Genomic DNA, 52,292 nt, shown 5'->3' with positions numbered 1-52,292 from the left:
GCTGAAAGCAAAGGAACTGCTCCACAGCATGATGTTCTGTACTCATCAGGCCAATGATCTATGGTTTATTAGTGCCTCGTGGCTCCTCTGTAAATTGCTTAATGTCAGAAATATTACAACAGTTTCAAGAGAAAGGCCTGTCTAGTTCTTGCCTCTAAAAAGCACATTCACGTCCCAACTGTGTTTTGAATCACAGACTTGCAAAGGTCTAGGTTTTTCCAGGCTTACCATTACACTAAATGCAAACATGACAGAATGTACAAATTGTACAACTGCATTTTTTTCTCTGTCACCTAGAGATAGTTAAAAAAGGAAGCACTTGAAAAAAGCCTTCGTAGTGCATTGCCAGAAATCTGACTTGGGGCTCCTCTAGTTCATTTGTAGTGTTGACCATAAACATAATTTTATGATCTGGGTTCTTAGCATACGCTGCACCAGCTTCCCTCCTTGTGCCTATATATTTTTTTTCTTTATTTTTCTATTAGCCAATAGAAGCCAAGTTGGACAAAGATATAAGTAAGTCTTCAGAGTGCAGTTTATTTGCCAATCCACGTTCTCTGTAAGGCTTCTCCTAGGCTACAGAACTAGGAGCTAAGCTTCCTTGATCTTTTGGTTTCATCATGCACTAAATTAACTGCTGCACAGCACTGTATATATTTGTGAGACAATATATTCCATTCATTTTATTTCTCCAACCTGACCTCATGTGCTGGCAGCCCTGGCTGCTAAAGAAGTTAAGCTGCAAGTGGTTTAGCAGTGGAAGACCTACAAACTGAGTGATTTGTCCCATACCAAAATGCAGAAGCTTTGAAAAATGAAACAATTTATGTTGGTATCTTCAATAACTGCCAATGTTGCCAGGACAGATGAAAGTTTTTCCCTCAGTAATATCCTACTCAAGGAGCCACCTGACAGAAGAAATGGTAACCTGAAGAAGTTCTTGGACATTTTTTGTAACAGGTTCTATTTAAGAAAAAGGACAAAAGGGATTAGGAAAAAATCAAAACAAGTGTTCTTGCTCTTTTTCTATACCGTTTACATATACTGCCTGCTGCCCTGGGGTAGAATGTCATTCTTATGAACAGAAGTCCATATTTTAAGATATAATGTCTGTCTTGCTTGAGTTGGAGTGTGCTTGCTTGAAGTGCAGGATTTTAAAAAAAAAAAATCTTTTTATTTTTGTAAAGTTATAGAAGATATTTTTCTTCTCAACTATGTTCCAGATTAAACTGCCGGGGAAGTTTAAGCACTTGTTAAACTATTGATTGAAATAAAAAAAGCCTAACTGAAAAATTAAGGATTTCTTTGCCTCCTGTACATGTTAGTTTTCTGTTCCGTTGACTTTCTACCTGTAAAAAATGATCGATGTCTCGGAAAGCAATAACCAAAAATCCCTCTGTTGAGTAACTTGTGCACAGAAAAACTCATTTCTTACTATATACACAAGAAAACATTTTTTGCTTGAGAACTCATCACTAGAAACAGCTCTGATGGATATAGCTGGGATGATTTGGGTTTCACAGCACATCTTCAGGTTCTCTAAATAAAATGGGGGCTGGAAGAGCCCAGCGAGTAACGACAGCGTTGGCTTGCAAGGGGAGTACGGTCAGAGCAGCTGTGTCAGGACAAAGGGTGTGGTTCAACAGAAACACAATATTTTTCATAAATGAGCTGTAAGCAAACAAAACAGCATTACTGCTCTCTTTTAAACTAAAAGAGGGTAGATTCAGACTGGATATAAGGAAGAAATTTTTTACAACGAGGGTAGTGAAACACTGGAACAGGTTGCCCAGAGAGGTGGTAGATGCCCCATCCTTGGAAACATTCAAGGCCAGGCTGGATGGGGCTCTGAGCAACCTGATCCAGTTGTAGATGTCCCTGCCAAATGCAGGGGGAATGGACTAGATGACCTTTAAAGGTCCCTTCCATCCCAAAGCACTCTATGATTCTATTCCATCTCACTTGCTTTAAGGGCTACAACCTAGAGGGGGAGCCGGGAGGGATTAGAAAGGACACTATTCTTAAAGAGGAAGAAAAATCTGAAATTAACTGAGAACGGAAAGCAAGCCAGAGGATAACAAAGGCATCTTTCCTCAGTGCTGCACAGTTTCACTCCTGCCTCACTTGCACAAAGAAAGGGGAGGTGAAATGGAGTCAGTGAGACTTCCACCGCCACCATCAAAAGCTTTGGAGTTGACCAGTTTCTGAGTTTTCAGAAGTGACTCAGGAGATCCCTGAAAGATGAGCTCCATTTTCGGGAAGCATGCTCTAAATTACAAGGCACTCTGAATGCAGTAGCCACAGCCTGTGAAGAAGTGGCCTCCCTTCCACACAAAGTGGTGGGTACAGACGAATTCAGGCATAAACAGATTCTACGTGGCATAATTTACTCACTCCTGACACAACAGGGAAGGCTAGGTGATAAAACCCAGCACCCCTCATTCTGAATTTTAGAATTTCATTAGTTTTCTGTAATTTTCCCCTCTTACTACAAGTATTTGGCATGAATTTTTTCCTTCTAGTCTTCTCCTCTGTAGTGCAATCACTGCTGATTTTTTTAATTACTATTTGCTGCCAGCAATAAATAATGATAAGGAAATGAAGCAACAAAATTTCCACTCCACTGCTGAATCAGGCAGAAACAAACATGGCTGTGAGGAATCAAACCACGAGTACCCTCAGTAGCTAAGGAAACAGCGCTGTTGGCCTGAGCAATTATTTATCAGGCACCTTCTCCCTCATCAGTCTGCTCCAGGGTATAGGACCAGTCCATGGGATGGATTCTAGCTACGGTGCTACCAAGCCCCGAGGACCGTAATTAATTCCTACGTGTCTTCCAGTAATGGGAACTGCGCGTGATTGCCGCCTCAAAGCAGGCAGACGCGATTCCCAAAATCCTTTTCCCACAGGAACCACATCGGTCCTTGCCCACTGCCACTTCCAAGACAGTCTATTGGAAAATGAGAAAGCAAGCTGCGCAGGATAGTGCTGTCTTCAAAGAAAGAAATGAAAAAAGTTTAGGAAAAGAGTTTATGCTCGGAGTTTTGGGGAATTAGATCTAGAATAACTCTGCTGAATTCTGCAATCCCACTCACAGAAAAAGCCTGGGATCAGACCCACACATCTTCATCCAGACGACAGACGCTTTCTAGACAGGCACATGCATTATGAATTTTTTAAATAAATGCCCAACTACTGGATCACTTTTCTCTTAGCCCCAAACGGTAGCCCAAAGAACCCCAAAGGTATTCAAAACAATACACAGACACCCACTTTACTAACTGCCTTGTAAGGCCTTGCTGGAAACAGGCGTATCTTTAAGCAAACACAATTAAAAAACTTTCATTGCCATAAACAAGAGAGGCCCAACCCCTCCACATATCCTGCCACAAAGACGAGCTGTAGATCGACTCCCCGGCCGACAGCTCCAGCCCAGCAGCGGGCGGCCCGGGGCCGGGGCCGGGCAGCAGCGGCGGGCGGGCCTGGGCCGGGGCCTGGGCCGGGGCCTGGGCCGGGGCCTGGGCCGGGGCCTGGGCCGGGGCCTGGGCGGCAGCGCCCGGGGCCTGGGCCGGGGCCTGGGCGGCAGCGCTCAGGGCCGGGGAGACATTGCCATCTGGCGGCTAAAACCTGCGCAGCGTTAGCTCTCCCGCCAGCTTCCCCCCCAAAAACCAACGGCAATACGGTTAGGGCAGCGGGGAGACCAGCGCCAGCCAAGCTTGAAGGTCCAGTCCCATTCATGGAGAACAATAAGCAGCAGGGCTGGAGTTAAGCAGAGGCTAGGCACGCTTTCCCTTGGTCTGATTACAGCAATTAATTTAGACCACTTGAGAGGGAAGGGTAGTAACTACAGAGGAGAGGAGTGCCAGCGAGGTAAGAGGGTGACACCATCACCTCTCATCAGGGCCTGGGTAACTGGGCACATTAACAGGAAACCTGTAGTGGTCCTGAAGCCGGTTCCTCTACTGAGCCCATGATTTCAGCGTACAGAAAATAAAGCATACACACATCTTTTCAAGATATTTTACAAGTCTTCCCTGAGGGTCAGACTAACACTACGATTTCATTCCACGTGATGCCCTCTCCTTACCAGAGGAGCACACCACCCATGGGAGCGGTAGCGGTAAAAGGAATTACAGGAGCTACACGCAGAAGAAATCTAAAGTTATGCTTTCAAGAGGTAAGAAAAGCCAAAATGAAGCTTTGCCCCTGCAGCCCCTTCTGCGTGCCTAGTGCCATACGATCAGGGCAAAACTTTTAGAACCTATACAATACACACTAAAAGAATCTCTTCTCCACACTCCGTAAGGGATGCTGGGGAAACGACTCCATGGTCTAAGCTGTACCAACCATTTCTGCAGGTTTCGTTTTAAATTAATACTAGGAGGAAAATACTGTTACTAAACTGTAAAATTTGCATTGCTTCAACATAGTCCCACCTGTCCAAAAATGTATATATAAGTGGCAACTAGAAAACATAATGAGATATATAGATAGACATATATATACGCACAGCTCATATGTAAGTACTTTATTCATGGAATTACCAAAATTTTTAATGAGTAGTATCACACAATCACTAAAACTGTTCTGAACACTACATATACTCTCAAATACACTATATAGGCTAAAAAATACTACTACATTTTGACAGACAGTCTAATTTTAAATCTTAGACTATTATTGGCTCACCCTATTATAAGAGCAAGTGCTTTGGCTTCCACAATTCCAACCAGGACTAGGAGATAACTATCAACGTATAGCTACGTGAAAGGGAGCATACAGGCCTTAGGGGCCATCAGGCATGAGACTGGGAAGGATTTCCTATAAAAATAGTTTCATTTCTTTAAATCTAAAAATGCTTTTGCATTGACAGCTATCTTTGCACTTCACAAAAGCAGTAGCAAATGCTCCTGGATGTTAGAAATTCACCTTGTGTCAGCATCCTCCTAGCTTAAGCCTCCCATTTCTCTTTGAAGGTCTCAAATTAATACTCGCAGAGGCTCAGAGTGCATTTGGGAGAGGGTTTTGGACAAGACGGCTCCCGTTTGCCAAGAATGAAGTGTTACTGCACCCAGTCACTCTGAAACTCAGCAATTTTAAAGTAGCTCAAAAATTAGGACAGTTAAATGAGGAACAAGGATTAGTAGAGGCAACTGAAGCAGTTACAAACATACGATATAACAAAGTCCTATAGTAACCCAGTCCGCTGTAACCACCAGTTTGCATACAGGCACGCCATAAAGATTTCTGTTCACAGATCAGACGTAAATATAAAGGTACACAGACACGCACAAGTTCTGCATAACCCTACTATTATGCCTGCCCATAGGGGAATTAATATTTGTGTGGCTCACCTAACGAGCTGTGCTGCATGCGCAGAGGGCCAGAGGGCTCGGGTCACACGTCGCTCTTTCCCCACCACGCTCTCAGAGTGGTAGCCAAGGAGATCGGGAGGCCCCCATCCATATGCTGCTGGTTACGTTGCTGGAAATGTTTGCTTTGGATTAGCTGCTTCATTTCTACACCTCTAGTTCCACAAATGCAACTTCTACATAGCTCTAGAAGCGGACTCACAAAACCACAATTAGCTTATTTTTTCAAATTACTGGTCTAAGAGAAGCTTTGAGGTCAGTTACAGCTCCTCTGAAGATCAGATTCCTTCTCCCACCCACTTGCAATCATTAAACCATTAGCATTTCCGAAGTGCCTGAGCAGAGCAGGTTGGAGAAGTGAGGATGCATACATGCAGGGTTATACTTTCTTCCAACTTTTAGCACTTCTCACCCTGTTATTAAGCATTTTCTCACATCGCCTCCTTCCTGCCCCCAGGTAAATCAAGCTCCTGTCCCACTCCGCACCCTCTCCATGAGCTTACCCCGGTGACAGCTCGAGTTTTCCCCCACCACGCCTGCTAACCTGCTTCCCTTGCAACGCACTCGTCTCTCCCTCACGTTGCTGACGAGTGCTGGGCTACCGCCGGCAGCTGCCGGGGCGTTTGATCTATGCCCACACTGACAACGTGGCAAGCACGCCCGCGCTAACTGGCCAAACAGCAGCAAGCAGGACAGCTATCTTTCCAGCTCACTGTGCAGGCTTGCCCTGGATGGGAGCACCAATTTAACTGTCTTTCATCTCAGCTCTAATTCTTGTATAATTGGGAGGTAGTTGGTATCTGTGAAACATCAACCTCTCTATCAAATGTGGCTTGAATTAGATTTCAAATTCACACGGGGAGAAGCAGCACAAAGATGCTGCAATCATGTAAACCTTGTCTCTTTAAGAAGTTATGTTTTTCTACAAATACACTGACCTTCCTTTGCCATTGTAATCTGGTTCCTGTGGAGGCAGGATGAAGAGATAATTTCACCTGATCAGGGAAGCAATCTGTTCTGATTTTCTTGAAGCTGGGACATGAAATGAGAGGCCCAAGGGCTAAAGTATTTCAAGGTATTAAGCAAGAAAGTGAAGTCTGAAAGCAGTGCCATGAAGTTGAAGGCTGCATTGGAAATCCGAGGCTAGACAATCCTGGGCATGAATATAACGAAAATCCTTCTCCTGGCATTCTCCTGTTTACAAGGCCGGTTGCCGTGTTTGAGGCTTTACACCCCGAGTTTGGAGAGAAAGCCCTGTTCCTGGAGAAGGCCACAGCAGTTTCCAGCATATGTCTGGGGAGAAGGCAGCACCTACAGACCTAACAGCCCAGCCGTCCTGGGAAGACACAGCCATCAACAAAACCACTTCTGAAGCATAGAATCGCTCCTCTCATAGAATCTTTTAGGTTGGTTGAGAAAGACCCTTAAGATCATCAAGTCCAACCACTAACCTAACACTGCCAAGTCCACCACTAAACCATGTCACCAAGTGCCATGACCGCCTCTTCCTACCATACTCCCTTTTTCTTCACTTGATACCAACTGCTCTCCAGTTCCCATGTGAGTGTGGGACAGGTGTCTCTCATTTATCATTCCAAAATTTTAAACTAACCCAAGGTGACTAAGGCAATCAAGGAAAATTAGCCACTGCATGAGCTTCCACCTTCTATGAACAACTCACTTCATTATCAAAGCTGCATTCTTTAGTACCTCCGATTACGGCTCTAGAGGGCTCTCTCTCTCTTTGACCCAGGGTTCAAGTTTTGTTTTCCGTGGACTTTCCTCCTAAGCCTTTCCAAAACACGGTTCTATAAACTAGGCTGTCCTACATAATGATTTAAAGCAATGCCTCTCAACCAATAAGAAACAGGGCACAATCTTTATAATTAAGATAATTACTAGATTCTCATTATTAATATTCCTCAAACCAGCCCTCATACCAGCGCAGAGGTGTACTGCAGTCTGAAAAGCGGTAATAACAGCAAAGTGTTTACTAATTTTGAGTGAAAACACATCAGTGGATTTAACCTCTACTATTGCTGGAGCACCTGTGCAGGAGTCAAAACACATGTTTAGGTTTTAAAAAAGTCATCCTTGGCTCTTCTGAAGAAGTGCCTCCAAAAATCAGAACATAGCTGTCTATCATCTGTATTTGGACTGTCAAAGTAGCAATGGAAAAAAATTTTGCCACTCCCATGGGTAATGTATACCATCATTAAGGGGTAGTTGTTTCGAATGTTTGTTTTCTTTTACTTGAAAAGTACAAACAGCACTGGCTCCACAAAAAATTTTTTGCTAAACAGACACACTTTTATGTTGTAAGACTACAAACACAACATGCCCAAATATTTACCATTCCCCCGCCCCTACTATCTTTAGCAGAGGTCAGGCATTATAATCCCAGTGAGCACAATCCACCATTGAACACCTCTCTAACAGCCACATTTTCTGCCTGTTTCACACTGCTTCAGGAACAGACAAGGCAACAGCTGTCTTTAGGAAGGTGTTTTAAAAGCCTCTGAAAAATTTGGAAGCCACATGAAGCAGCATTTTGGAAACCCAACCAAAAAAAAAAAAGACTGGAACAAGGCTCAAGGAAGGCTTGAGGAGAAACAGGACGGAGCGTGTGCTAAAGAACAGGGGCTGTGCCTAAACCATCCCTTCCCAATCATTTGTCCCAACACTTGTGCCTCCATTTCCCCATCTCTGAAGCTGGGATAGGCCATCCTTACAAGGCAGACTGAGACACTCACAAAGATTGCTATTTAATTACTACCAACTCCAAGAACAGCCTAGATGCTGATCACCTGTGACAATCTCTCTGAATTCACCTATGCACATGAACCTGCACCAGCATTAGTAGAAATGCAGTAGAACTTTCAAGAACATTTTGAAATAATTATTCTCAGACTATAGCAATTTTTTTTTTTCCCAGAACTTGGATGATAAGCAGACTAACTTAACCAAACCAAAAAACACTCACAATGCTTTTTTATTATACACAAGTTTAAATGGTAAGAATTAATAACTATTTCAGTCACCTTTCAATTAATTTTTCATTTATTTCAAGTGTCTGAGCTCAGACTGCTTAGCTGTAATAATAGCTGTCTGTCTTACGCCTCTGCGCCTGGATACCGTAACACCCTCTAAATCTTTTCTAAAGAAGAGAGAGGAGAAGAGCAGCATTCCACAACTGCCAGCAACAGAAGCAGCTACTGTATAAACAGGGATTCAATACCCTGCTGTCAGTGTTATCAGCATTACATAAACCGGTACCAAGCTTTAAATAAAAAGGCACTTTAATGTGGCTGGAGATGGTTATACCACTATTTAGTTAAAACAAAATCTTTCATCTCCTACAAATTATATTTCATCCAAATCAGTTCCTAGATCCAGTTCACCATGCAAACACATAAACCCTTGTCCCAGGAAAAGAAGAAGAGGCACTGACCTTACCATCTAGGAGTAACGAGAAAGCCAGATAAAAGAATCAATTGCTTTGCCTTTGCGCAAGATCTCATGTCTACGTAGCTATTTGTCACCTAGAGGCCAAATAAATAAAGGTGACACCACCATCACTGCCTCTGCTTACGTAGCCCTGTCAGAATCAGGAATTTTTCTTAAAACACACGCAACCTGCATTCAAAAAGAAAACCACAACAGACCAACTTCAATCATATACGTGGTTACATTATTTGAATGTCCCTGGAAAAGAAGTTCAGACAGGAAATAATGAAATCGGTCTCATTTAATGGTCATCAGTTTCAGTCCTTCCTACAGGAGCTCAAACCCTTGTGAAAACTGTATTTAACCTCCCCTCTTGTCCAGCATTAAAGTGTGCCACCAGACTAAAGCTGCCACAGAAGCTCAAGATCAGCAGAGACAGAGCCTCCCTGGCAGCAGCCGTCAGTGCTACACAACAGATGCGCCTTCCAGGACGCACCCCGCAAAGCCATTCATTCACCAGGAACCAGTGTCGAAAGCAAAGCGGTGAACTGTTACCTTCACAGCAACATGGCTAAAAGGATGAGCTACAGAATTTCATCCCACCTGTAAACATGAAGAGCAGGGCATTTCAATATTATAGCAAATGTTTATTAGAGTTGCTCTGTAACTGTGTAGCTCTCATTCCATCTTTTGCCACAGACGGAAGCAAGTGTCTGCCCTGGCAAGTCAGTTCAAGCATAAATGCCTAGGGACCCCAAAGAGCAAAAACTCTTTGTCATGACGACTGTTATAAATCTGACAAACCATCAGCATCCTCAGCGTTGCCTGGGTTCAGGCACCTGCTCTTCACTCCACCACTGAATCTTCATCCACGCCAGCTTCATGCTATTTACTTGCAGTACCTAGAAGCAGGGCAGTTACACCGCCTGCGAGGTGGACTAGATACATCTGTTCGCTATCAGCAGTCTACAGAATGTACATAGTCAGGGAGAAGTTCCAAAATAAAAAGGACGCTACTACATTTTTAATGGTTTATTAACACTTCAACTTTTAATATCTTTGAAGAAGGCCTGAAAGATAGGTTTTACTTATTGACTTTGTCTTTTCCCCTTTGGCAAAATGTCACCTTCCACCTCCTCCCTCCACCCTCTCCTCCCAAGAGGATAATGAAGTTTCAAGCTAGTGTTTGGTTGCTTCTTATATGTAAATTGGCTTCAAATCATAGCAGCAGAAACATGCAAGCCTGGGCAATAGTGTTTGTCAACAGCTTTTAGAGAATGAGTGGAAGTGCACAAATAAACTTGTGCATTGATACAAATAACTTTTTCTTAAATGAACTTCTTACATATATATATATATTTTTTTTTAAAGTGGCTTAAATTTAGTGCCCAGAATTACTACAGAAGCTATATCTTCTATTTAAATAGGCTCCCACCCCCCGAACCATCATACTACCCTTTTTTAAAGTGCTATATTCATAAAAACTTCAAAATACTACTTTGATACCGTATACGTGTTCCATCTTGCCCTTTTGAGAAATCAGAAGAGCAGCCTGCAATGCACATTTAACTGAAGTTACGCATTTAGCCTCACGTGACTTTATCGGCATTATTGTCTGATCATGTCACTAGGAGCAGTGGAGAGACTGTATTTCCCCATGCTTACATACACAAGTAAGCAGGCAGACAAAGCAAGAAGTTCTAACCATTTCAGGAACAAAGACAAACAATTTAATCCATATTACATAATTCACTGAATACAGTTGATCTCATCCAAAGTGACTCCTGAGAGCAAAATAGTTTTAGCATTACATTTTATATACAGCTATGAAGGGATTACTGGAAACCAAGACAGTCTCCTTATACCATTAGTAAGTACACTGGTTATGAGACCGCTGCACGCTTTCACTTTGAAGACATTACTTAAACCATGACCAAGTTTTACCACCACCTGTTTTGTTAATTCTGAAAAAAGTTATTTCAATCTGATTTTATCGGTATTTTTTACATTATTTTTGCTGCCAGACATCAAAACCAAGTCAGCTGCATTAAGCAATGACTCCTTTTTCTGCTCTCGAGTCCCAAAAGTGCTAGCTACCCTTGAAAGCCTCCATACACTATGCTGTAAACATTTTAAGATCTTCCAAAGGATTTTTCTTTTTCCCCTTCCTTCAATGCAGGAATGACTGCTCTGCCTGAAGCAAACTACATCCTGCACACTATTGCTTTCGTTATTTTCCATGTAATCAGTTTGGAACAGGCTATGAAAGTTTGATGCAGCAATGTTCTGTAAGAGGGGAGAAAAAAAAAAAAGAAAAAAAAAAATCGGGAGAATTACACCATTCTGAACCAGAGGAACCAAAATAATCAAGACCTTAACATAGTTTGTCCAGTCACTGGGATGGAAGGAGACTTGAATGCAGACACTGGAACAAGTAATTGGAAACATCTGTGCTTGCATGCTTAAGTGAAAAGATAAGCAGTATTTGCATTTTCTTCATCATCTTCCTTGCACATATGCAAGATTTTATAAAAAAGTTTATCACAGAGAGCAATGACAGAACATGATGTAATTATAGTTTTCTTAAAAAAAAAAAAAACCACACTAGAAATCAAAGGCAACCAAGATAACATACATCTTCTCCAGAACATTTTTCTCAGCTATGTACGGTGTGCATATACCAAGGTCTAACACACTTAGCTGCACCACATCAAGTCAAGCTGTCCAAGAACATACACAATTTTGCTTACAGGAGTATATTCCTTCTGCAATATTTCAGTTTACAAGTAATTCCCTGTATTGGATTACGTTTAGTCAGAAGTACAGATAATATTTTGTTCCAATACTACTGTTTGTTTTTATGACATATTCAGAGATGAGGCAAGACATAAGATTAAGTGCAGGGAAGCATTTCAGACCCCCAAAAAAATGCATTCTTTAAAACTTAGCTATACATGGTTAACACAGGTAGATCTGCCAAGGTTGCATAAAAATGATTTTCATTTTCAAAAGGCAAGCAACTGAGGCTCACTCAGCAAATATCAACTCTTCTGCATCGTGGAATTCACTATGGGTGTCTGAATCATTCAAATTGCAGGTTTGAATATCTGCTAAAACAGTATTACAAACTGAGTAAGTTAGTATATGTGAATTAAGTACCCTTATGAAATCAAAGTATAATGCTGACTCCTGGAAGACACCCAGAAGATCCAAAGATGGAACAGAAGGTTGATGATTACACTCCCGCACAATCCAAGCAAATTGTTAATATATTGAAAACATTCATGTCTGGTATTTGTACCTGCTGGATATCCAAATTATTCTGTCCCAAAACAAGTTTGATAACCATCCTCTCTCTGTAGCTGAAAGCAGCCAGAAAACAGTTCATTTTTTTTTTAAACAAATGGAATGGAAAGCTTTTTTTTCCCCCAAGCTTCAATTACAACAGTCTAAGCCAGAGACGTAAGCAAATAAACTTCAAAATAGCCATTTGTTACAAGTAGCAAATTACCATGAACAATGAACTTGTTAGGAATCCCTTCTAAAAGTACGACACACACAAACAGGCTACCCAGCAGAAAAATCTGTTAACAATTTTATTTCTTTTGTAATGTTAAATATTATGGGACAGGATTGTAAGGATGAAGAACTCTCAACAATGCCTCACAAGGGATAAGAAAGAAATTCTGCCATGATATCAGCAAAGTAAGGTAAGGAGAAAATTTACACAGTAAGAGGCACCATTTCCCCCAGAATACCTCTTGTCATATTCCTGAATGAGTGGGATTAGCAATCTAATAAATCATTTTTCAAGAGGTAACAGCAACAGATAAAATTTTAAAGGATTATTAAAATAACATTTACAAGACTCTGAACAATTTTTGAATTCTTATTAAAACCACAGAAAGAAAGAACAATTCTTTATTTATGAATTTTCATAAAGGACTGACTGTGCAATTGACACCTGCTATTGATGACTTAATGTACAATTTTGTCCAGTAGCCGAACAGTTTGTCTTTTCAGATTGTGTTTTCTAACCGTGCGAGATCATTAAAGGCAAAGCCTGTTATGATGCTGTACACAAAAACTGCCACGTGGGCCATACTACCAATGAAGTGGTAGGTAAACAAATCTTTTTCTGGCCAAAAAGAAAAAAAAAGAAAAAAAAAAAAAAAAAAAAAAGGAAGCTGCATTTTGCATGCTTCTCTCACTCATCCCTTCTACAAGATGAACTTCCCTAGAAAGAATCCAATGAAAATGGCTGCAATTACAACAAGAAGTGAAGGAAGAGAATTAGAGCCATTATCTCTGAGGGCCAAAGCTGTGGGTGATCCAGATTTATCCGAGTGCGCTACCTTTCTGAGCCTCAAGCCTTCATCCTGAGGGGGAGAAACACACAGATGGAAAAAAATTTATGAACACATCTTCTCTACAATTGTAAAAACTGAACTCAAAGGCCAAATTTACTGGTGAGCATTTAAATAAAGCTAAAAAAAAAAAAAAACACAACATTACACCACACCAAAATCCAAAATATGAACATAGCAAACCATAAGATTTCAAATAAGGACAGGTAATCCACTGCTCCCTCTCCATGCTCTGGTTAAGAAAGATTCTGAAATTCTTGCTAGGCACAATGAAGAATCCTGCTTTTACTTACTATGTGTCAGAATTAAATAGCAGTAATTCCTTATTGTCAAGGAGAAACATCTGCTTTGTGTAGTGTTTCTCCAAATGTTCCAATGTCATCAGAATTACAAGTGTGGCAACATCATTATTGTATGGTTCTTTAAAAGGCTACCATGGCCAATGAAATTGTCAGATACCCAAAAGCAAATATATAAAAAAGTCACATAAAGACACGTATTAGCTAGTTACAGGTTACTGAAATAGCATCTTTACATAAAGGTGCTGGAAAATAGTGTTTGCTTACCTCCTCTGGCCAAACAATTGGTTCTTGTTCACTAGCAATCTGTGATACAGGATGTTACCACTTTGGATCTCATTTACTCATTCTTAATGAATAATAATGCACTTTTATTAAAAGGTACTAATTCGGTATCTCTGATTTAGACTTAAAGTAATAAGACCACCTTAAACAGGACCATTTCATTTAAGAATAAAATTACGTAGCTTCAGTATCTCATACATGACAATCGAAGTCTCAGTCACTGAGAAGTTCAAAATATACAGTATATACAGGACAGTAAAATTGTATTACAAATCAATCTTGACATTCTAACAGTTGTATCTACTTTCTGGAATACACATCTATTGGCCTAATTACAAACCAGACCTTTCAATCAAGAAGAGGGAAGCCACTTCAATATAAACATGGAAGTAGAACTTACTCTCAGGTGCCGATTTTCATCTGTCAGCTTCATAATCTCTGCTTGAAGTCTTTTGCACTCCTCCACTAGCTTCCTTGTTTCAGTATCATTAAGTGAAACACTATGTGGTTTTGGCATCGGTCCATCCTGCTTAGATGTATTCAGTACTGGAGTGGGTTTGCTTGCATCTATATCATTCTACAAATATTAAGAATGACTTGAGAATTTTACTTACCTAGAGAAAAACCATCCACAGCTTAAAATTGAAACAATCCAGCTACTAATATAGTTCAATGAAGTTTATATTTACAGTAATCTGAACAAAGACTTCTGTTATCAGTTCAATTCTGGTTAGCTCAAATATTAAAAAGCAAGAGAAGATTGCACTGTTTACATTTGGTACTACATGCTACTGAGACAAAAATTAATACTGTAGCTGCTTAACACTGACCCAGCAGGCATCCAAAAGATGGCATAAAATACACCAAACAGTATTCAAACTTGAGAGGAAAAATAAAAGGAAGAAAGTAATCCTGCAATAGTAAGAAACAAAACAAAGTAAAAAGAAAACAGGTTGTGCCACAAACTAATATGAAGTATGTATAGCACTAATATTTTGTACTTATAGCACCTCTTACTGAAGGAAAATAAAGTATTGTACAAACACAGAATTTAAGTCTCACAGCATCTCTGAAATACACATTACTAATTTTGAATACAAGTGAAAACTTACATAAAAAGCTGTGAAAAAGCCAAAAATAATGTTTAGAATTAGTTTCCCACAGCTCTGCCCAAAATATACAATGATCTTTAGTACACATTAATAATACAATGGATTCAACTGTACAGCCCAGGTTACCGTGTGTAAAAACACAGCGTTCATATGGCAATTCACTCAGAAACACCTCAAATTCAGATTCAGGCTTCTGTATTCCTACTTGCTTGGCTACACAGCTATGTCATTTAGACTACCACCGTACTGCATCTTTCATAACAAAAGTAGCCCAAGGCAAGTACTAAATACAACAAAAAACCTATTAAAAGGTAAACACATCTATGTAATAATAAAGCAACTAAAAAAAAGATGCAAGAACTTCTTTAGTTCCTATGCAAGTAGTAGTTATTTGGTCTACAGCATCTACTTTCATTTTACACTTTTTGAAATGCAGCCATAGATAGCCTAGGAGCCAGATCCTGCTACTCCACACAAGTACTCCTAACTGGATTTAAAAAGACCAACATACTTATATCACGAGTAAGCAGATCGGGATCTGTTGCTTTTTTAATTGGTTTGCTAGCTGAACTGAATTCCATTAGTAGCACTGAAACTTCACTAGAGACCTAAGATTTATCTCCCTGGAACAAACCTCCTTCTGCTGTTTGACCTCACTGACCGGTTTCTTCATGTCAATCTTCTGGCTATGACTAGTAGGCGTCTGAAGAAAGTTGTTGCTGACTGGAGTGAAATACTTGTGTCCTGGTGTAGGTATATCCTGAGGTGGCAGGTGAGGCTTACCCTCAGGACCTGGCAGATTTCCCATTGCCAGGTTTAAGGGACTGACTAAATCAACTGCTACAGCAGGGTTTTGCAACCCTATGCTACTACTCAGAAAAATACAAATGTTATATACAGTCAATACCATGAAGATATCACATTAAAGAAAGTACAAAAGGAGGTAGTTTTGTATAGTCCACTACATTTCTCTCACTGCATTATACACTTTATAAAATTAAAGACAACTTTTCTAATATCTAAGATGTAATTCAATAAGAAGGTGAAAAACACAGAAAGTAGTCAACTAAGTGCTTTGATAATAAATGCTTAACCTTTACAGTTTTAGCATTTAACACACACTTAGGTGGCCTACACCTGAATAAAAAAAGGCTGCATCTCATAAATTATCCTTCACTAAAATAAAACAATACAACAAAAACCACAAAACAAAACCACCAAAAACATTATACTGACATTGCATCTGAAAAATATCATTACATTATACTCCAATAAATGTATTAAAAGAATGGTTGCAAAGACAGCTACTGGCCAGCTAGCAGCCTTCACTGAGACCCTTTATGCATGTAAATAATGAGATGTTTTTTACATGCATGGATTCATGCTACTTTGCCCCAACATGTCTTACAGACTACTGTAAAAACTGGACAGTACTAAAAAGAAAAGTCAAGGCCATAAAGTTAATAAGGTTGTTTACAGAAATCCCACCTTAGCACTCTAATTCACAATAATAAAAGCAGCACCAAAAAAACCCCAAACAAACCCCCAAAAAACCCAAACACCCCAGAATATACAGTATTAAGATTCCATAAATCAGAATTTCAAGTATGAGGGTAAAAAAAAAAAAAAAGTTAATGCATAAGAATTTAGTCATATTCTGCAAAACTTTCAGGTAATTGACAGTGAACTATTATTCCAAATATCAGGCAACACAAACCAGACATCTTTAGTCTATATACAATGAAATTGTCATCTCCTATACAATTGGAATAGATTTTGTCTGAAGGCAAGAGCATGAAAGAGGTAATGTGATTTTTTTTTTTTTTTTTTGGTCTGATTATCTGTCTTCACCACTACCTTCAAAAATGCATTTAGGATTCCCAAAGCATGCATTAATTTCTAATCAGTACTTCCTTTTCTAATTCAGCTGAATTAGAAACAGAATTTTTAAAACTGAAAAGCATGTAATACTTTAAAAAGCAAATGATGCAATTCACTTTTCACTGTATGCAGTATTGAAGATTTTTTTATCTGACAGCAATAAAATGCTAAAGCAAATCAATAATAAAAATAATGAAAGGATAATTTTTGGCACTAGTCTCCATTGCTGGAGGTTTTTAAGATGCAGTTGGACAGGGTGCTCCCTTTGTGACAAAAGGTTGGACCAGATGGTATTTCAAGCTCCCTTTCAACCTGGGCTGTTCTACGATTCTATGAATCCTTGAAAACTTATACATTGAACACTCCTGTCTAATTTAGTGCAAATTCCTATAATCTATTTAATTAACAAATTGAATAGGTTTAAAAAAATTCAAAACAAATTTCTGTGAGAACCTACCAGTCAGTGTATGACAGTTTCTTACTCTCTTCTTACTTACCAATTTATCATTTTCGTTGGGCATTTCAAACACACATCTCAATTTGGAGTCCATTAACTCATCAGGTTTTGCTTCTTTCCACTAAGACAACAATTAATATAGTTACTTAACATGCCAGACTCATGCAAACATCTGAACAGTTCATAAGCTTGCTCTTAGTACCTGCCTCCTATATAGCTGAATACTGTCCTTAATCTAGCTGCAATTTTCAGACTTGCTTCTGAACATTGTTTTTTTATTCACTTTGACTACTGTGAAGTAATGAAAGCTAGAAATGGTTAATTCAGTCTGGAAATGGAAATGAGTAAATTGAACGCAAGGATAGACCCAGAGGTTTGTAGGGGATAGGGAAGGGACAATACAGAGGTTCCTTTACCACACTGAGGAACAAGTACCATCTGAGTCAGTTTAAGAACAAAGTTCTAGCCCTATCACTCCTTGGTACGTGTACTCCTTATGTCCCACCTTAGAAGCACCAATTTTAAACAAAAGATTGAAAGACACCTTTTAGTGACTCTACATTTAGTTCCAGAGTAAATTTCTTTAGTTCTTCATATTTTAGATTTTTAACCACTTCCTCCTTTTACTGCATAATACATTACAATTTGGGCCTAGAGAATTTTTCAAAGCTGTTTAGAAAAAACATTTTAGATTCTAATGGTTATCAATATATTTAAATAATTGTGAAATATGCTGGAATCTCTCTGCTCAACTGACAATTAACTTTCAAAGCATACACTTCATGCAGTTGCCTTAAATCTTTAGGCTCAGAGACTGATCTGAAGTCTGCAGCCATTTTTCCAGCAATAGGTCTGCTGAATTTATCTTAGAATTGCAGGTCTTACAGACTAGAATATCCAGGCTTTTCATAACATACTTCCCTTTTTTTTTTGTTCTTTTTTCAGTGGCATTAGTTGTACAGTAACATATAACTACAATTACCAATTTTCTGCAAGATCTGTTTCTCAGTATTCTATACTTGAACACACTGACAAAGCAGTTATTTGAAATGTATTTCTAAAGTGGATTTTTACATCCTCTCCAAATAGTTATGCTTCACTTACCACACATAACCAAGAGCTATCAGAGCATATTAAGAAAAGGTAAACCAGACCAACAAGGAAAAAAGATGTTAACTTTCTAGCCACGTCTCAAAAGCTTAGCAAAATCTAAAAGGTTTTCCACTGTTTCCAGTGAAGAGTGATGCCACAGTAGCCTTTGCCTTCATATAAGAGGACAGAGCCTAAACCTGCAGGGGTCTAGTGGATTTCAGTGATTTATAAAACCTCATTTTATCCTTTGTTTCCCCTCTCCTCCTCTGCCTTGAGTGAGCATTGAAGTTACCTGTGTAAACACAGGCATTCCTTAAAACAGTCTCTAAAGACAGAAGCCTGTGCATCATTCCTCTCCACCTTAATATACACGTTTACGGGAGTCCACGTACACCCTAAAGGGCATGTTCTGACAACTGAAGGCTTCCTTCCCATTGCTGCCAGCTTGTAATGTCAGAAACAGGTGTCCTTACTTCTGAACTAACAAGCACAAACCTAAATATCTTCTTTCTGGATCTTTCATCAGACCAATCCTGTCTAAGAACTGAATCTACAACATGTTCTATTAAAACAGAAAATAAATCAATCATTTGTGCTGTGTTTAGCCACCTGGTATCTTGTAGAGAGACATATCTTAGTCTTCCAAATGTTTTAATTCATTATAATCCCATTCAACATTTCACTTAAACACTTTTCAGACCAAATGCACTCATTTCATACAGCTTCAGGCTTGTTGTTTAAATATACTCTTGATTCCTTCAAATACAACCCAATTATGCCCTTCAGATTAGCTGCATATAAGGTACAATGTGCCCATATTTTGACACTGAACTGACTTTACCTTAGATTCACTACTATTTCCATTCAATCAGTTCACTAGGCGAGTTCTAAGAACTGAGCTTGTGTTTAATATTAAAAACCCTGAATCATGTATGGAAATCATACTTGTTCATAGAAAACCCAATTCTTCTCTAAAAATAAATTGCAAAAACATGATTCCTTTACACTGAAGCATGAATTTTAAAAAAAACAATATAGAAGTCATTTTACCCTGTTTTTACTTACCACTGCCTCCATATCTGAAATATTTGGTGGCGCATAGGTTGTTTGTACCATAAACTTGTGTTTACTCTTCTCATTTGGGTCATAGTCAAAAGGCTGCAGCATTACTGTTCAAAAGAAAAAATAAAGCATAAAACTGTGATTCTTCAGCTAATCACTGTAACAAGCATGCTATCCACTTTAGATTTGCTTCTCACTGAACAGACACTGAAAGTTAAAATGCAAAGGCAGTGTTGAAAATAGAGCAGAGATACACTGCAGCAACAGGTACTGAGAGGAAAGATCTTAAAAGTTTTTTCATAGTCTGGTATAGCTGACATGATTATTTCTGTAATTTACTATAGCTAAAAGACATTTCATATAGAAGTATGAAAACACATATCGTGTAAGACAGACAAGAAAAACCCCAAGCAAACACCACAGGACTTTTCTTTGGAATAAACACATTTTATGATTAAGTGAATGCAAAGTTAAAGAATTGTGATAGTTACTTGGAGCATACATTGTATGCCCTGAACAACCTTCCCATATATTCTAAACCAATTCAGTCTCTAGACTTCAATACTTCTACAGTTTTCAACAATTCAATTATATTTTCCACAATGCTGAATCTTCATTGGATGTACAGTTCAACATGCTTCCCTTCACACACAGAGTAAATTCTTCATTGTAAGACTGAACTGCATTCATTAGTTTATGAAATACTAAGTACAGCATCAAAATTACTAACTTGGCCTTTCCAAATTCACTAGTACCTACAAAACGTTACTTCTAAATTTAATTACACTGCCCTCTAACTTTAGGCCTTAAATACTAGTTACAAGTTGCAGGTGTTTGCTACAGGATGGTTATCTCATTTTTTTTTTTCCTGAAATGTTGCACACAGCATAATCAAAGGATAAGTGAATAATCTGAATCAGATATATTTCGCAAATAAAGCACATAAAGGAATTGCAGTATTTGACATGCTTTCAAACAATCCTATCTGGAAAGGTTTAAAAGTCAGGTTTCCTTAATCATTGGTCTCACTGTGGTCCAAAACATAACTGATGAAACTAAATGCTTCTTCCAGGTATGGATGCTATAGCAACTTATCTCTAAGAATTGTTCTATGAAGAGACTACTGAATAGCATGCGGTACTTCGGTTTCCTAAAGCCAAGGGAACAGATGAAGGAATGTGAAAGACAGCAAAGCCAGCTTTCCATCATCAGAGGACTTCTTCACATCCTGGCAGAATCCTTGGATAACTAGTTAAATAACTTTATGTTTTTCGACCACTCAGTAACAGCTGAAAATCTGATTGAATTGTAAAGGAGCAGAAAAAGACAATCCACAAATTCAAAATGCTCTTCAAGCTCTTCATGGTTTTAAGTAATCATGGAAAATCTCACGAATATACAAAGCCACAGTTTTCAACGTCTTCTTGGAATCCCTGAGTAGTCCAGAGATCACTTCTAGGGGAACTGCAACAAATAGTTATGAAAGCAAGCCTCTTGTTAATATGCATAGGTTTTCTACACAGGAGGGCTTTATCTCCACAAAATAAACCTTAAAGGGGTCTGAAAACCAGAAGGAAGAACAGTAACAAGTAACAGAAACAAGTTGTGAAGGAAGAAAGTAACACACTATATTCTGAAAAGAAAAATCAACAACAAGCAGCACATGATACGACAATAAATAGTTAATTTAGGGCATCAAAGTAAAGAAAAATAGGTCTTACCAAATTAGTATTTTTGGAAAAAATGTATAAACATGGCTGAAGAAGGTTACCTAGTGATTCACAATTGAATGATAAACAAAATGCCCATGGAATTCCTTAAACTGTTAAATCACACCTCCAACAATGAATTTAAAAACTGGCTTGACTCTGAATCAGCACGACACATTATACAGGCTGAAGACAGCTAACACTATCTCAACATTTAGTTTTTAACAGAGAGTCTCAGCCCATAGTATTCTATAGTGATTTCTCTGCACAACAATGAGAGAGAAATCTATTTTTAAGTATATTAAAGATGAGTAAGCATTGAAAACATTCAGTTGAGAGATTGATGAGATAAAGTGGGTCACTAGAAAAATTATCAGCGCACTTGGCTTACCAAGTCACCCAAAAGAAATTATATGCTTAAAAACAAAAAGATGAAGCTACTCTTTGGGGAAGAGAACTTAATTCTGAAAAGCAGTGTGGAGTCACTATAACTAAACAACTGCACATGAAAGCATCTTCGGGTCAGTGTAGTTGAATAACTGCATGAGAATCCAGTAATACAGAAAAAGGGATATCAAAGATTCCCTGCTATGCAAACCGAAGAGCCGAGCAGCATGATACTGTTTCCCTTTACTGGTGAACCTGAAGCTGAAATATTGTTTACAGCTCCAGTATTGCCTCATTTAAGAAACTGAAATATTCAAAGTGTTAAAAGAATGACTTGTAACTATGAAAATACATTTTACAATAGGCAAATGAAATACTTCAATCTATTCAGTTCCCTGAAGAGGAAGTCCAGCAATATCTTGATTGCGATGTATGACTACCCAACGGGAAAGATCCCCAATACCAGATCAAACACATAGTTAAGACAAAATGGCTGTAAGTTGAAGACAGAAATAAAGTATGTTTTCAACTACTTGAATCTTGAACCAATTCTCAGTAAAATGATCTTTCATCCACAAGATGCTGGACTGTCCATGGTAAGCAATACTGAAGTTTTAAAGAGTCACATTCTACAATCATACTAGATTAGAAAACTGGTGTCTCTCCTACAAGGAGTTACTCTAAGGTTTTAATCAATCATAGAGTTTTCCTGAGTTATTCCTTGCAACATTTGAACACATCACCTGAAGCTAGTTCTCCAGCTTCTTTTAAACTTCCCAAAGGGTATAACGATATGAATCTGAAAAGCTCTGAGGATTGCTCCATGTTTCCCCTTTGCTTTGCTACAGCTCTCCAAGGGTTCTACAAAAATCAGCTTTCTAGACTTAGGAGATCTAGGAGCTCACACCTGTATTGCCTGTGATCTCTACAACCTGTAAGACCATAGCCTATAAAAAGGGGATTCCCCTCTCTCAAAGTTGGGAAATACGGTAGGTCCGGAGAAATAGTTTCTCACCTCTTGCAGCTACAGGTTTGAGAATCCCCTTTATTCTGGAGATTCCTACCTCAAAATAATTAGGAGAATGACCTACAAAAATCTTTTACCAAATCAGAAGACTGATACCTAGTCTTTTCCCATTTTCTTGAGAATGTCTACTCCCACGACTACTAACACCTGGTCTTTTTGACATTGTACAGTCCAGTATAGGATTAGACCATTATATTATCCAGCTATCAAAATTCTGCAGATTGTCAGAACGAAGTATGTAAGCCAAACCTACATGGAGTTTCATGCAAAAAAAGAAAATATTGTCTGGCTTCAGGGCTCACACTCTGCTGAAAAGTGAGGATTCTTTTTTTAATCCCCTCAGTCAAAAAACAAAAACAGAATAAGGAGAGTGTGTCTCTATAGTGAAACGTACTAGTTTTTTTTTTCAAATTTAAGGGCTACAAACTGCTCCACTTACCTAAAATAACAGAAAATACAATTTTTTAAAAGCAATTTAATGATTGCCACTTAACATATACTACTGTGATAAACGGAAGAATTACGAAACAATAGAGTTCAGGGAGCAATACTATGGTCAAAACAACTAAGTCTACAATTGTGAATGAATGTTTTTTTTAAATGCAATGAACTGTCAAATGTTAAACTTTAAACACATCAGAGCAGCCAAGCAATGCCCTACTTCAAGATATAAGCATGAATACAGTAGTCTGAAGGAAAGGTACTGTTAATGTCACTGCCCATTTCCAATTTTCTTTTCCTCCTTTCAGAGAACTGCAGATAAATGTGACAAATGGCAAGTATTTCTGTACGGAGGATTTTTCATGTATCACTGCAGCTCTACATCAAGTTGACATTGCACTAATGAAGGGGAACAGTTTTATTTTAAAAAAATATTTTTAAAAAGTTTACATACTTCAAACAGCCTCTAAGATCAAGCATTAGACAACTTCATGAAAGGCCTAAAAACACATAACCTACAACTGCATATATTTGTTTTTACCTGAAACAATTACAGACGATCCTGGGTCAATAATTCCACTGTTCGGCCTCACACAGTATCGACGAGGCGCTGTGGTCTTCACTTTGAAGCATACTTTTCTATCTGATGGATTTCGTAGTTTAAGATTTGTAGTTACTACATCTGTAAAGGGACCTGAAAAAAGGGTTGTTCTTTTTAAATATGCATTTATCTCTGGAAAAGAAACCTGTTTATACAGTACAAATTACTCTCAAAATATAACTTGATGGCAACAAACTTCTAAAAGCATGTTAAATCATACAACTGTGAGACACATATACTGTTATATGCAAACCATGCTCTGTCACCTTAGTTATAATAATACACATTCAACAATGAACAAATAACTCCTAAATAGCATGACATACTGAAACTGCTGGCACAAAAGGTTAATATATACATATGTTAATTTTACCGAATCATTCTTAACATTTTAAATACCTAGACGGTAATGTTCATAAGCAAAAGTAAATTTTGCTGGATTTTTCTTTAGGAATAGATGCAACACATACTTTGGAACCCTTTCAAGTGTTTAAAGAAAGAAAACACTGTGATACTGAAACATACTAACTGTTCTTGAGATTTCAACTTCTGTTGTGCTTCTGAGCTCCTATAGACTTGACAGAAACAGACATCAACTTCATCTTTTAAACTCAAAATAGGCAAGAGATGATACTCTGTTTATGCATATACTCTAACTGATCCACAGAAAAGAAGCTGTAGTTGCCATATTTACGTATTCAATGTAGTATATTCTCTAAACTGTGTTTATATTAAACCATCAGGATAGGAATTGCCTCTAAGACTGGATCGGACAAGAAGCATAATTTCAATGTCAAGCTGCAAAAGCACATCTTCCAACAGAGATCACCTCCACGTGACGCTGTACAGTAACAGCATGAAAAGCAAGGTTCACAGTGTTCTGAGCTGTGTTAATCTCTCTTATGCTTCTGTCATCTGAAAGCAAAACTGCAAAGGCACTAAAAGAATGTAACTTAGAAAACAGAATTTCATATGAACATGAACTTTATTCAATAATGTATCGTGTACAGTAACTTCTAAGAACCTTCATTATCATTCTTTAAGAATTACACATCAAATTACTACAAAATAATTTTCATCAATATTGAAAACATGACAACTACTTTTCCATTAAAAAACACAAAGAAAGCGAACTTCAGATTAAATTGGATGAAAAATGTACTTGATATGAACAAGTGGTAAAGTACAACAAAACCACTAATTGCATGAGACAAAGGAAGTCAATTCTTTTCTGAACCCCTTATTCCACAGTGGTGTCTGGACTACTCTGAAGGAAATGGTACCGGCCACTATCAAACATGTTACTACACTAGAGGGCTCACTATCTGACAGATGTCTTTGTAACTCTCTCATTCCAAAACCTTGATTTTGAGAGAGTGCTAAACAGAGTCTTGATACAAAACACCGAGATACAAATCAATAAAGGACTAAAATGGGAATTACTGAGAACCAGAATACCGACATGTAGATGAAGATACACGTGAGCTAGGTTTACATTCAACGAGACTCTTGCGAAAATAGGAACTGGTATTACTTGTCTGAAACTTCATTTCTAATCTGGCTTTATTCGGTGGACAAAACAATCGACCTCTCAATCCAAGTAAATTTGACACAGCCCCCAAGAAGATGATTTACAGAACTACTTGGAAGTTTCCTGCCACTTGCCTCTTGATGGCTCCTGCAGGATCCAGTTGCATTTACTTACAGAGTGTGATCCAAAAATAACTCCCATCACCCATACCACAAGCTGAACTAAAATCCAGCAGCTGAATACTCCTCTAAATGTAAGACCGGTGACACACTCAGAAAAGACCAAACATCCATTTTTCTGAGCTACACAAACATTTTTGAGGAAGTTATTCTGAGAGTTTTACGAATAGCCACCTAGGTATTGCCTTTGCAGTGCCCAGCAGCATACAGCACCTTGAATCCGGCTTTCAAAGGTGTGGGTTGCTTTTTTTTTAATTTTAACTCTAGATGACCTGAGGAGCTCTGCTTCTCAATCTTCTCAACTACTATTACTAAGGAAATTCTGCTCAAAGGAAAAAAAGGTTCAGTTCAGAGGCTCATTTTGAAAGGCGCAGTCATCAAGAAAAGCAGCTATACTATTGAAAAATAGCTTATTTCAGGACAAAGCAGCAGTGAATTTATAAACTGATGATAAACTGTTTTTTAAACTTTGAAAAAAAGATGTTCTGTTTCTTTTGAGACATGAAAGGTCCCCTCATGCCTGCCTTCTCAAAGTGCATAATAACGAGATAGGATTCAAAATACTCTTCAAATTATTGCGATACTTACTGTCAGTTCTAACACTACAGATAATTTAAAAAAAAAAATCTGCTTTTGTTCACCAGGTACATGAATGCAGTGACCTCCTTTGCATTTCCTGGATACTTCCCAAAAAAGAGCTTTTAGCTCAGGGACATTTTTTAGGATCAGACATTTCTTTCAGAGTGGACTGAAATCTTTTTCAAGGTCTAGAGCACCCTTCTGACAGCTTTACCTTTCACCTGTTTTCTAAAAGCTTTAAAGAAAAAAAAAAGCTGTATAAAGCCTCTCAAGCCTTGCAACCATCAGATATAATAAATAGCTGGTAACAAACTGGCGCACAAGAGGAAAAGACAACTAAATTTCACTGTTCCTGCAGAACCCAGCTATTTTGGCAGTTTAGTGGCATGCCAACAGACAGCACTGATCTGAGCATGGACAAGCAGGAGCAGACACAAGGATAGTAAATCAGAAAAAAATATCTATTATCATTCAGAGAAGCCACACTTCCTAAATTAGAATGACATATTCTTCAAAAAAGAAACCATGCAAGAGCGGAAGAGGATTCTGGAGTTCCCATTCACACAAACATGAATACCTCTACCCTTGGGGGAGCGGGGAAATAAAATACAAGCTGGCACAGCTTAAGTGCAAAAGTCTAAATCATGACGGTTCCTTGAGAAAAACAAAAGTCGCCGGGAGAGGGAGAACCAGGAAGGAGAAACATTTTAGGCCATACTGCACAGACCGCATCTAAACAAGAAATAGAACAGGCCAAGATGGATACAGACATTCTGCACATGTACCGAGATGAACAAATGCACGCCAGCTTCATCTCAGAAAACATACAGCTACACTAGGACAGCATTATACTCTCAAAAAGAGCATCTCACTTGCTGCTTGCATGACACCCAGGCCAAAGCTGGTTTTTTGAGCACTTAAACCTCAGACAGGCTCATGTCTAACTGTACCCACCACACAAAATACCTCATGAGTACTCATCTACTGTTGTTTGCCCAATACTTTCATTGTAAACTGTTTAAGACTATCTTTTATCTTATATTTGTACAACTTAAGACAATGGGCTTCTGGATCTGCAAGTAGGGTTTTCAGAAGCTGTGGCAATTTAACTAATAAAATCCTCAAGCTGTACTGATGTAACTATGATGTCTAATGACAAGAGACCATTGCTTTATCAACCTGTAATTTCAATCTAACAACCTCTAGGAGTCACAGCTACTTTAAAGGGGACGGAGTTCAGCAACCCACTTAGCAGTGTAAATTCAAGACAGCAGTTACAGTATCTTCCTAGAATAAAAGTTGTGAGAGTGCCAGGTTATTCCAACTGTTTTGAATGGATTAGTGACAATCCATGCCGAGATTTTTCCTGTCTTTTTGACTTACGAGGGCCTTAGAAAGGAATGACAGACACCTGCTTAATCACACTCAGAAATGCTAGAGATCTCCAAAAACATTATGTACTGAATTTCTACTCCAGCAATCTTACAGTGCAGCCACCGCAACATTAATGCTGGGGTTGCCGCGGGCAACTACACATCTCGGACTACAGCAGCTAGTGGGCAGGAAGAAATGACACAGATTCTGCAGAGCCAGTTTCCACTGCTGAAACACAGTGCCAAGTTTCCCGGCTTGCCACAAGCTTGCCAGTTACACTGCAGTAAAACTGAAATACTATGTATTACTGTACAGGTAGGACCTGTACAGAGATCTTTTTGATCAACGGTGTCATTTTCTCTTCAAATTCAGGTCTCCTTCAGTTCCTCAGGTCCAAAAGTCATCCTTCTACCATCTGGGATGGTCAAACATAAGGGAAAAAATGATGACATGAATATGCCTTTCTAGAGTGGGAAGGAAGAGCTTAGACAAACCTCCTCAGCCTGTGGTACCCCTGGGAAAGGTGAGAGATCACTGTCAGTATCTCTAGCTGTTGCTAGTACAGAGCGGACATAAAGAACTTCCGAGAAGTGGACTGGTTTCGTTATCAAGAAGCTCCATTCAAAATTAGTAAGGCTGTCATAACGTACGCACAGAGCCTATCACAGAACATCACCTCTACCTAAAATTGGATAAGAAATTATCATTTTATTAAATTACATAAAATCTTTGATAATTAGAAGGTAGATAACTTGTAGAGTTGTACAAAAATAAGCATGCATTATTAAACAAATTCAACAGCATTTTATATGAAACAGCTTAAGTATTAAGTATATTGTCCTCTTCGACTTAAGACATTGCACTGTAGCTGTTACAAAAGCTAATACCTAAGCTGACTCTGTCAGAAAGCACTCTATTTCATGCATACAGTTTATTTACACTGTAAACTGGCACAGTAAAGTGATATATTCAGCCACATCTAAAAACAATATAAGTACACATAAAAAAGTACACAGACTGGCAAAGGGAATCCAAACTCCTTAAAACGTGTAAGTTACAGTGTTAACTTCAAAAACTATTGGGATTATATGCTTTAAGTGGGATGTTGTTTTTTCACAACTGCTTCACCACCTTTGAAATTCCAAGAGCACTTGAAACATACAGAACACTTCAAGGCACCTTTACCAAAACAAACTCAGGCACAGTAGTTGTCTTTCAGCACACAATAAAGTCACATTGGGCAGGCAAAGAAAAATAATTTACTGCATTTGACAATTCGAGCCCTGATAAATGAGAAAGGAGTTAAGGTCAGCAGGGTAAAAACTAGCAGTAATATTATAAAGCCAGCAAGATAAATTCTGAGAAAAAGTTAACCGACTTTTATGACAGACCTGACAGGAACAGAGTAAGATCTCCATCAACTCATTCTGCCAGAAGTAGAAGTAACAATGCAATAAAGAAAGAAAACACAGCCCCATATAATCTACATTCATATGATGTAATAAAGAATTTTTTAATTAGGCCAAAATTTAATTTTTTTTCTTTCCCATCATTGGGATTGCAATCACAATCACTGACATAGCAATCACAGAATGGTTGAGGTTGGAAGGGACCTCTGGAGGTCATCTGGGCCAACTTCCCTGCTCAAGCAGGGCCACCCAGAGCCAGTTGCCCAGGACTGTGTCCCAACAGCTTTTGAATATCTCCAAGGATGGAGGCTCCACAGCCTCCCTGGGCAACCTGTGCCAGTGCTTGGTCACCCTCACAGTGAAAAAAAAAGCATTTCCTGATGTCCAGAGGGAACCTCCTGTGTTTCAGGTTGTGCCCATTCCCTCAGGCCCTGTCACTGGGCACCACTGAAAAGAGCCTGGCTCTGTCCTCTTTCCACTCCCACTTCAGGTATGTGTACACATTGTAAGATCCCGCCTGAGCCTTCTCTTCTCCAGGCTGAGCAATCCCAGCTCTCTCAGCCTTTCCTCACAGGAGAAGTGCTCCAGTCCATCATCTTTGTGGCCATTCCTGGACTCTCTCCAGTATGTCCATGTCTCTCTCGTAGTAGGGAGCCCAGAACATGACCCAGCACTCCAGCTGTGGCCTCACCAGTGCTGAGCAAAGGGGAAGGATCACCTCCCTCGACCTGCTGCCAACACTCCTCCTGATGCAGCCCAGGATGCCATTGGCCACCTTTGCTGCAAGGGCACACTGCCAGTTCATGGTCAACTTGATGTCCACCAGGACCCTTAAGGCCTTTTCTGCAAAGCCGCTCTCCATCCAGTCAGACCCCAGTCTGTACTGGTGCATGGGGGGTTGTTCCTCCCCAGGTGCAGGACTTTGCACTTCCCCTTGTTGAACTTCAAGAGGTTCCTGCCAGCCCGTTTCTCCATCTGCCAGCTCCCTCAGCACTCATAGGTGCATTCCATCAGGGCCCATGGACTTAGGTATGTCCAGTTTACTTAAGTAATTCCTGATGTGATATTCTGAATATACTGAAGGAAAGATGTCTAAAAAAGACCAGTGTTATGTAGGCAGGTCAAAACTACCTTGACTGTCAGATATGAAAACTAATCCTAAAATATACACAAAGCACTTAACTGCTCCAAATGGAATTTTGTAGTACTTTCTGAAAAAAGCATAGGCAACACAGTTGACACGAAAGAGTGAGGAATGTTTTTTAATTCCATAAATTCGTTTTAAGATATTAATATTCAGACCTCTGTGAAAACAACCTGAAGAGATTCCATAGCACGCATTGCCAGTGAACATAATTCCTTCCTCTTGAAATACCAAAACCACGACCATTCAAATACCTTCTTCAACTGGAAGAAAAATTCCAACTCTAACAAATCACCTATGTTAAAATTATTCACGGCCTACGAAGCATAACAGCTTAGGTTTCATGGATTAATATTTCAACATTATAGAATCACAGAATCGTTTAGGTTGGAAAAGACCTTTAAGATCATCAAGTCCAACCGTTAACCTAGCGCTGCCAAGTCCACCCCTAAACCATGTCCCTAAGCACCACATCAACAGGTCTTTTAAATGCCTCCAGGGATGGGGACTCAACCACTTCCCTGGGCAGCCTGGTCCAGTGCTTGACTACCCTTTCAGTGAAGAAGTTTTTCCTAACATCCAATCTAAACCTCCTCTGGCACAACTTGAGGCCATTTCCTCTCGTCCTATCGCTTGTTACTAGGGAGAAGAGACCCACCCCCACCTCGCTACAGCCTCCTTTCAGGCAGTTGTAGAGAGCAATAAGGTCTCCCCTCAGCCTCCTCTTCTCCAGACTAAACAACCCCAGCTCCCTCAGCTGCTCCTCATAAGACTTGTGCTCCAGACCCTTCACCAGCTTCGTTGCCCTTCTCTGGACACGCTCCAGCACCTCGATGTCCTTCTTGTAGTGAGGGGCCCAAAACTGAACACAGTACTCGACGTGCAGCCTCACCAGTGCAAAGTACAGGGGCATGAATTCCTTCTAAAAAATGCTGAGACAATGTCCATTTTTTAATCCTAAAAGAGCTCATCTTCCTCTGTCAAACGGGCAAGCAGACCCTATATATGGCTATACAGCTTACCAGAGGTGCTTGTGCGAATGCTGGCATGCCTGCTTTACTGGGGGCTGGTGTAAGAGAAATAGGCATTGAAGCCTTCTGCCTACCACTCTGACAGAGGAAAAACAGGAATACAACACAGCGGCATTTCAAAGCAGACAAAACAAACAATTTTTATTTTCTTACATTTTCTTTCTGGATCAAAATTTCACATTCACTCCAGTTTGTTACTGACAGTTGTTAGTCACCAAAAAACAGAGTAAAAATGCAATAAGCATCTATCTCAAGGGTAAAGTACAGCCACAGATCATTACCATCAATTCTGGTAAAGAGAACATTATCTACTTTATATATTAGATAAAATAGAGACTAAAAAGAGATTGTCCTGCATTTAATATTAAATATGGACAATGGCTTCTTTCACCTCAACAGCAACAAAAAACACTATTAATAAGATGGTATAACATGGAATAACTTCATCCAAAGATATTAATGCTTGTATTTAGCTTAAGATTTAAAATCTAGAAGTCCAAGTCCAATTCAATCATATGTATCTATTCTTAATATTTTTCCTATTGAAAGAGTGCCATTACTGAAGAACTGTCATGTAACTAAGATCAAAGGCATGTTTGTTACTTAAACTTAACCTCCACATGATTGTGAATTCTTTATTTGCAATTTAGCTTTATTTGGTTACATTGTTATTCTTGCCAAATACACATTAAGAGCATACTAAAACTGGTAGCTCATAATTCTACTAGGATAAAGTCTTAAGAATCTAATGATAAAGTATTATTCATCCCAAAGCACTCTCACCGTTCAAATATTTTACTACTGCTAAACATGAATATTTAAACCATCAAATTATCCCCAAAGTCCTGAAACAACTAAGTAATATGTACAAGCAATCTTTCAGTATAGATGCAATATTAACAATTTAGTTCAGTAAGGGCTGTGTTATAAACCCTTCCTGCTGAAGCAGCTATTCTCTTTGCTTGCATAAGGTAGGATAACTAATGAATTTGATAATTAGAGGCTGTTAGATTTCAAAGAATACTAGCAGATTTGAACAACAGAACTAAATAAACAAGTAACTTTTCCCTTTCTTTTCCCACTTAACCTTGCTTTGTATTTTACCTTGCTATAGCTTACAAAAGGTTTCAGTGATGCTGAAAAGCCCAGATATGCTGTTTAAAATATTCAAATATTCAGCAGCTTAAAATACATATGCATCCTCAAATACAAAATTTCCAATTGGATACACCTTTCTGATCTGAATTGCAACATACAAAATACTCTTCAAACTCTACAGCAGTAATCAGAATACCTGTAATCATCTCAGATGACAGCTGCAGTGGCACATAGAAAATCAGTCTTTCCACAGAAGACCTGACCAAAAGCTGTTACCTAGCACTTTTCCCAGTGTGCTCCAAGAACTGGGTATCAGAGGCCAGACTCAAACATTAACTACAACACCAAAGCTCTTGTGGGTCTCACTAGTTTCCTGGCAAGTAATATTGCCACAGCATAACAAAGTAACTTTAAAAATAAATCGATTTCACACTTCTGCCAGTGTGGACAAAAGCCCCAAAAGTTCTTTTTAAAAAACACAAACAAACAGTTTCAGGTGTTTGACTGTTAGATGTGTCTAACCTCAGCACATAACACAGAGCCCAGTCTAAACAGGCTTACATAGGAGACATTAAAATTTCCTACAGACAAGTCTAGCTAACACTGGACTACCTCCCAAAGACATGAACAGCTCGCTTCAGTTTCAGGGCGACCTTTCACTCTCTGGAAGCACAGACTACAGGTCTCCATCTCCCAAATCTCCGAAAGTCAAGTACAGCATATCTTACAGTCACTCAGGAAAACAAATACCTGCATTAAATAAAAGTTGCATTGTCACAGTCTTGTCACTCACTCCATTCCCTCATTCCCTTCACATCACAGTACTGAGCTGAGCTAATGCAGCCACGCTTCCCAGGACCAGTCAGCTCACTTCTATAGAAGCAGCTAGAGTTCTAACTTGAGCTGTAAGATGGAACATGTCTAGTAGATGTCTAGTAGACATCCAAATTAAAAACCAAACAGTTTTTGCTTTCATTGGGGCTACTAGACTTAGTGGCCATATTAACATCATACTGTTAACATGTTAAATCCACATCATACTCCTATGAATTATACTTACTAAGTTTACTTCACATATGGAGCAGTTACTTCTACGCATATGATTTTTAAATTTATGAACATCCCTTCTCACAAAGAAAACAACATTAAACACGTATCTCAGTCAAGCTATTCTAAAGTCTTGGAATGTAACATGATGTACCAGCTTCTAGCTTAAGTACATAATTAGGTACTGCCATTGTCCTACCAAGCTTTCAAGAACATTGTAACCTCATGACCTAGGAGAAGCCTGCTAAAGTCCATATGAAACAAACCATTTTCTAAGATGATATCTGATTAATTTAAAAGTATTTTTGCCCACAAAATTTTTAGAAGGTTGGTTCAGACTGACATGATTCAGATTTGAAATTCAACTCGTTTCTAATGATCTAAATACATTCATAGCCACCTGATGCCAACTCTTTTTTGTACCAATCCTACCCTTTAGCCTACATAGCTTTTCTTTTCCCCAGTGCTTACCTCTTCTGATATATTTATAGATAGCAATCAGATCCCCTTTCAGTCTTCATTTTGCTAAGATAAACAAGCCAAGCTATTCTACTTCACTTGCGTTAATAAATTTTTCTTTGCACATTCCCACGTGGGTTCATTTTCTCTGACTAGCTATTGCCAGGGATGCACTCAGATAAAGCTTCATCAATGCCATAAACCTCGACAGTAATATTTACCTCACTACAAAACTACAGTCTCATATTTGCCTTGTTTCGTGACAAGTCACACTCACAATAAACCTAAGTACCAGTCTCTAGTTTTACTCCTTCTTCATCACTTCCAACTAAAATGAGAAAACAGCAGTTCTATTATTAGCACACATCAAATGCACAAATTTTTTTTGCATTCATCAGATCTCCTAACTTTGCATTACCAATGAGCTCTACCAGCACAGTCCCACCCATACCAAGGTCATTAATGAAGATACTAAACCAAGTTCAAACATGACACTGGTCCATCCTTTAGAAATGTCCTTATTAAGCCTCCAATAGCCCAATGGCTGTGCTGCAGTTTATTTTATAGCTTGTCCCTTCTCCACCTTACATTTCCCCCAATAAGCTCTTTTACCTGCAACTTAATAATTAGTTTTGCAGATACCTTTGCATCAAATAATCAATATTCAGATCATGGACCAGACCCTCCTGGAAGATATGGCAAAATGTATGGAAGACAGGGAGTTAATTAGAGACAGCCAACATGGTTTCACCAAGGGCAAATCGTGCCTGACTAACCTAGTGGCCTTCTACGATGGAGTGACTGCATCAGTGGACAAGGGAAGAGCTACGGATGTCATCTATCTGGACTTCTGCAACACCTTTGATATGGTCCCCCACAACATTCTTACCTCTAAATTGGAGAGATACGGGTTTGATGGATAAGGAATTGGCTGGGTGGCTGCATCCAAAGAGTTGCAGTCAATGGCTCAGTGTCCCAGTGAAAACCAGTAACGAGTGGTGTTCCTCAAGGGTCCATACTGGGACCAGTACTATTTAGTATCTTCATCAATGACACAGTGAGATTAAGTGCACCCTCGGCAAGTTTGCAGATGACACCACGCTGAGTGGTGATGTTGATTTGCTTGAGGGAAGGGATGTCATTCAGAGGGACCTTGACAGGTTTGAAGGGTGGGCCCATGCAAACCTCATGAAGTTCAACAAGGCCAAGCGTAAGGTCCTGCACCTGGGTCAGGGCAATCCCCAATATCAATACAGACTGGGGGACAAATGGATTGAGAGCAGCCCTGTAGAGAAGGATGTGGGGATATCGGTAGATGAAAAACTGAACATGACCCGGCAATGTGCGCTTGCAGCCCAGAAAGCCAATCGCATCCTGGGCTGCATAAATAGAAGCGTGGCCAGCAGGTCAAGGGAGGTGATTCTGCCCCTCTACTCCACTCTCATGAAAGACCCCACCTGGAGCACTGCATGCAGCCCTGGGACCCCCAGTACAAGACAGACATGGAACTGTTAGAGTGGGCTCCAGAGAAGGGCCACAAAAATAGCCAGAGGGCTGGAGCACCTCTCCTGTGAAGAAAGGCTAAGATAGTTGGGGTTGCTCAGCCTGGAGAAGAGAAGGCTCCAGAGAGACCTGATTGTGGCCATTCAATATATAAAGGGGGCTTATAAGAAAGATGAAGACTCTTTACCAGGGCCTGTAGTGACAGGACAAGGGGCAATGCAGTTAAACTGAAAGAGGGTAGGTTTAGATTGGACATAAGGAAGAAATTGTTTATGATGAGGGTGGTGAGACACTGGGACAGGTTGCCCAGAGAAGTGGTGGATGCCACATCCCCGGAAGTGTTCAAGGTCAGGTTGGATGGGGCCTTGCACAACCTGATCTAGCAAAAGACGTCCCTGCCCACAGGAGGGGAGTTGGACTAGGTGATCTTTAAAGGTCCCTTCCAACCCAAACCATTCTATGATTCTATGAAATAATGTAATGGCATCCAGTAAATCTAGTGGTAAGATCAGATTTTGTTTGGTGGATGCGCACAGAAGAGATGGGAGAAAAAAAAAAAAAAAAAAAAAAAAAAAGAGACACGGATAGAGAGAGAAGAAGGTCTCAGACCAGACTGGCACATTCTACCCAGGACACTCATGCTGCAGGTTATTCCACGTTCCATTTATCTCCATGTCTTTAATTATTCTTTCCTCTAAGGCTTTGCATACTATCGAGGTCAGACCTATTCAAGCATTGGAGTGTCAAATTAAGAATTACTCCACATGAGACCACATTTTGAGAAACACAGGAGGGAAAAACTCTGATGTGACTATCTTTTTAAAATTCAGGCAAACTATTATTTTTCTTTTTCTTTTCTTCCTTATTCACGTTATTAAAGACCAAACACCTGAAGTCCTATACCAGGATAATATCTAGAAAACTGTCTTAACTCTCAAGACCTTGTTCATATAGAAGTAAACTGAAAATATTTATTTTCATTTACATAACCATGTATTTCTAAATACTTTCAAGCCATAAAATGAAATGTGACATCTACATTGCCAAATACTTTATAATGCAATGAAATAACTGTATACAATACAAAAAAAGCCACTAAAAGGCAAGAGAAGCTAAAGAGGCTAAGATCTCTATGCAGCAGATAAAGTCTTACTACCTTCAGGAAAACAAAGTTACTAAAATTCTAACTTGTGTTTTGCATTTTTATTTTCCATAATATCACACCAGAAATTATCTTAGTAGAGTCATTTTGCTGATTTTTTTTTTTTTTTGAAGAAATTAGCTTATACACACTTATCTGGCTCATCTGACAATAAAAGCTTCGTAATTTGACAACTTTCACACTGGAAAATGTAATACTTATCTAATTAGTCAGTGATTTTTTTTTCCCTGCTTTACACACAGCAAGTTCTCTCCAGCAGCCTTTTCCAACTTGAATTTATGGCTTGTAAACTGAGCATGTAATAACCCCTTAACGACTGATGGTCACAAAGATCTGGTTAACAAACATCTCCCAAAGACAAAGTTGGTCAGAAAGTAAAACATATTCACAAACCACAGTCAAGCCGAAACAGGAACAATTTATAATACCACAATGGGCAATCGGTGCACTAAATATTCAGACCTATTAACTGATGCATAAAACAGCCCCTCTTGTTCATGGTAAGTTTCTACTTTTCAGCTTGGCCTTGAACAATGGTACAGTGTTCATGCATAATACCGTATTTTTTACAGTATTAATGATTTATTACAGTGATTTACAACACTTGTTTAGGCTATCAACAAGCAGAACGAGTAGGCATGTCACATGTAAAGATGAAGCTTTTATACCAATGACTACACTAGAAGTACAAGACAGTGAGGTTTGGACAGTGTTTCTGTTTAGCGAAGATGCAATAAAAAGTAAGAGAGAGTCCTACAAACTGCAGGTAAAGGACAAAAGTTTCAAGTCTTCACTGCTGTACATCTCTATCATCACAGGAAATCTTCCATTATTGAATCTTAAAACAAATGGCCAACTAGATCTGCCAAAACATAATCTAACACCTATAATATGCCTGACTTCACAGATCAATACAATTCCTTTTTATTAGTCAGTTTTAAATGCAGTCTAACAGCGTGGTAGAGACTTCTGTATTAACATATCATCACCTCATAAGCAACACCCAGTAAAAAAAAAAAAGTCTTCCTTTCTCTTCCTCAATACATTCCCACCAATCCTTCTGTGTCTCTGTTTTCATTAAAACCTATCATTAAAAAAAATTTTAAAATACTAACAAATATTACATTTGAGCCAGGAAACAATGGATAGAAGTACAGATATGTAGGAAGAATAAACAATTCCAGGAATCCTTCTTGGATTTAAAAAACCAAAGAAGTCAAATACTACTTGTTGAATACTGAGTCATTCTATTGGATGTTCAGTTCTTGTCATTACACAATACTCAGCCAGCAAAAATATTAACTTAAATGGAATCATTTCAAAGTATCAAAAAGCCACAACTGTGTTAGTAATCACTTACAACCAGTTTTTCCCCTCTGCACTCCCATTGTTTAGTTTCAAAAATGTTCTTGAATTGACAGGAAAATTGACATCCCAATTGCCTTTTTTTTTAACCTATCTTAGAAAGCTGGGACATCACAAATTCGCTGGTACTTTGAATAGAGTGAAAACAGGTGTAAAATTTGACATAATCAAGACACACACAAATAAGGCAGCAAGATCACATTTGAGGACTTCAAACCCTGCCTACACTAAAAGATATCCTGGGCCAATTCTGGCAACAGACCTTGAGGGCAGGGGATGGATTTAACATTGAGCTATTTTTACCTTTAAATTCCACCTTCTCGGTTTGCAGCAACACATAGCCTGTGGCTTTCAATGTTACCAATAGCAGTGTAATGATTACAAAATAATCTACAGCAATATTTTTGTATTATTTAAAAGGTCATTGAAATCTGCATTTCAGAATGAGCTGTAATACTTAAGTGAAGTGCTCCCTACCTCACCTGGAAAGAGTCATTTGAATGTATACCAGCTGATAGCTGATTTTATACACTAACAATCCTAGATGATGAATAAGATTAATAACCAGAAATTAAACATCATCTGTTATACTGATTTCTCCCAGTAACTCAAACCATCAAAGCGAAAATTAATTGCACGCAGACATGCTCAAAAGTTGATTTAGTCTGCTTACTTGCTGACTTATTTCTAGCCTTGAGGTAATAACAAAAAAAAAAAAAGGGAAAAGTGTGCCTCATTATTTTGAGATGTTTACAAAGGTAACGTAAATAGATTTCATACACTTGTAAGCAAGAACTTCAATAAAGGATATAAATTTAGAATATTCAGACATCTTTATAATGTCTGACTATTGCTAGTCAGACACCTCGGGATCACATGAAATTCAAATTCTGAACACTGTCTACTAATCTTCCAAGGCTCATCAAATCAACTAGTGTTGATTTTCAATTAGGCGTTGCAGAAGCATGTCTTATGACTGATTTAAAGATCTGGCGAAGGTTTTTAAAAAAGGACCACCACCCAAGACCAACTTAAATACACATTACTTATAATTGCAAAATTGGCTTCTTTGACTTAAGGGAGACCGAGTTTCCATAAAAATGCTAGAAATCTTTGAACTGAAAACTTCAAGTGCTGCTATTTAACTACACAACTGTTTAAAAAAATGATTTAAAAAAAGTAATTAGCCACAAGGAACCAATTCCAGATTACCATAATCTTCACTAAACTAGAGATACAGACAATGATTATATGCATGAGTCACATGAAAGACCCAATAAGAAGCAGAAGATGTTCCACCTTCCAAATCAGATGCTTTTAAGTGTCTCATGTTTCAATTCTTCCTATCCAGTCCTAAACAAATCCAAACAACTTCAGATTTAAGAAGCTAAACAAAATACATTAGACTAAAATACAGAAGAAAGCTAACCTACAGGAGTAATATGGCTGAAGACCTGGATACAGGAACCACGAGGCAAATTCTCAATGCATCATATTGAATCTCTGAAAGCAGTATTATGTAGTATATCAACTGCCTCTTAGTTTCACCACTTTTAAGTACAATTTTTCCCCCGTCACATTTGCACAACACTCTAAAAAGTACTTATTTGTTCTGTGGTTTTCCTTAGGTATTCCTGATGGTTCCAGAATCCAAAAGAAACCTAGCTATCGCAGAAGCAGAGGGAATTAGTCATGACCCAAAACGCTATTAATGACTGAAATTTCAAGGAATGCAAAGTACTACAAAAACAGGATTCTAATCTTTCAGTCACCAAGGGAAATATGTGATGTGCTAGCCACCATGGGACATGTTCCTTAGACCTCCCCCTGAATTATGAGGAATAAAATTCAGGATAAATGTATTACAGACCTTATTTTTGCTGATCAAGTAAAGCAGATTTAAAAAAAAAAAAAAAAAAAAAAAGATAGTTTCATCAGGCAATGATGAATTTACAGCCTTGTCAACAACTTATCTTAAGATAAGTCCTATGTGCTTTTTAATTTAAATCATTGTTTCCATAGGGGCATACTAACACACTTCACTATTACCCTGAAGGTCAGCAAATCCATTATAAGTTCCTGAGACAAGAAAGCCAACAAAATTATTTGTCCAATTCAGATGTTTAGACTTAAACTGGATCTCTGTTACATACACATCAACAGTATTAAGTCAATAATAATAACAGGTAATTGTCCCAATAAAATAACTTTGAATAACCAGCTGCACTGAAAAAATACAACTTTGTTTTAAAAAAAAAAGTATATATGATTTTCCTACACTAAGTTACACTTATTCTGAGTCATACATTCTCTTACTAACCAATTACTTTCAGAAAGATAACACTCAGAATTCCCCTCTGCCAATATTGTATTCTTCAATGCAGTACTTTAGAACTGAATTAGTTTGTGGCCCACAAACCTTTTGAAACGCCTCAGAATAATAAGCAGTTAGAAAATATTTATTCAGAGTGCACTCGATGCTCTCTCAATAGATAGCTCTTTCTATAGCGTATTACTGTAATAATACAGTAATAGAGAGTGCTTTCCATGGAGTATTAAGACTGCAGTCTCATTATGCTTCAGATTTTGTTTTTGCTTAGTCTGCTCTACAGAAATTTTCCTAATATATGCATTAGCCTGAAACCAAAGTTTATGCCTAAAGAATACACATTTCATGCTCTAAGTACGTAAACACACAGCACAATAAAGATCACTGACTGACAATGGCTTCATACAGGCAGAATTTCTAATGTAGTATTTATTCTATATTCCCTGTATCAACACTTTGTTTCATATCACATAAATACAGCTTCCAGCTTGAAGACAGCTCAACACTGAAAGCTTTGAATTAGATACAGTAGCTTTTTAACTTGAAAAGAAAAAAAAAATCATGCATTTTCCTTCAACCTGTTCCTGCAATAAGAATACAGTGTATTGAAATCCAAGCGCAGCCAGACCTGGCAGCATTTTAACAACAAAAAACAGAAGTGAAAAAGATAGTTCCTATGGTTTTGACTCTGTCTATGAATGTGCAATTTAAAATTTTTAAAATTGAAGCTATCAAGAAATGAATATGTGTGATCAGACAGATTTTGGTTTTTAATTGATTTGATGAATCAACAAAACAAGCATAGTTTGTTAAACATCTCTTTGCTAAACCAGACTTAAGCTTTATTTCTAAAAGCCAGGCCAGCCAAAGGTATTTTTGGGGAATACAGTGTTCTTCTCTAATATAAACATTGATTTGTTCTAGTTGTCCATTTAAAGATTTTTACAACATCATAAATTCCACTCTGTCCCTCTAAAACAATGAAAAATGAGTCTACTAAAAATGGAAAATAAAACAGAAACGCTTATAGGATTAGGCAAGCACATGTGCTGACACTAGTCACAAAATTTAAAACGTAAGTTCAGATAACATTAACAGCTTTAAAAAAAAAAAAAAATCTAATACTGCTGATTCTAAACCTGAAATGTCCTGAGATTTTTCTCAATGCCCCTTATGGGTATAAAATATAATCACAGGATACTACTGAAAACTATTTATTCTATCGTGCTTTTCCTTATGCCCTTACCTTTCAAAGCTCACTCATCTCTGGAAGAGCCTTCATTTTCACAACTATCTAATTTATTAGGAGAGAAACCCCCCCCCCATGATAACAGCACTAACGGGGCCCTATTTTGACAGAAGCGTGTCATGCCGGTCACAGTCATGCGGTCGGCACGCAATACCCAAATACACAGAAACTTCCGAAATGCACACGTTTCCTTCCCTCATTCCCAAGAAAGGAGTGAGCTGCCTGTTTACGTACCGAGAACCTGCCTGAAACATGACAACTCGGGGGACAGGGCGGGGAGTCATTTGCCAGGCCAGCGGGCCAGGCTGCACCGGGGAGAGGGTGCGAGCGCCTGCACATCGCCTACCCGCGCACCCCTGGAGTGATGGTGCGAAACCGCGGCGGCCCCCGCGGGGGCCAGGGCCGGGCTGTGAGACAGGCGGCCCTCCAGGGCGCGGGAGGGGGGACAGGCCAGACGTGAGGTGGCCTGGTGAAGCGAGTCCTCCCCCCTGCTCCCCTCGCGCGGCGGGAAGGCTTCGCTCCCCCGCTTCGCGGCCCCTGCTACCCGCTACAGCCAGAGCGAGCCCTCACGGAGGGGGACCGGCGGCCACGCAGACCCCCGCGGCCGCAGAAATGACAAGAGAGCGACTCCCGCGCCCCGCTACTCCGGGGCCGGGCCTCCCGAGCGGAGCGGAACGGTGACACGGCAGCGGGGGGACGCGCGGGGGCAGGGGGCGGACGGGCGCACCGGCGGGGGCGGGAGGGGGGCGGCCGGCCCCCGAGCGCCGCGCCCGGCAGAGCGGGAGGCGGGCGGGCAACCGCCGGGGGCCGGGCCGCGGCGCTGCCGGAGCCGCGGACACGCTCTCCAGCCCCCGCGGGATCCCAAGATGGCGGCGGCCGAGCCCGTTCACCGGCTCGGCGGCGCCCCCCCCCACCCCGCCCCCCGGCGGACCCGGGCGGGCAGGGCCCGGCACCGCGGCCCGGGGTGGGGGAACCAAGGCGCCTGGAGGCGACCCAGCGCCGAGGCGAACCGGGACACCCCGCCGGGCCGGGCCGCCCCGCTGCCCTCCTCCCCCCCGCGCCCGGCTCCCCCTCACCTTTGAATTTGAGGTCGGTGGGCGGATCGAGCACCAGGATCTGCTCGTGCTTTGCCAGAGCCCCGGCGGCCGCCATCTCGCTCGCTCGCTCCGGCGGGAGGCGGAGTGGGGGGAGGAGGGGGAGGAGGGGCGGGAGCGGGAGGCCGGGCGGCGGCGCCGCTCCCTGGCGGTGGCGGGCGGGCGGGCGGTGGCCCCGCGCTGCTGCGGGCGCTGCCGGCGGGGCGCGGGCCGAGGGCGGGCGCTGCCGCCTGCCGCTGCGCGCGCTGCCGCCCCGAGCCCCGCTCGCCCTCTCCCGCGCGACTGGCTCAACGGCCGGCCGGCAACGCCACCCCTCCGCGGGCACGAGGGCGGCGGAGGCGGCTGGGCCCCCTCGCGCGCATGCGCCCGCGCGCAGCTCGCGCCTAGCGGCTCCTTCCCGCGACGGCGGTTGGAGCCAGACCCCCCGCGGCGCGGCGCGGCCCTCACCACCAGCGCCCGCCGCAGGAGCGGAGCGGGTAGAAGTGGCGCCCCCACCGCCAAACAGACAGACAGACAGACACCCTCCGCGCAGAGGCGGCGGGAGCACCACGCGTGCGCCGCGAACCGCCGGAAGGGGAAGGGCGCCGCTGGCTCCGCGCTTTGGGCGGCCGCAGCGCCGCTGCGGGGGGAAACTACCGCTCCCGGCGCGCCGTGCGGCAGGCGGTGGCCGGGCGGGCGCGGGGCCTGCCGGGAGTCGTAGTCTTTGCGGGAAGCCGCGGCGGGCTCGCTCCCCTCCAAGCTTCATGGGCCTGTGGGGGAGCGCGGCCCTCACGGCCCACGGGTGGTTTGGCCGGCCCTTCCCTCGAAGCCGGAGGAAGGAGGGCGAGCCTGGGTGGTGGGTTCCTGCGGGGCAATTGGGAAAGGGATTGGGGCAAATTGGGCAAGTAGTCTCAAACTCCCTGTGGCCGCTGGCGGCTCTGGCTTGGGGCCGGGCTGCTCGCGGGTGAGGCTTGAGGCGTGTGAGCCAGCTCCCGGCTGCTGTCAGGTATCCGCATCATGAGGGGCTGCAGCCCGGCCTAAAGGCAGCTCTGCCGCCCTGCCGGGCAGCACCTGGGCGCCGAGGTGGATGGGCCTGGCTTTCAGAGAGGCCTGGAAAATGGCCAGAAACTCTCCTCGAGTAGGAAGATTGTCATTAGGTGAAGGCTTAGGCATATTAACAGGGAGTTGATGTTGAGAGAGATTGAGCTCTTGCAAAACCTGAATGAGAAATAAGAGCCGTTATTTATTAGTAGGCAGGAACCAGGGGTATTTGCCGCCCTTCTCACTTGCACTTTTTGTCAGACACAGTGTTTTCATGGCAGGCCTTTTCATTAATACCATACTTTCAAGCAGATGGTGCATCTTGGGATATTTTGAATACACCGGTGGCAACCAAACAAGAAAAAAACAGATAGGCGGCCAAATCCATCTGAACCTTGATGATTCCTATGTCCTAAATCTACTTGTGAAGAATCTGGCTGTAAGATATATAAGTCTGTATTCATGCGAGGCTGGAGTACAGGTGATGGAAATGAAGTCAGAAGGATTAACACATTTATTTTTCCTCTCTTGCAATCTGGTGTAGGTATGCTAAGAACATGTACAGGAACATCATAACCCATTTGAAAAATATGTCCTGATAATAAATACATTGAAATGACTTAAATGCTTTACCTTCAAAATCAGCTCATCATAGTAAGGCTTGTGGATCACATAAGTTCTTTGGTGAATACCTCTACCTCAGCCCCAACCACGAAGGAAGCGTTTTGAGGCCATTCAGCAGGGGAGACCGTCTGAGTAATTTAGGTTCAGGCTCTGCCTTGGCTCCAGCAGAGCCTTCACCCTCCGTTTCGAACTGCCTGCCTCTCCTCCAGGCCTGCCACCATCACGCCTGCCTACTTCAGCACTTTTCTCCATGCCTCTCTTGCCAACAGCAAATACCCATGTGACTTTTAATACCATCAATGACTGAAGAACAAATAAGCGAGAAAAGCTGTAGAAAAGTACTTCAGAGCTGTTTTACCTGATTGGAATTGGCTTCAATATGTGGAGTTACGTGACCTATATGTGAAAATGTTGCTAGAGGTCTGCAGCTATTCTGGCTGCAGTTCTCCTGCTCCAGACTTATTTTATGATGTGCATAAAACAGCATCTTAAATTACATCCTTTATTTACAGTGCAATATTTAAAGTTATTGTCTGGTGGTCTGCTGGACTTTGTTAGCAATACCAATGTTCCACTCTGTTTATGCATTCTTACCCCTGGGATGTGGAAGATAAACTGGAAGATAGAGGGTTTTTTTCTGTCCTAGACAGACAGACATTTTTTTCTTCTTCTGTTGCCACGGACACTTAGTCTATTACCTCCACTCTTTCTCTGTTTCTGGTCATGAATCCTCAAATATTAAGCCACAGTGTCCACTTGTCAGAAACGATAATTCAGCTCCAGAATTACCTGGTGATTATGTACAGGAAGAACTTCTGGGCCTTGGCGTGCAAAGAATCAAGACATGGGGAACTGCTGCAAAATACTAAATGCCACGAAAGGTTCTGCCATTTCTCCTTTTAATGGGCTTAAAAAATACCAGTAAAGAGTACAAATTCAAAAGAAGCTCCCTCTATGCAGATTTAAAAGACAGAAATACCTCTGTTTTGTAATTCTTTTATACATCTCTTGTATAAGAAAATCCGAGGGAAATCAGAAGTTAAGATCCTTCCTTAATATGACAACAGGTCTTACAGGTTTTCCTATGCGTGGTTTTCAGTGCAAACACCTTGTTAGACATGGTTGCGCGATAGATGTACCTGACATCAGGGGATGTGCATGGGTTGGGGGAGAACTGGGTTAATCCTTATCACCAGCACATCGAGAGGCAGTGAATGAAGACAGGGCACAGCCTCAAGTACCTGTGGCTCACAGAGGGAGCATCACAGCATCACTGAGGCTGGAGGGGACCCCAGGAGGTCCGTCGTTCAGTTTCCAACTCAAAGCAGGGTCAAAACTGAATTCAGGCCAGGTGACTCAGGGCTTTGTCCTGCGGGGTCATTTAAACCTCCGAGGACAGAGATTTCACAGCCTCCCCGGGGCAGCCCGGCTCAGTGCTTGCCTGCCCAGCTTCAATCTGCTCGTTTTGTGTTATAGTAATGGCAAAGTTAGTACATAAACACTGAGTGGGTGGATTAATGGTAATTATGTATGAACATGTTTTTCTAATGCTGTCTTTGTTGTTGTTTGAACACATTGAGAACCTTAATAATGCATTCATCTGTTTTGTTGCGTTTAGTATCATTTCTGATCTAAAGCTTTTATTTCATCCAGACTGATGTCATTTTTTTATATTAAACAACACCTGTGCTGTTCATCAGCAATATCTGGCAACCTTCTCCAACATCTGATTCATTTCATTTTAACACCTCGTAGCACAGTTCAGGAATGAAATCTTCAATCTCTTGCAGTCAATAGAAGGCCTCTCGCTGCTTTTGGTGAGATCATGATGTCATTCCACAAGTGTCTTCAGTATATTCATCACTGCTTGCAAAAGGATAACATTTGCTTAATCTGAGGTCAACGTTTGTCCTGTGTGTTTGTAGATCTCGATGTTTTTCACACTGTGAATTCAGTATCGTTGTTATCTCAGTTTGGAGGTGGCTTGACATTTTTCAAAACTGTTTGCTATTAAATATTAAGTAAGCTCTCTCTATACCTGAAAAGTGGCAGAGTAAATTCGGTTTCGTAATACTATTTTCCACTGTTTATTATGCAGGTAGTTTATTCAGCCTCACCAGTTCTGAACTTTAAAATGTCTTGCTGTAAAACAATATCACAACCTTCTTTACAATTTCTTGGTCTTATTAAGACTGTCAGAAAATGCAACCCAGTGCCACATTACTTGTAGTGTTAATGGGAAAATTCTCGATGTCACTCAGTGAAGTATCTCGTGCATCCCGCACTGCTAAGTCGGTGAATATTGCAAAACCCAAAGGTATAAAGGTAAGAATATGTTTTAATTTCTCTTTAAGGAAATTCCTGGCCTTTTGGTACTGCAGTTTATCTTCTGAAATAAAAAACTATTCATACAGCAGGCTCTAGTCATCATTTACACGACTACTTGTGAGTTCTGTATATAATTTTAGGCCCACTTATTTTGTAAATCAAGGTAAAATTGCAGTCCACAGTTATTGTTGAAGATTTATGGCATTATTCAAACGTTGCCACAGACTGGAAAGGTAGATCTTGGTTGAGTATCTTCAAGTTTGTTCAACTACAGTATATTTCTTTACCTAGTGACATTATTATAAAAACATAGGATGCCGTTGAATATTCAAGTAGAGAGAAGCCAATAACACATAATAGCATTGTGATGAATAGCTATAGTGTAAAATTTTATGTACTTTTCGTATTTTGTACCTGATTCTGTTGTGCTGAACACAAAAATGCCCTATGCCATTAGCTTATGTAGGAACAAGACAAAAATTGTGTCTTGTCTTTGTGGTTTAAAGTAGCGTTTAAAGAACTGAAAGATTCCTGAGCCAATTTCAAATGTGCTAAAAGCCATTGGTCCTTTGATAAAGGACAAAGTTATTAAGGAAATGGATTTTTGAATACTGTTTTCAAGAATTGGTTCTTACAGTTCATATACATTCATGAGAGATGTAAGGAGACAATTCAAAGTACAAAATATGGAATGTGTATGTGTTGGTTGTTTGCTGGTGTTGCATTTCTAAAAATGCACAAATGCTTTGCTAAGAAGTAGCCAAAAATCAAGTATGCATAGCTAAGTATACAAACATAAGTACGTAGTTGAAACTCACCCCCAGAAGAGAAAAACTGTCTTAAATAGCAGTCTTGACCTGAGAAGTAATTCTGCAGAAACAGCACGATGGTGCATGTGGTCATTGCATCTCTTTTCCAATCAGATATCCTTGCAAACAACATCACGGTCTTTCACAGACTCAGTTTGGAGAACTCATCTGGCAACTGGGATTCAAATTTCCCCTTTCGTTTGCTCTGTTAACACACACAGCAGCTCTGCAACGCTAATTCTGCCCTCAGCACCTCCTGAGCGGTCCCAGGAAGCCCTCAAATTATATTTTCACATTATGCCTAGGTTCACTTCTAATGGGTCACAAGATAAATAGGAGCAACTGATGTCATACCGATGCGTGAAAGACAAGCATTGTGCTGAGACTGTGCATGACACATGAAGCGCTTTCCCTCTACTAAGCACCGATAAGAGGTGCGCTGAAGTGCTGCGTCCAGTTTTGGGCACTGTCCTTCAGGAAAGATGTGGGATAACTGAAGGGAGTCCAGAAGAGAGGACCTGTCATGACTAAGGTCCAGAAAACAGACAGATTGAAACATGAAAACAGATGGGAAAACTGAGGTCGCTTAGCCTAAGGAAAAGATTGACTCGCGGGTTTGGTAATAGTCTTCAAATACATTAAAAAACTGTTGCAAAGAGGAAGAAAAGTCTGCTCTCGATTCATTTGAATAGGACAGGGAGTAATGGGCATAGATCAGAGCAAGAACTGATTTAGAGCAGATATGAAGAACTTTTTTAAGAGTAAGGATAATTAACAAAAAAGATTGCCTGGAAACGCAATCCATAGAGTCCCAGTCACTGACCTTTAAGAACAGGTTAGACATCTGTTGGGAGATATAAATTTAGCTGATCCTGCCTTGAGATGTGACCTCTGAAGTCCCTTCCAGCCCTATGAGTCTATCATTGTGTAAATTCCAGCGTGCTCAAAGACTAAACTGATCATCCGCAGTGGAAACGTCCAGTCCCTAAGGTCTGAGCTACAGTCTGTTAAAATCAGGGGCAATTTTTCCAGTGACTTTAATAAGCATTGGATCAGGCCCTAATTGAGTGTGTAATTTGGAGCTGCGTATGGAATTTGGTCCACAATTCTGTTAATGGTGTTTGCAAATGAGAAGAATCCAACTCCTTTTCCCAGGGTACATTAGTTTGCAATGGTTGCAAGAGAAAGTAAACACATGCTGAAGAAGCAGTGCTAGATTTTTCTTACAAAATTGAGTAGAATTGACTGAAGACAGATGCAAGGAGAAGATCTCTGGGGAAAAATTAGCAACTTTTCTCAAGGAAGAACATTTTAGACAGCTATTTTTTCCATCAGTTAAGGAGGGCCAGACAGAAAGAGACAGCAAAAACTATGTTAACAACACTTGAAAAGTAAATAGGTATCATGAATGTGAGAATGAAATGTGTGTCTCTGCTGAAAGATCCAATTAGCTGAGAGCCAGAAAATGGACAGACCAAAAGAAGGGGAGACACGGAGAAATTCAGGCTGTCAGTGGATTCAATCGGTCGCATAGTGACTGACGAGGAAAGATCCATTCCCCTGTAGTCTGTTACCAAATAACATAAAGATGTTCCTCCACTCTGAATCATCAATTAAATCACAAGCACTTATGCCAGCTAAAGCTCTGCCTCTGCAATTGCACATGTTTATGCGATCTGGAGGAATACTAATATGCATAAAGTTAAGAGTTTGCAGATTTGCAAAATCACAGCTCCTGTGGGCATCTACAGCCACTCTGCTTTCGTGGGTTGTGCACATCTCCTGGAAATTCTTTCTCTGTTACCCTTGTGTTGTGGCAGGAAACAGGCAAGTGCTCAAAATGCCCCCGACAGATGCAAGAAGCTAAGGTTACTAATACGTGGCTAATACACACATGGAAGATCTTTGTTCTTGATTAATTCATTATTTCCAGGAGTAAAGACACAAGGTTTCTAGAATCATCTCCCCACTCCGGTTTGTTTGTTGCAGGGGTGTTCTGTGTCTGCACACAAGCTTGAACACTCTACCTGAGAGATCATTTATGAAATATTTATTTACTTTGCATTCGGGGAAGAAAAAAAGAAAAAAGTCTGCATAATATTATTGATGGAATCTTTGACTGCCAAATGCTGAATTATTTATAGCTTGATTGTACAAATGATACCCATGAGGACCTGTTAGATTGCAATATGCAATTGATACACTGCACAAAAACAGGGACATGTCTTTCAGACTTCGTTCTGGTACTTCGGTGTGTCACCTTAAAACAGGTGTGAACACTTTGCAGAGGCAAAGCTGGAATACCCGACAGCATTTCTGAAGTTGCAAGGGGTAAAAAGGCCTGCAGAAAGCCCCATGTAGCAAAAGATGCTCTGACCTGGATTACCCCATGTGCGACCTTTCCACTCCCAACCCATGTGCGCCCATCGGCCAGCGATCTATCACGCTGTGCACAATTCCCTGATGCTCCCCTTCCCTGTGGGCAACCTAGTCCCTTCTGCCTTTCAGCAGGTCTCACCGACGCTATGGGCACTGCAACCCTGTGCATGGCTCTCCGCCTACAACCATGAATATTCACCATTTTCCTCCCCAGCACCGAGCGCTAACAGGGAAGGTTAGGAGAGCGCACCCACTCACCCCCTGCTTTGGTCCTGTGCCTACATACCTATTGCAGAGAAATACATAAATAGATGTTTCACTGTTAAATTCATAAAATTAATGCTTGTAAATATTTTGTGAGTGTGCCTTTTAATACAGACTTTAACTGTGCAATCACCATTTTAATTCCACAAGTTTCCTGGCTTCAATTCTGCCTTTCAGAGAGAAACACACTGTAGTGCATTGAGATCCTTCTGCTCCCACTCCATCACCCCGAAACTACTTCTGTCCTATTTTGCTGGTTATTTTTTCCCTTCCATCTCTCCTAATCCACGTTGCTCCTGCCCCTCTCTTCCCACTGGCCAGCAAGCTTCCCCTCCTCTCACCTTCAAATGAGGCAGGTGGTTTTTCTCTTCCTTTGTCCCTAGTATGAGAAAAAACAATTACATAGAAATTAATAGCAATTTAATAGAAAACCAGAGTCAGCCGCTGCAAACCTGGAATGTGATTTTTTTCCTGTGCCTGGCCATTCCTTGCATTTTTTCCTTCCCCGAGTAAGGCAAATAATAGAAATGAGGAAAATGGGAATCTATAGTGGATCAGAGAGTAGTTTGTATTCATTCACCACCCTCCCTCTCTGGGCCAGCACCAGAGGCTTCAGAGAGTCCCACCATAGACAGATAGGGGGTAGTATCTCTTCCACATTGAGACTCATCCTATTTTTACTGTCTTAAGGCTTAAGATCTGAAGGACCGTGTTAAATACCCTTATGTCGTTTTGTCCTCTTCGTTCTTCCCTTTCCAGCAATTTTGGTGTCATTTGCAAAGTTATCAGCAAAGAGTTTATGTTTTCTTCCAGATCACTGATAAAGACATTAAACTGCATTGGCTCCTTTGAAGCCGTTAAACAACCCATTAGAAGAGAGTAGAAACATGCTGATGTAGCTGCTAATTGGGTCGCAGAGCATTAGATACAGGTAAATTGATTTTGTATAGTACGGGGTTTTTTTACCAGATTGTCATGCAGGGCTACATCAAATGACTTAAAGTAATCCATGTGTATTAGGTCAATACATCTACCTTAAGCAACTGCATTTTAGTCTCATCTTGTTGCTTGAATGCACCTGTTTTCCATTAGAAATATATTGATTAACATTACATAAGCTACTACCTATTAATTATTTTTTATTTGTTTCCCATATCTGTCTTTATCAGTATTTTGTCCAGGGTCTCTGTAATGCTTGTAATTATCCAAACCCATCGCATTTATTCTTTACAGTGTGCCACGTTCACTTTTTACCAGTCATCTGAAATTTCCCCTGTACACCAGTATTTGTTCAGAATGAATACGAATGCCTCCAAGAGTATCTCCACCAATTTTTGTCATACTCTTGAGAGCATTCAACCCTGAAGATCTAAATGTGTTTTGCTTTCACTGATGAACATTCTTCTCTCACACATACAGTGAAAAGGAAAGAATTCTGTATCACTTCATTATTATAACAGAAAAAATTCAGCTTTTCAAAGTAGCTTAGTAAAAACTCTGCTTTCTTATCCAGTAACTAGTCCACAGGTGAATTCAGTTTCACTCACATCAAAGGCAAGAAAGAAATGGCTGCATTTTGCTCTTGTTAGCTATTCAGAGACAATATGATTGTGACAGAAACAGCTGAGCTGGATTTTGGCTTATGCATCAGTAACAAAACATTTAACCAAGTCAAAATATTGGATGTTCAATCTTAGGGATGGCTAAGCCAAAAAGATCACTCTTTAGGCAATTTTCACATTCTAAGTTGAGGTTCCAAGTCTGGTGTGTAATCTTCAGCAAATCTTAGGAGGCTTGATCTGGATAGCTTTGATGGACAGCAAAGCAAGGAACTGCATCATTACATTTTTACTAAGAAGTCACATTTTAAATCTGAGAATTAGGCTCTTCCTGAAAAACTGTCATGCATTTGGGAAAGCTTGTGTGTTCCAGTGACATCATGCATGATATTTCTTCACAATTTTTTTCCTTTATATTTATTGAAAAGTGAAATGAGGTTTTAAATCTTATGTTTGTCTCTTAGAGGGCGAACTGGATAGAGGTTTCTGAATGACTCATTTGGGCCACTGACTCAATTCTAACAAATTTCAGTAACAACTCATTATAAAAGATTGGACAGGATGGGAGGGCTTCTGGCCGTGTTATGACTGATGGGACTTCTGGTTGTTCCAGCCTGGATGACATAGATGGATTCATTCTTAAACACAAGCAGAAGTAATTCGTTTGATGGGATGACGATAACAACATCTATCAATTATCTGACTACTTTTCTAGAAACTAAAACAGTAGAGTTTACCCAAGATGGGCTTAAGCAGGCTTTTGCATATTTTCAGTTTTCACTGTCTTTGTTGCCTTTGTGTGAGTTGAGTAGCTAATAAAACTCAACACTTCCCTTCATTGTGTCATCAGCAGATACCAGGCGACATCGTAAGGAAATGAAATATTTGCAGTTGCCTCACAGGAAAACTTAGAAATGCTCAAAAACACCCATGAAGCCTACTCTTGTATGAGGCAATACAGAGATCCGTTCTGATGAAAGTGATGGAGTTGCCATGGAGGCCTGACAGTGTGGTAATTCAGCATACACCGAGGCAACCTCAGGCCTCAAGCCTCAAAGCCCTGACCCAAAACTGCTCTTATTCAATGGCCTCATAGAAGGACGGCAGTTGAAGAGAGGATGGATACCTAAATTGGAGGCATTTACCCTGGTGCGAGAAGGGAGACAATTTATACTAGGTCATAATCAGTCAAAAATCTCACTCTCTGTAGACCAGCT

At 40.4% G+C, this 52,292-nt stretch overlaps 1 protein-coding gene across 1 annotated transcript; it reads right to left on the bottom strand.

The window, feature by feature from the left end:
* Nucleotides 1-8,939: 8,939 nt before the first annotated feature.
* VAPA (VAMP associated protein A) lies at nucleotides 8,940-42,195 on the bottom strand. Its single transcript, XM_082316940.1, has 6 exons — nucleotides 42,075-42,195; nucleotides 23,480-23,632; nucleotides 19,378-19,481; nucleotides 17,261-17,341; nucleotides 14,171-14,347; nucleotides 8,940-13,198 (listed from the first exon to the last, which is right to left on the bottom strand). The coding sequence occupies exons 1-6, from the start codon at nucleotides 42,148-42,150 to the stop codon at nucleotides 13,040-13,042; spliced, it is 750 nt and encodes a 249-aa protein (XP_082173066.1). The 5' UTR covers nucleotides 42,151-42,195; the 3' UTR covers nucleotides 8,940-13,039.
* Nucleotides 42,196-52,292: the final 10,097 nt, after the last annotated feature.

Source organism: Platalea leucorodia, assembly GCF_965183815.1.
Source record: "Platalea leucorodia genome assembly, chromosome: 1".
NCBI classification, from domain to species: domain Eukaryota; kingdom Metazoa; phylum Chordata; class Aves; order Pelecaniformes; family Threskiornithidae; genus Platalea; species Platalea leucorodia.
This window is presented reverse-complemented; position numbering and strand designations above follow the sequence as displayed.

What these genes read in the sequence shown, in the direction of transcription:
- VAPA (XM_082316940.1), bottom strand. Translation starts at nt 42,150, where the DNA reads ATGGCGGCCGCCGGGGCTCTGGCAAAGCACGAGCAGATCCTGGTGCTC. An exon ending in CCAACGAAAATGATAAATTG is followed by an intron (nt 14,348 to 17,260) that starts GTAAGTAAGAAG and finishes TAATATTTGTAG; the next exon opens with AATGATATAGATGCAAGCAA. An exon ending in ATGAAAATCGGCACCTGAGA is followed by an intron (nt 13,199 to 14,170) that starts GTAAGTTCTACT and finishes TCTCCCCCTCAG; the next exon opens with GATGAAGGCTTGAGGCTCAG.